This window comes from Ischnura elegans, chromosome 4 (genome assembly GCF_921293095.1).
Source record: "Ischnura elegans chromosome 4, ioIscEleg1.1, whole genome shotgun sequence".
NCBI lineage: Eukaryota > Metazoa > Arthropoda > Insecta > Odonata > Coenagrionidae > Ischnura > Ischnura elegans.
Genome location: NC_060249.1, coordinates 94144517 through 94216605, shown reverse-complemented (window position 1 = coordinate 94216605; position 72089 = coordinate 94144517). Strand labels below are relative to the sequence as shown.

At 36.9% G+C, this 72089-nt stretch overlaps 1 protein-coding gene across 2 annotated transcripts; it reads right to left on the bottom strand.

Moving 5' to 3' along the window:
• Positions 1 to 20807: 20807 nt before the first annotated feature.
• LOC124157798 (extracellular tyrosine-protein kinase PKDCC-like) lies at positions 20808 to 52775 on the bottom strand. Of its 2 annotated transcripts, XR_006864653.1 has the most exons (5): positions 52051 to 52775; positions 24730 to 24843; positions 23269 to 23821; positions 22345 to 22507; positions 20808 to 21068 (listed from the first exon to the last, which is right to left on the bottom strand). XR_006864653.1 is itself a non-coding variant. In XM_046532817.1 (4 exons), exons 1-3 carry the CDS (start codon positions 52663 to 52665, stop codon positions 23282 to 23284), a joined length of 1269 nt encoding a protein of 422 aa, XP_046388773.1. In that variant the 5' UTR covers positions 52666 to 52775; the 3' UTR covers positions 20808 to 21068; positions 23269 to 23281. The 2 variants fall into 2 exon arrangements, 1 of the variants encoding a protein (XP_046388773.1); XM_046532817.1 differs by lacking the exon at positions 22345 to 22507.
• Between the last annotated feature and the right edge of the window lie 19314 nt (positions 52776 to 72089).

The window sequence follows — 72089 nt, the reverse complement described above, 5'->3', positions numbered from 1 at the left end:
AACTCAGCACTTGTAGACCTCCGCCACGACTCGTCCAGACTAGCGCGCACCTCTTCTCTCGAACACTTCAATTCCCTTCCGCTCGGCGGAATCCCTAATCCATCTCAGCCCGTCTTCGTGTTTTTCGGGGAGCAAATCCAACCGCTTGAAATTTCCTCGCATTCTCTTTTTTTTCCTACCCGAGCTTCGTCCCCTTAAGGTACCCGGAAAAGAAGGGGGATTGTGACCCCCGCCTCTCAGCTTCTGATTCCCATCCCTGCATCTCTGGTTTGTTATAGGCCTTGCCTAATTCATACCTAATCTCAGCTACATGGCTTTCCATTGTCCTCGCTCTCAATATAAGCATTTCGCTTGTGTAGACCATTATTATGAACAGTTTTGCCTATCGGGAATAATGGCATAACAATGGGGATAGACCTTCCCGAAGCCACGGAGAAATTAAAAAAAGCTATTGTCTATTTTTTATATATAAAAGATGCATTTGCTTAAAGTTAAAATTTAGGGGCCAAATGATGTCAAATGTATTTCCATGCATGTAATTTTTCAAACATTTTCCCAGATGTTCCTTTGCCTGGGTGGGTCGCCCCTTCATCCCTTCATCCCCATCATCCCTTCCCCAAAGCATATTCCTAATTTCGCTGCTGATCGGGATACTATTAAAATAACATAAAGTAAACAAGTTCGATTTAAAGTATTCATGTCATAGTATTATTGGTGCAATTAATGGCAATTTTTCTAATTCAAATTGCATGCTGGTTTCAAAATTTAGCATTATCGACTCTTATATGTCATTTTATTTTTATGATCTGCCAAATTTTCGACAATATTTTTCCTTTATTTACTATTCACACCCATTCTTATCCCTTAGGAAAGAAATGAATAAAATGGAAATGTTTCACTTGGATATTGGTACTCTTGATGAGTAGTTTCGGCAACATTATATCGCTGAAATAAAAATTTACCCAATCCACTTAATTTGAAGTATTTAGATTGTTTGCTATCACGGTTGAAATTTCTATTAAACTGTTGTTTGTTCATTCTGCAGGGACCTCATTTTAATATACTTATTTTATTCCATATTTTGCACAATATTTCTTCCCTTATCCCACCTTTCTCACCCATGCCACTCAAACACTTCCTTTTCTATTCGCTCAAGTAAATCCTTAATCCATCTTAGCTCGTATTCGTGTTCCGTGAACGAATCTAACAGCTTGTATATCCCGAGCCTTTTTTCTCTCGCCCCATCTTCTCTTTAGGATGCTAAGAAAGGAGGGAAGGGGTTTACCCTCAAGTCTGCGAACCATCTGTTTCCTTCCTCCCCCGAGGTACCGCGCGCTTCTCAGCGCCCATCTGTTTCCTTATCTATCCAATCTCTTTCCTTTGGCTCACCACCAAGCTTCTTCGATTCCTCTAGTGTTATTACACAGAGTAATGCATAGGGTATTTATATGCCATTAAAATATTCTGATGGACGATATTTGTTTGACTGTAGCTATAAAATAAGCGGTGAACTATACGAAGTTTATGCTAAGAAAAAGATATTTTTATTCTTGAAACACAATAAATTTGTCTGGGGTCAGTATTACTGAAACAGGAATTAAATTATCTTTCTTACTGGGTAAATATGCCAGGCTTATTTTGAGTTAGTCGATATTATTTATATTAATTATAATTCTGAATAAATCATGTATTACACCGAAGCATTATTATTTATGGATCATTTAGCAGAGTTTTTTTTACAAAATGCTCTCTGGCGACTGAATTATTTATTTCGTTATGTACTTACATTTATTATCAAAATGGATGGTAGCTAATATTTACCTGTATTGTCTGTTATATGTAATGTCTATGATTCAAGTTCCAATAACTTAACATATCATCATGTGGGAAAATATATGAGATATCCCCTAATGTCACTCAAAACTCATAGTTTGCCTACGGAAGATCAGAAAAAGCTTTTTGCTGTTGAATAGGGACTAGCGCTAAATAATAGGGTGGTTTCCTAGTAATTTTTATTGCCTAAATCGAAAGATTATTACTCCTGGAGTGCGTATTTCACGCTTTTAGATTTTTAAATGACAATATCTATTTTTCGCGATTAAATGAAAAGTGAACATTTTCAAGCGCGCGAAAACGCGACGCTCAAGTATGAATGCCGGGAAATATCTCCGTACGTCGTATTTCTGGTTCCCCCTCCCGCCCGGTGAGGTGACCTTGAGGCGAGGCTTAGCGCTGATACGTCGCAGGCTGCCAGCGGGTAGCTGAGTACCTTCCTGAAAGGTAGCGCTTGGCTTAAAAAAGGTTTATTAATACCTTATCAAACGAAGAAAACTTTCCGACCTTAGCCAGTTTTAGTAGGTGATTATTAAGACATGTTTCCCTGAGCTCTGTGCCTCATGCATGCATTGGTAACCTCAGACGATGTATAACTCCTATCCTCTCGTGTAGAAACTAGGTCCCTGTGACGTCACGTGGAGTGGAATCGCATGGGCGCCAATCTGGCCTTTTTCAAATGAGGATAAAATTTGACCCTTGCCATTCGTCTAAACCGTTATTTCAAAAACCAAATAATTTGTGTATTATGAATACACTAATGGTGGGTAACGAATCGCAATCAATGCCTTTCGTTTTCTTTGATGAAGGAAACTACCCTATTGCTATTGTCCCATTCGAATCCGTAATAGAGGCTATCTAGCCAATCCAACAAAACACCCACTATTCTGATGGTCATTAATTAATCTCTCAGCTTATTTTCCGAATGATATTACAGTACGAAATTTACCATTTGCTAGTTTATGAAACAGTCATTGAAGAAGTAACACCAGCAATGAGCTAGATCTAACAGTTTAGACGCCCCTCAAATAGATTTTAACTGAATCCTCCCTGCGATGATGCTTGTTCAATCGAAGCCACTACCGTGCCTCAACTTTGTTATAATGCAATACGCTAGTTTACTTTAATATGCCACCTAAGGTTTCAGAGGAGAAGCGTAAAGCGATATCGTGGAACTAATTAATGGGAAACGTGGCTTTCATGTGATTGATTTACAGAAAAAGCTTACGTTCTTGCTCTCGAATTCGTATATTAATGGAATTGGGGGAGGAGAAGTTTTAAATGAATGAATGATGTTGAGGAAAATTAAACGAGGCTCATAAACTTTGATATTTCGACGCATTCACCGACGTGCACAGAAATTATCCTTTTATGTTTCTATCGCCAAAGCAGTGAAGTAGAGAGTCATCCCAGTGTAAAAATTTAGAATTTCTCGTATCAACTATGTTAATCGCTCGGCAAGTATATGGGTCGACAATTATACTTCCTTGGTATCCTCCCTCTTAAATATTTATTTAAAATAACCAACTAAGGAAAGAGATTTTAATGTAAATATGTATGCGCTATTTGAAATTGCAATGAAATTTTAGAAATATACAACATTTTTGGCTCATGCATAAAGTTCTTAACGTTTTTACTCTGAAATTAATGAACTTGTTATTGGTAGTCTATTCGAAATCCATTTATGCTATATCGTTCTCAATTAATATATGGTCTCTCTCCTATGGATAGGTATGATTTGGTCAATTATAATGATAAAACCACATCAACCTTTTTGAACACAATTCTAAATATATTTTAAATGTTGACAACTGATATTTATTTTTTATATAATAATCTATAAATCTGCTATAAATCATTACCTGATTCGGTGGTTTTGAGAAGGGATGGCAAGCGAAACGAAACGAAAATATTTCGTTTCGACCCGTAGGAAAACGAAAATAAGAGGCTTGGGTTTAGTTTCGCTCTCGTTCGAAACTAAAATCACCAAGGAGTTTAGTCTCGACCCGGGACGAAGCTTTACTCCCGGGAAGGAAACTAAATTAATCGAAACTCCGCTGCTTATAGTAAAGTTTCGATCCCAGAAGTTGAGTGCAGGGGGATAAGAGGGAATAGTTTCGACCCATTACGTTTGGCATACGTGTGGAGAGGTTAAAACTCTGAGCTTAAAAATCGCATAGCCAGTTTGCGTTAACCGTTCTCCTGTTAGAGGTAAAAATATGAGTGCCCCATTGCCCCATACATCAAATGGCGGTAGGCCGTACTTGGTGTGCGTACTAGTACTTCGTACTCGGTGTGTGGGTGGAAACTGGACTGTTCGAAGGTGAAGCACGTGATCCCTGCACTTTGCAATTTAATCTATAAACCCCTGATTGTTTAAGGTGCGGAATCTCATCTTTAGTGCGGCAAAGCAGCTTTCCCAAGGTGATTGGATTATAAAAGCAAGTTCAGAGTTTGTTATTAGGGGTATGCTTGGCGATTTTGTAGCAAAATACACTCTCCGAACTTGCTTTTATAATCCAATCAATTTGGGTGAGCTGCTTTGCCGCACTAAAGATAAGATTCTACACCTTAAACAATCAGGGGTTTATTGTTTAAAGTGCAAGGACAGTAATAAAGTGTGCATCGGTCAGACGGGTAGGAGCTTCGATACACGTGTGAAGGAGCACAGAAATTGCTAGGTGAAAGGAGATACCACCTCTCTCGTGGCGAAACATCTCCTCGAAGATAAGCATTCTCGTGATTTTGACCCGAAGATCGACCACGTGGAGCGGAAAGGCCGAAGACTAGACACTTTGGAAAAACTGGAAATTGTGCAAGAAGGAGTCATTTATCTTATGGATGAAAAAAATACTTTTTTGGACATTCCCCACTCCTTGCCATACCTTTCTCAAAGCGCACCACCCAATGACGCATACCTCTTCTAAACTTCCCCTTCCACCTGCCACCCATCCATTCAGTATAAATACAGAGAACTCCGTGGCCAACTAATCGTTACTGTGCTTGATAATGACCAAACGGTTGAAACGCGTCGTACCCTAAATTAACCTGTGGAAAAGTGCCATTTCTATCTCCTTTTAATACTAACTAATTTTCTCGTTGATAGCCTTCCACAATGGCTTTTAAATTATGTTTTATGTCATACCCATTCCTATGTCTATGTGATTCTTCATCAAGCTTTGAAGTACTGAACGAACGGGTATCTCGGACCAAGGTACGCGCCTAATGGGTACAGTCGGATTCAATAGTATAGCAACAAATGAAGAGCCGTCACTTTCGCCGCAGTTTGGAGATCGAGTTTCGGTATTTTCTAATGTACCAGTGGGAGGGAAATTTGAACAACATTCCCACCTCCCGCGATATTTTTATAACAACATCATTAAAGGGAAATGTATGCGGGATATGTGCAATGTTTAATATCACATAAATTGTGCAGCTTATGCTAGATAATAAATCTACGTCCAGAACGTCAATTTGCTTTCTTTCGTAAGTTGGCCTATTCGTCGAAGTATATTGTCTTACAATTAAGGCTGAAGCTTTTCGATAAACCATAGCAAACATAACATGCATATTAAATATCCGCCGCAACATCACAGCAAATAATGCAACTGAGTGTTAAAATTCAGTTCTATCTAGTGACAGTATAAGACTGGTTCATTCCCTTGCCTGACAAACCTCGTAATGAATCCTCGTTGGAATCAACGAATGAGATGATCTAGTGGTAAACGGGACGAATTACCACGGGTGCAATCTGAAGTCGGTAATTCGAGCCAAAAATAAAATAGCATAACATATTAAGTATAGTAAAGACGCGTACCAGATTGTACTGTTTCACGCTGCCTTACGTAAAAGTCATCATTATACACTGGAAAAAAGTGACAGATGCAATCACTTTTCGGGCTCGATACTACTTATACTGGGAATACCTTTACCATATTCAAGGTTTAGATCAAATTTAAACTCATCCCAAACACTCAATTCTCAAACTCCGAATTTCACAAAAATCAATATTTTCCATTGACTACCAATATACTAAGTGATAAATGCGTAACATTTTAGAATTGGCAAACACCTGTTTTTCTGCTAATATTTTGTCAGTAATTCTTTCCGAAAGTATCTTTGTCTAATGATGCCGATATGAATCTAAGGCTAGATATTTTCCGTGAGTATAGAGGATTAAATTTAAATTAATCACGAGCACCTAATTCTTGAACCATGAACTTCACGAAAATCAGTCAACATTTTGCACTGAATAGCAACCTACTAAATGGTAAATTGCGTAATGTTTTAGAATGGACGAAAATCTCCTTTTCTCCTAATATTTTGAAAGTAATTATAGCAAAAGTCTCGCTTTCAAGTGATACCGATATGAATCTCAAGCGAAGATTTTTTCTGAGAACATAGCGGATAAAGTGGAGAACCTAAATGGAATTAAATTCATTGGAAATTCTATTGCAGTAGTCTATCTTTTCGAAGTAAAGCGATTTTAATTAATAATTTAATCATCTTTGGGATTTCAGGTCCCAGCAGCATTAAATATTTTCATTCCAAAATGCCTCTGGGCCTCGTTCCCAGTGTCACCCACCACCCCCTCCCTCCTCCAACCTCCCCGTTGCCCCACTTACGTTGCTGTCCAGCTGTTCCACCCCTATACTTCCTCGCCCTTTACTCACTCTCCCCCGACATTTTCCACCCCGTCCTCCCACTTTCCTTTTTTCCACCACCCGCATCCCTTGTGGATCCCACAGCCCTTTTAGCTGCTTACGAATTCCAGAAAAATTGGTTCCAGGAAGGAAGGGAGCGTAACCTCCGACGCTGCGGTAAGAGGCGGGAGGTGCCTCAAGCTTATGCTTATTCTCCTGCACTGCTCGTAGTTTTCTACTCAGTATGAGCTTACCATTCCGCGTAATAAAACAGCATAGTTATCCCACGATCGGGTGCGCCTGATTTTTTTACAGGACCGAGCGCTCGGCGTACTTTGTCCACGGTATGCATATCGATAGCTAAGTTCTAACAACACGTATCTCAAAAACTTTTCGGGAGAGAAAAAAAACGATAAATTTTTTCTAAGTGTACGCAAAAATTAAAAACCAAAAATTCATAACACTGAAAAAGAAGCATAAATTTGCCAACAAAGAGTTGTTTTTTGCTTTGATTTTATTATTTTTTTAATGCTATCACACTTTGTTTAAGACACCTGTGTCAAGCGAGCCAAAATTTGAGATACGTGTTGTTAGAACTAAGCCATTGATATGGATTTTATATATATATATATATATACGTTTATAAGATAACACTCGATTTTTTTTACAATTTATCTTTATTTCTAAAAATTAGTTCAAGCTTGTACATCAATAGGTGATACAGATATATTTAAAGGTACACAGATGGTACAGCTAGTACACGGTGGGTCGCGCGGCGTAATTTATACTGCACGAGTGTCGAGCTCATCTTGGCGATTTAAAAAATATTTACTACAATACTTAGTGCTTTGAAAACGAACGCTATAGACAGTCAAAAATGACATGGTGAGAATACTTAAGGCCACTCAAGAAAAGAAAAGTACGAGGTACAGGGCCGGTCACGCGGCGTACTTTGTACGATACGGGTGTCGGTTCCTGTTGCGAGTCTAAAAATAAATTAGCTACAATACTTCGAGCTTCGAAAAGTCGCACTATAGACAATCAAAGTTCAATGTAAGAATACTCGAGGCCATTCTAGACCAAAACGTACGTAAAATGTTGAAATCCTTGGTTTTCGAAGATTGGCGTACTTTACACGCCAGCTCGCCCGCTCGAGGGTTAAATCTAAGCTTTTACCGAGTCGTCTCTATCATTTTTAGAAAATTGTACTCCAGTTGAGACATCATTCATCTCAGTGAAGTCCAGCACATTTCGCTCAATTAGTGAATATTTTTTTCTTCCAGATGGTCGTGAAAGTCTTAATTAGGGAAGCTTTAAGTACCGTTTTTAATTTTGAAAATTGTTTTTTTAATGATTTATGAATCAATTTTACACTGAAAATTCTTTTAATGAAAAATCCTAAAATTATTCAAGACGTTTTACCAAAACTTCAAATCTGTGTTAGGTGAAGCAATAGAAAATGTTAATTCAAATAAAAACTCAGGATGTTGCAACCATTCTGCAGTAAAATTCTGCCACTAATATATACTATGGGTGTCACGAAATTACATCCTACGATAGAGTAACCCATGAAAAGTAAATTTACGAAAAAAATGCTGGCACTAATATAAACAATGGGTGTCACAAAATTGCATCCTACGATAGAGTAACCCATGAAAAGTAAATTCACGCAACAGCTTAAGGAACTATCACCGACGAAATAGCTTGAATGTCATCAAATCTGCGAAATCTTCCATTATAACCGTTTGCATCTGAAGCATTCTCTCGCTTCACCCTCAACAACAAGATCTCTCCTAGGCCTTATCTCGCTTTATTGACGCAGCGTTCAGAACAAAGGCATTACGACAGAGAACGTATGCGGCCTTGATCCCGAGCTGAAAAGATTCGACGCGCGGCCTTGTGCGTCGTCGAAGACGGAGACTCATCAGCGGGCGCCGATGTCGCTCCGAAGAAGAGGGAATTATATTCATGGAGATGAATCGATCGATGAGAGAAGTGGCTGTGTACGTGATGCTACACTTCACTCGCTCATTCTTCAGACTCACGTGATGCAATCCTTAATTAGCAAAAGGATAAAGGGTGGTTTCCTATTATTCTTTTATTGCATAAATCGAAAGATTATTACTCCTGGAATACGTATTTCACGCTTTTAGATTTTTAAATGACGATATCTATTTTTCGCGTTTAAATGAAAAGTGAACATTTTCAAGCGAGCGAAAACGCGACGGGTAAGTATGAATGCCGGGAAAACTCCGTGTGACGTCGTTCTGGTTCCCGCTGCCGCAAGTGAGGTGACCTTGGAGCGAGGCTCTTAGCGCTGATACGACTCAGGATGCTAGCAGGTAGCAGAGTACCATGGTAGCTGGTAGCGCTTGGCTTAAATAATGATTATCAATGCCTTATCAAACGAAGAAAACTTTCCGAACTTAGCCAGTTTTAATAAGTGATTATTAAGACATGTTTCCCTGAACTCTGCGCCTCATGCATGCATTGGTAACCTCAGACGACGTATAACTCCTATCTTCTCGTATAGAAACTAGGTCCCTGTGACGTCACGTGGAGTGGGCGCCAATCTGGCCTTTTTCAAATGAGCATAAAATTGACCCTTGCCATTCGTCTAAACCGGTATTTCTAAAACCAAATAATTTGTATATTATGAATACACTAATGGTGGGTAACGAATCGCAATCAATGCCTTTCGTTTTCTTTGATGAAGGAAGCTACTCTATTGTTACGTCCACTTTTAATTTAAAAAAATCAAATGAAAACAAACAAAATTGTCCGGGAAAATTACTCACGAAGAAAATCTGGAGCGATGACACGTACCTTAGGCACTTCTCAAATCAAATTACACTCACATTGCGATCACAATTAGACTCAGTTCATTTTATCTTTGCAGGTGAGCTGGTGAGGCGAATTTAAGGGAAGGGAGGGAAGGGAAAGTTTCGCGACACGTAACTTTCCCTTGGCCAATCAGCAGACAGTAGGCGTGGCCCAAAGCTTTGTAAATTCAGTCGCTCTCAGACCTAAGTCTTGTCATAGACCTAAGTCAATATCGTGAATCTTCTCATGGAGCAGTGTTGCCAAATTTCACGAGTTTTCTCTTATCTCTTAAAGCATGCCTTCAATCAACGATCCCGCCTTCAGCATAGTAGCTAACAATTTTGCGAGCTTCGGTGAAGGGATTATCCTCAATATCTTCTAAATGAGTAGCTATATTTTTTTTTTGTTTTTCCCCCCCCGGCGAACAATTGAAGTAAAGATTTCTCGGGTTTCGTTCCGGGTCAGGTCCTCCATTTCTCCTCCCAACGTTTCGATGAGCAACTCGCCCATCGTCATCAGGGATTCAGGAATCCAATGAATATATGTACAAGTGGCTATATTGCCTCGGCGCCGGGCCTAAAATACCTCACACGTTTTCAGTGACATACTAGGATGACTAGATATGTACATTTGGCAACGTTAAGCTCGCTCCTCCTCTCTCTCTCTCTCGAAACTACCCCTCCCCCACCAGCGAAGCCCTCCGAGAGTGTCCGGGCTCTCACGAAAGCTCACCCGCAAACATAAAGTGAACAGATTATAATAAGTACTTAGGGGAAAACATCAGGAGCGACGACGCGTACAACCAAACGCCAAAATCTTTTTTACTATACTCCGTTACTTGGTTGTTTTGCGTAGTCAACCAGAATTATTGTCCATTATCACGTTACTTTCATTGTTTCTTCACGTCGTCACCAAGAATATTTACATTATATTCTTAATTTATTAGTGCCAGATACGATTGAATGCGCCTCGCTTTGGCCTAACTTTAAGATGATATCTTTTTTTGACGACTTTGTGGAGTTGATATTTTTATTATTAACGAAACGTTTCAAGGCTAGTGGTACCACATGACAGTACCAGAACTAACTTAACTCACAAAAAAAAGTTAAGCTTAATCTATAGAAGTATTGGATTCAATGTGATACTCGTATTGTAATCGACGTAGGTACGAGCATTATGTTTAAGGAATGTTATCATCTGCTTTGCCTCTACTCTTAATTTTAATCCTCTTTCAATTTATACAGTATATATACTTACGTTTCCATTTTACAATCAATATTATTTTTGAGAGTATATTTCTAAGTAACAATTTTACCAAAGAAGATAAATTTGTGTACATATTTTTGTAAACAGATGAAAGTGTAACTGATTTAATTGATACTTAAGCTGACTTCTTTCCGTTCATGAAGCAAACATTTAATTCGATTTATTCCTCCCAGTAACATGGAGTAATGAACTTAAATGGATAAATGGATTTGGTCAGGAAGCTTCCACTGCGTTTGCATGTAACTATTATTTTGAGTTTTCCCCAGCTCATAGAGCCTTATTCCCTTTCGTTCTGAAAAAAATAAGAAATGTGGTGATCGGTTAGGTAGCTTTCCATGATGCAAGCCTTAATTTCATCAGTACAGTAAACCATGCTGTCATTTATTGTGTTCTGTTCCGATTGCATCCCCTGTCCCTTCGGTTGCTCAAAAAGGAAGGATTTGATTGTCCTCTACATTTTCCTCCAACTCTCTTTTCAACCAGTCGTATAAACTTGTAAAAATTATGATCAAGATAAAAATATTTCCCGTAAAAGCCGCACCCTAACTAAATGGGCTCAAGTTAGCAAATAGTAGATTTGAACCAATCCGGAGGTAATCATGAGGAAATAATGTTCTCTGAAAAAGGGAAAGGCCTCACTGAATAAGCTTTTGGCCCCCATTTTCCTCACGCAAAGCTCCGCTAAATAGCCCTTTTTCCCCAATCCTCTGGGTCTCGTGTGAAACACGGTGGATTATCCTGCCAACTGTCAGTACGATCTAGTGCATTGCCTCTGATACTGTTTTATCCTATATTTTAGTATCAATTCAGTTTCTTCCATTTAGCGCGGAATTTTTTTACTACCTATTTCTCCCTTCCTACCTGTAATAAATTCTTATTATTATCTTATTCTCCCTTCTTACTTGGAATGGAGTATTATTCTTTCCTGAAGTATCACATAATTCAGGTAAGACGAGATTAAATGGATCCTTCTTAGAAATTTATGCAAAAAACTATAAGGTGCACAGTAATTCACTAACGCAAAACAACTCCACTAATATTATAAAGTACAATGTGAGAGTAGCACATATTCAAGTATAGATGCGGAAATAATTAATCCATACGTCAGCCCAAAGGTACCCGCGCACATACTTTTTACCGCATAATGCAATAAAAATGTTTTAATAGTGTCAGCAGTGAGCGTTAATGCCAAAGTAAAACGCTATGCATTTATTAATTATAAGATTCCTAATAAATAAAGAAAGAAACACTTTGTGCGGATCTTCTTTTTTATTTCAAAAGACGTGAAATTTTTATTGCCCCTTTCTCCAATGTCCTCTTCCTGCTCTTCATTTTTTTTTGTTGGCACACTCTCATAGCGGCGTGAGTGATTCTGCCTCTTTATTATTCTTTCGATGAGTCTTTTCAGCAGTCGCTTTGCGACGAGAGCAGAATAAAGGGGATGTATCTCTGGCCTCTTCGGCTTCCATTTCCTCAACTCGGGGCTCCTGCCTCCCCCACAAAGTCTTTTGCAGATACCGTGAACCTCGACCCGGCGATATGAATCCCACCTTTGCTGTTTAATATTTGACGTCGCTCCAGTTAGCGCGAAACAGCTTCTCTTCCAACAGTGCTGCTTCCCAGCACGACGACAAACTTCCTCATCCTTTAGTACCTTCCGCGTCCCTTCTTATTTCGTCGACTTCCGGCCGAGGCGGCGTCTTCAAACTACAGGCTGAAAAATTAAACCATGCAGCGTTTGCGTCTATCCACCCATGCATCTCGAGGAAATGTGAATGCCGACACAGCAAACACAGGGCGAGACTGATTAATTCCCCAAGCCGTCCCCGGAGTCGGTCAGACTGTCAAAGAACCGAGTTGAATTGCAGTCGTTTCCACGTGGTTAACCCTTCACTGCATGATTTTTTCAAAATTGATGAAATAAATCATAGGTACGTACATTAAGCTTATGTTCATGGAAAAAATAATGAAAAAATTTTTTTCCAAAATTTTGATTACTAAAGTTGCAAAATAGTAGCCGTTCCATATATGGCACACCATGCAGTGGTCACCCAATTTTATTAGTGCTTTCAAAAACCTATGTAAAGCACAGATTACCTCTTTAAAAGACTAAATGATAGCATATATGCCCGGTGATGGCTTTCATGGGCCCCTGGATTACTAATGCATGTGAGCCACTAAATCCTATCCTAAATCCCCCCACCCCTTACTCATTTTAGACGAGATATAGGCACTTTCAGGTTATTTCATACGTACCTTATATAAGTTTTTTAATACTTGCTTTCAGTCAAATTTATCATTAAATCGTTTTGTGATCCAGGCCACCAGGCGAATACCCCCACCTGTCTCTCATTGCCGCCGGCCCTGATCACTCAGTAATTGTTAGTAAAGGAGAGAAATTATACAAATAGTGTACGACTTGACTTGCAAAGGAAGTCATTCAAGTGTCACCACCAGATCTCGTTCAAATTTGGGTAGGTGATAGGAAATGGTTACCCATGAGGTGCAGTTTTTGTTCCGCCACCAACGCTCAATACTTTTCGAGATATTAGTAACGGGAAGTACCAGAAAACTCCTGCATATTATGCACCCCGCAATCCAAATAATGGGCCCTTCTACACCCTCGCTATGATGAAGAGCACTGATGGCGTATTGTTGTGCTGCGGATTGCATAACTTCAGAATTTTTTTCCATCTTTGGATGGAGGATTACTGCCTTTTCCCTCTTGCTTTTCTGTGCAAGCAATGTCAGGAATGGTGACCTAGGGAGGACCCCGGCAAAAAGTTATTTTCTTGCCCCTTTGCACAGAGTAATCCTCAGCTCAGTTCTGAAGTCTGCTAGAGATGTGTATTTTGCGATGTGCTTATGAATGAGCATTCATCCATATAATAGCCGTGAGTTGATCACAATGACATCAAGAAGGTGGTAGAATAGGCGAAAGTACCACTTTTTTTATTACATTTTAATCTCCCTATTATGCTGTCTAGGAGATCTACTCCTCCCATGTGATGGTTATATATCATAATCATTTGTGGGCAGTATGTTTTCTTTTTCTCGTGTCTTTTTGTTTTTTTTTTTGTTTGTTTTCTTTTGTTTTGACTTGATTGAGTGACAGCTGGCCAATGAATTTGAGGGCAGAGTGAAATCTAATGCACAGCTGACACATCTACACCCTCTTCTGTCGTGGTACATTTTTCTAAAGTTCCACGTCCCTTTTTTCTAAAATCTATTTCCAAAGAGAGCTTCCGGCATTGTACTCTGTTTCTTCGTAATGTCCCCAGTGATTCAATTCCTCATTTGTTTACGTAAACTACCAAGGGCAATGATATGTGCAAGTTGTCAAAGAACACCTTATGGTATTTATGTTGTGGAATATAACTCCAGAGACGCACTACTACATTCGCACTTGCACCCAAATAAAGCTCTTCAGCACGCCGATTGGTTTCGTCCCTTTTTTTACAGTATATTACGGTATTTTTTACGGTTTTTTACGGTACGGTTTTCTCATCATTAGAGAAATATAAACCATCCTCGCTATCTTTAGGGATTGCTAAATCATCAACAATAGCTGCTGTATCAATTTGTAATTGATTCTGTAAAAAATACTTGCATCAGCAGTATTATCAAATAACCTTGAAGGCATTGGATACAACCTTGGGGGAGGACGTCATCTAAAAACCTATGGAGAGATGGGATCAACTAAAAGTTACATAAAATTTACAATGCACCTGTTTAAGATTTTTGCTCGCCAAGCGTAATAAATACTGTAAAATTGAACACAAAAAGGTGAAAGGAGTGTTTCATGTTGGCCAATCTTCTATTTTAATTCAATGTAACTGAACCACTGCATCTACAATGTTACGATTAATTATGCAACAAAATTTACTTCTTTTTATCCATCTCGCAGATGAAATAGCTATCTGGTGACGTCACAGGGGTCCTCGATGTAATGGGAATGTCGTTCAAAGATATTTGAAAGATATTTGAACTGATTTAATTTTTAGAGGCAGCGTTACACATTGGAGGGGTAGGATAGGAAAAATTAGTACTGTTATCCATAATGGAGTTGGAAGAGTAACATAATAAAGGTATAGCCCACTGGTACCATGAAAAAAACCACCTTTGGCAGGTCCATGTAAGTCTCGCCCATCCGAAAAATTGTCAACATTAAATGGCTACAAATATGTGCACTCACTGTTATAATAATTGCCCATGCATAAAAAAATTACTTTTGAATAATTCAAATCAACGTTATTTCAGTATTCACTGAGGTACCTCACTTATATGCTTCGGCTACTTGTACCCACGGGAAGTACTCTTCAATGGGAAAATAAAGCAGAAACTATGCAGAACATATATTTCAGAGCTATACAACGAAGTGCACTAAATCACGGTGCTGGTATCAGACCGTCACTATCGAACAAAAAGGTAGCATACATATCATTAGGCCAGTGACGAAGAAATCACTCGAAAACTAAAAAGGACCACCACTGCATGGTGTGCCATATCAGGCACAGATACTTATAAGAACTTTTACGCATCAAACAAATACTTTGGTGCTATTAAAACTACCAGAAATATAGTATACACATATCTTATCAATAATTAAATTATTTTGGCTGCCTGTGTTTGGTAGAACTACAATTTATAAGAAAGTAAAAATGTTAAAAAAATTGCAAAAAAAATTTTGATGCATTCACATGGATATGAGTACATGAAACAAAGGTGCTGCAAAGTAGCGGTAGCCATTGGACTTCATGGTTTTCAGCAGTCTACAGGCAATAGGGCTTGAAAATTTCAAGCCAGTATCTAGAATAATACCCGCAGTGCAAGCCATTAAATAAGCTGTGCCATATATGGCACACCATGCAGTGTAGGGTTAAGCGCGGAAAATTACTCGCGGAGGTCTGCCTTGCCAAAAGGTCCGTCCGTCACAGGTCGAGTCAAAGGTCCCAGGCGGACACGCTGTCTGTGCACTGTGAAGTGTGCACAGGCATGTTTCGAGGATGCATGTGCTGAAAGCATTTATGTCGACTTTTTTTCATTTGGTGCGGGAGACTTAGTTTTTTTTTTAAATGTACTTGAGAGAGTGCACTGAAAGATAATTACTTGCTAAATTGAATTATGGGCTTTCCAAGTAGGTATCTTCGAGAAACATTGCTCCGTAAACTTTTTTCAGCTTTAAAAACAGCAGCTTCGTGCTATGCATTTATAGTAACGCTTCGTGAATAAAATAAAATCCCTCAAACTCTTTGCGATGTCCATTTTTATTCGACAAACATTAACCCGTAATAGTAACATGAAAATATCAAGGCTTGACTTGGGAGTTTGGCCTTAATCTGGCCAGATTTCTCCCATTTCTATTTGTATATCTATTCCATAGGCTTTCTCTCCCATTTCTACGTTGAGAGCTCCTGAGCAATAATTTTTTGCCACCTTCATATCAAGAGTAAAATTTTGTTATGATTACTATGAAGAGTTTTTTTTCAAAATAGGTATTGCTTAATTTTGCCTCGATGAAATTGATTTAGGGTAGATAATTCACATTCCCTTGGCAGTGAGGCAAGTTATTTAAAAGGCAATAATTATCAACCCTCCAGAATATAATGCTAAAATCAACAACAATGCGATGGTGAGAGACGAAATAATTTTTAGTATTACTCGGCATAAAAATGTGACTCACCTAATTTTATGGGCATGGTTTAAATACATAAAGCACAAAAGGAAGAAATATTCTTGCACAAAAGTATTTCGACGAAAATATTTGTTACGCTAATAACCATATGAACAAGCAAATTTGACAAAGTTGAAAATCAAATTCCTTCCTTTGGCATTTAAAAGTTTAGAGAACCCGCTCTTCTCATTATTGTTACGTGTAACATTTTACGATACTCCTTCATCTCTGAGTTGTTTTTCCTACCTGCCTGTTCATCCTACATTCATTTCCGGACGCCACATTTTTTTCAATTTCTGATTTGTAAAATGTTTTACGAAATATACTTCTTAAGATTTAAGTACTATTAAAAATGTAGAGCAAATACACATAATTTTTGGTATATCAGAAAATTTTCAGTTTTTTTATGCATAATTTATGATCGTTATAGTCACAGTTTATCTTTTTTAAGAAGCATGAACCACATTTAGTTTTTAAAAGTATCAGTTTTTCCAGAAATAGTTACAATTTTCGTCATTTTATTTGCTCCTGAATATCGTGACAACTTTTTTATTCCTCATCGCTTAACGCTTCATTGGTTGGAATATTAATAATATTTCGATCAGATCCAACGTATAAATCATCGTTTCAAGGTTGGCTAGTCCCTTATGGCCACCCATGAGTGAAAAAATCATTCAAAGGCTTCCAAGTCGATGCCTTCCGTTTTATCTCACGCCTCAAACTATATACGTATTTTCCTTCTGCCTAACGCTCGCCACAGAATATATAGCACCAGGTCTTCCCACGTCATCAAACTCTCATCTCTTTTATACCAATGGTTTTTTTTCCCGATTTCCTTTTGACGAAAAATTTCACCTCAATCTCATCCTCAATCCGCGTTCTCTCAGGCAATAAGTCCTACTGAAAGACCCTGGAAATCAGCGATTTAGCTCATAATATTTCCAAAAGTGGGAGTGGTTGCCCGGTAGTCTCGTGAGTAGAGTGCTTAGCTGCTGATATAAGGGGCCATTGGTACAAACTAGGGTGAAATATTCGGATAATCCTGAACAAAAATCCTCATAATGCGAGTTGGCCCAGTAAAAGCATTGGTCTCCCTACCCCGAATGTGTGAATTTCGTACCCCTGCAGCTTATAGCGGGGTAAGCTCTACCCGGATCCAAACCCATCTTCTGGTTGAATAACTGAATGAGTAGGGGAGGGTGATGTACCGAGGATATAATGTACCTAGAAACATTTGAAACTACTGGCAAGTTATGCGGCCTAGCGGTTTTAGAGTAAAGATGCGCTAGAGAACAGAACATGCCAATAGTTAGTCCATTTGGGTTACGCTTACAAAGAAGATGCTGGGTTGAATTTTTCTTCGCTGAAAAGTAAATATTTTTAGTTTTATATCGAAGTCTTTCACCAAAAATCGATCACACCAACTGTGATTATCATTGCTTAGGTGAAATTGACATATAATGGTGTGTAGTATTAGCTACTCATTTGGTACTTTAGACGCAGTATTAACGAGAAAAATAAGCCGACATTAAAAATGGCTACCTGTTGTACCAAAGAGCGCAAGCCCATGATGTAACTAGGATCAAGCTCCTATGTTTGTGATTTCTTTTTGTCCGCCGTAATTTACAGTGTAAATTCTATAATTTCTTTTTTATTATACATATATCACATAATTTAACTACAGAGAATATTTTTAATTTAGGAGGGTTTAACCCTGGTTTATTTTAAATTGAAATAAGTTATATTTTAAAATAGAGTTTTTACCTAAGCCTAATTAATTTTCTATATGTAACACTTAAATGTACTTTCAAATTTAATAAACAAAATACAAATTGATTTCTATTGTTAACGTTTGTTACTACTGTTCCCATAAATCTAACTTGTGTTCCTTGGTAAAATAGGTTGTGTTCCTAGGAACATGAACATGATGTACCTAGGAATAGTTATAAATACTTTTAGAATTTTTAATTAGATACAGAGAAGGTACAAGTCTATAGCTTAAAAACTCATGTTAAGTAATCCTGATTAATTGCATTGTTACTATTAGACTGAATCTTTGGTAAATATATTTTGCTTTACATAAAAGAATTGAAAAAGTGTTCCGTTGTACAACGCTCTTCCCTAAGCGAGTGAGCCTCAAGAGAGTAGAGTGTCCTCATCACTCTTCAATTATTGTCAAGTCATTTTTTAATTCGATCTGCTGATTCATACCTCAATCAATCTCCGTTACGTGGGACGTTGTAAGCTAATCCACGAAACAAAAAGGATGCCTTTGTAACCACACGGCTAATTCACCATGTAGGAATAGTTTTTGGTGGAACTATGCTATTTTTATTGCCACATTGTCATTATCGCTGCGATATCGCTAATACCTTATGTGCAATTAAATAGTTCAATGCTTGGTCTGAGTTTAATTCGAATGGAAAAATAAATTCTATGCTACAAGTAATGTCACATCTTGTTCCTTCAAGATAAATGAAAATGAATTGTTTGTTTTCATTAAAAATTATTTCAAAAGTTATTTTACTACCTAATGCTTTATGAATATTTTCCCACGCAATTATGCTATTTTCTTTTGAAAATACTGGAACATAAAAGAATTTTATCGGTTCATGTTCATTCCTGTTCATGTTCATGTTAATGTCATCCCAATTAAACCGAACGAAGAACGAAATGAGAGGTAAGAATATGACGTTAATAAGAAATAAGAGACAAATTGTGGGCATAAAATGCGCCAGTATTATAATTCGCAACTGTTAAACTATGTTTGAGGCAATATGTATGAAACGGAGAAGAGGAACAATACTGTTATGGATCCCATTGTGTGCATCAAAAAATTACAACTTATGGTCTGAGTTTGAAGCAATTGGAATAATAAATTCTGTGTTTAGAGTACTGTCTCACCCTAGCATGTAAGTCATATGAAGACAAAAGAAAAAGTGATTTCTCTGACATTTTTATCGTGCTTGTTTCTGTATGACGTTCTCCTTTAAGTATTTAATTCTTCATGGGAATTACTTGAGCATGACGTATTTTAGAATGGTAAAGGGAAGGTATATTTTCCTAGTAATGATGTCCAACAAAACGCTGTGCGAAATATTCTCCGTCCCAGTCCTCACTCATGTCTTTGCTCCATGACTTCTCCGTTTTTGCTCACATTCTTCCGCAGTTCCATGCGCAATGTGGTCCTGTGCGATAAGGTGGGAAACAAATGGGGTGATATAGTTATGAAGCGACACCATCGCTCACGCTTCCCATGCCTTTGTGTTATCTCCCCTTCCACATATTTCCCCTTTGATTTATCCCTCGGCGCACAATCCCTTTCTTCCGAATGTTTAGTCCGAGGGACAGCGTGGAAGTCGAGGAAAAAATTCTTCCATGCCACCAGTTTACCTAATCTCCTCTAACTTTCTTTCTCGTCTTCACCCCATGTTTCTTTTCTCATCCCTTTATTTTTATTTCACAATTTTGTTACCGCTCGGCTTATTCCACGCTTTTCTTTCCCGGCCATCATTGTCAATTATTGTTAATTCATTTTTTTCTGAATATCATGTACAAAATCCTCTCAGTCTCAATCTCAGTCAGTCTCCATTTCGTGGGATGTTGTAAGATAAACCCATGTATCTTAACGGACACCATTTGAGCCGCACGGCTAATTCACCATTTAGGGTTGGTTTTTTTGCACAACTATGCTTTTCTAGTGATAATATGATCACTAAAGTAATTCATCAGCCGCGTTACATGAATAAATAATACAGCAATTAATACAGTGGCATTATTGTTGCCGTTACTGCAATGATGAGATGTGCTTATCCCTCTAGTTATGGTGAATTTTAGAATTGTACCCATTACCCTTCCATGTAAATGCAATACGTTCCATCTTGTTCGGAAAACCTAGTCTAGGTAATCATCTTAAAATAATAAAAAAGAATGACTTTGTTTTTTTTTCGGAAATATTTATTACAAATCCTCCTGTTTGGATTCACTAGCACGAACATATTCACTCATTAATTGAGGGGTGACCATGGGGGTGGGGGAAGTTGATGCTAAACATTGCACCATTTAATCTTTGTTGTGCGCTCGTAAAACTACTTTTGGCGAGGGTTTGCAAAAATAAAAGAGGCTATGTGATTTTTGATGGAGTTAGTCGTCTAGTGACTGAGGGATTAGACCTAGAGCTAGAGAGTGGGTCCTATTATGTTCGGTAATGAAATGTGTGCATCTCATCTTTATAAGCGATATTTTTTGCCATTTAATTTTCACATTGCTGAGCTGTGCTTTGCTGCTATTACACGTATCCCCCAGAAGCTTGGAGTTTCATATCCTCTGAAAAATCGTAATACTACCACTATACTTGACTCAACTTATAAATTTTCTTCAACCACCCTTACAAATATCGTGATGAAATCATCTGATTAATCATCTTTAAAGTTAGAGGATTTAGAAAAACCAAGCCGTTTGTATTTTTTCTAGTCCAAACCATGGAAAAACTTTTTTAACATATTGTGTATTTTTTAATTTACAGGAAGTATGTAAAAAATTTCTTATAGGAAAATAATGAGAAATTATTTGTCACACAAAGTTTATAAAATTTCGAGTATAAAATACATCCATGATCACAGAGCGGCGCTTCCATTTGATGAAGCTTACAATTACATATGTAGCATGAATGTTGGTGTACAAAAATAAATACATGAGCTTGTCATTTTATCTTAAAATACGCTTTCATTATCCATTTCTTTTAATGATAGCGGATTTTAATTTTTTGCTTGTGATGCTAGTCCTGGTATTCTGCTGTGTACTGAAGTGATCCATCGAGGTTGAATTCCCTGAAAGGAAGGAAATTTTTCTAATGTTAATATTTGGGTACATGTAAGAACTATAATTATTTATATAGACAATGTTCTCTCAAGCTTTGCTCATGATATGTATCATATTAGAGTTTCATCTTTTAATCAATTCAAAAATATTTCGTGGATGTTGACGTTAGCGAGGAGAAGACCATTATAAGATAACCGAAAGATAATTGAAAGCAATGGTTCTCAAGTGAAATAAATATTTTCGATAATAACACAAATGTTGAAATCCACCATGAAAAAATCATTTGGGTTGGTCGGTATTTGAACTCATTTCTCCCGATCTCCGAACATATAATATTTTATTTGCTACGAGTTGTAACAGCAAGTCATCTTTGTGCAGTATGTTCTGCATTGTTCGGAAAACCTAGTAAACTCATCTTGCTGAAAAGTGGTTTGGTGGTTTTACTGGAGGAATATTTAATCCAATCCGTTTTTCGGGCGTGGCTTCGTGGAATGCATCTATCACTTTGAAGTCAAAGGAATAACTTTGTTTTTTTTTCGGAAATATTTCTAGCAAAACTTAGCTGCGATGTAGGCTTTGGAGATGATCTTCATAATTAGATGTTTTAGGTTTGAATCTCGGCTGATCAAAATAATTTCCATGGATAATTTCTTTCTTGGTAAAAATAAATTTGTATTGCTGCAAGTAACTGCGAACGAAGGTACATTGTTCATGCAAGAAGGTTGAACAGTTTTACGATAATTTGAAATTAAGGATAGTAAATGCTTAAAATAATTAGGAGCATAATGTTTTAAAGAGGTGTATGTCCGTGAGTGGAAACATGTATAAATATGATAAGTACATCACTGATATTAGGAGAAGTGTCAAAATGCGTGGAATTTCGCTAGGGCAGGGAGTATAATATCCATCTATTATAGTAACATCTCTCATGGTACCAGTGTAATCTGGGGAATAGGAGAGTGGAATTCTGCATTATGGTGATGGAACTTGAGACAAAGGAATCAATGATAGGATGGAATGGAAGGTAAAATGGGATGGAATGGAAGGTAAAATGGGATGGAATGGAAGGTAAAATTGGATGGAATGGTGAATTGTACTTCCAGCAATGAAAATTTAGAGAGAAAGAATCAGAGTCGAACAGAGAAGGGCTTAGGGAGTTCAATTGTTGACTGCATTTACTAGATAGGATATTGCCTGTAAAATACTCAATAGGAAAGGGTAAATGTAGGTGGTTTAGGTTTTTGTTAATCAAATTCAACTTCCACGAAAATTTCAAATATTCACCTGTCCGTATATGTTTTTGGTACACCACACGCCAAGCGGGGTAATTAGCGCATATCTCTGCTGCAGCCCATTCATGCAATGCATTATATACGCACTCCTCAGCTGACGGTCAGTCATTATTCATACGAGGCAGGGATATCACTGCTAGGAGCAATTTCAGCACCTAAAATAGAAATTAAAATTTATAGATGAAGATTTTGGAATGAAATTTCAGTTTACAATTTCTCAGTGGAAATCCATCCATTCCATATTAACTCAATTAAAAAAAACTTCAGCAAATAAGTGATTATTTTCTCTATTTTCAGATTAACGTCATAAATAATTTTATTATCCAGAAATTTTTGTTCCATAGAAGCGCCCCATGAATTTAATAACGCTTTCCATATTATGGTCTTTTCCAAAAAATATCAAATTTATACTAACTTTCCATATCATGGTCTTTTCCAAAAAATATCAAATTTATACCAACTTCCATTCATCATAACATTCCGTTATATTATGAAATTTAAAATTTCTTATAACTTGAAGCATTGATATTTCATTTACTAATTTAATTATTTCCAACCAGGAAACAGCAAAACTAGGCTTAATAACATCGGTTTAATTTTAATCAGATTACAATGGACGATTACAAACAACTAAACCCTGGATACCTACACTGGCAGGACTCAAACCCGCGATATTCGGTCTTCTATTTGCCGATACAGGGGCTAGAAAATTTAAATTACGATAGAAAATTCTTGCATTTACGGGTGGTACATTTTCACGCAGTAATATAAACTGTTATCTATTACAAGAACAATTGACGATCATTACAAGAGAGATCCTTGGGAAAATTAATTCACAAAGGTATCCAAAAGGATTGCTAAAACTTTTAAAATATGCGTGTAATACGGGAGGTTTCATTTTTATGCATAAACTCACCCAAGCTTCTCTCTTATCCCTCGGGGGTTGAGTAGGCACTGCTGACCACCTCAGGGGACGGCTTTTTTATCCAATGATTGACTTTTGTATGTCCCTTGTGGTCAAATGATGTGAAACTGGTGACTAGCCTCTCAGTAGCAGCTAGTATTTGCTCGGAGTTCCACTTAGCAGTTTTGTAGGCTTCCAGCAGCTCTTGTATGTTCGGTTCAAGGGTAGAGGGCGCATTCAGAGGTAAGAAAAGGCGAATGAAGTGACGTCCCGCGTTCCAAACGTTCAATTTCTCATTGTGTCCAACGCATCGGCCTTCAACGCAAGGATTTTGGAGATAGTCCACCGCTGTGGACTCATTCAGCATCTCAGAGGGTAAGCGCTGTAGACAATCATCCGCAGTGATGCAGGAAGGCTCCGTGACTCTGACGTCATCGACGTCTGTTAACTTGAGGGTAGTCTTTCCAACTAGGACGAACTGCTGCCTCCGAATTTCATTCAATGCTAATGATCCCATTGGTGAGTGAGCCAAGCGATGAAGTATTCGTGCCATTCCAAGGGAGAGCTGAAATGAAGAATAAAACGTATTAATTCAGTTTTATGGGGATGTATTACGAAACAAGGCAGTATTGAAAATACTATGATTCACGATATGATTAGATAATACATTTATTAAAAAATTCTGAAACATAAAACCCTTGAAAATGTAAAATTTCCTCATGCCTGTAATAATTTTGGGGATTAATTGCCCGACGATGTTCTTTTAGGTTACTCATAATCAGTGCTTCAGAGCAACGTTTGATTTAGATAACTGAGGAAAGTGTGCCTACAAAACATAAACGCTGGCCTCTAGGATCTCCTTTGGCTCTGGCCATCAAAAATTCCTGTTAAGGAGGCCTTGTTTCATTATCTGAGACACCTCACTCTGTAAGAATTTATTATATTTTTTAAATGTCAAAATTCTTTATCATAACTTAAACCCGTTACAATACTTTACCCACAAGATCTCCAATCTTCTAATAATTTCTTCGCCTGCTAACATACCCATCTGCGTTTAATCGGGCAGATTAAAAAAAAAATAAAGCGTTTGAACCTCATGCTACTCTCAAAAAACTAGTGGGACTCTGGTGTTTTAGGGTACACAAAGTTAATGAAAGACAATGGGGATGCATGTCGTTGAAACTCAGTAGCTCGGGTAATCGAGATTTGATTGCTGAAAACTGCTCAATTCTACCGATATTTTATGCACCTCCTTAAAAATCAGTTCTTTATTTACTCAAAAATTTCCCCCATAATAGCGAGAATATGAGTCTTTCCAATACTATACATACTGACCTGAGAGATTCTACTTAACATCATTTCTCCATAAACATTTTTTGCACGCCGTAAACGAATCTAAGATGGTGAAAGTCCTAAGATCTAGGTACTAAAAGTTTTAAAATTAAATATTTTTTTTTAATTAAAAAAACTTACTTTGAGCCTGTCCTTCCATGATAATTGGAGCAATGTGATGGTGTCTAGAGGATCACCCAACTCAGTGATTAATGCCACAGGACTAACAGCATCGGGGATGCATGAGCCCAGAACCTGAAAGAAAGACATATTTTCTTAACTTACTATCTATATGATATAATATTACATTAAAACATTAATATAAATTTTGTTGGCATGAAGAAAAACTCCAGTTGCTAGGATATATCAATATAAGGAAGATGTCTTGAAAGCATATCGTCCTTAAATCGTGCTATACTTCACTTGTGAATGTGGGTGTCAAAATACAGTCGTTTTATTGAAAGGTGGAAAGTGATAAAGATCGAAAGAAGGAGAAGAATCCTGTGGTATTTGGGAATCTATACTTTTGAGCTTCCCTCCATATTATCTGCATGATTTCAAACAAGAACTTGCATCTAGCATGAAAAAAATATATAATAATAATAATAATAATAATATATATATTTATTCCACATTATGGTACATGAAATTTTATAAGGTTACTCAAGCATGAGTTTTTACAAAGGTGGAATATAGGCACCCCTGTGGTAAGAACCAGTGTTGGGGTTGCCATCTCTTAAATTAAACATACAGCTGGCTGGTGCGGCCAAAAACAAAAGAATATACCGTAAGTAATGAGTCAAAGTGCGCTTTTCTTAAGCGTCTGTTCCTTTGAGAAAAATTATGAAAAATTGAAACATAAAAATAAATGAAAACAAATACATCAATTACCATGATACATAGAAATATTTCATACACTGTACAGAAATCATACTAATAACATACAATGTAAAAAATAATGTGCAATCATAAAATAAATGTATAATAACAAGTATTTTTTGCACATTCTTGGTCTGTGCTGCGTCATTCAGCATTTTTTAAATCAATGCACAGTTAAGCTATTGATTACGATTATGTAAGTTTAACTTTGAACTTTAACCCTAATCTGATACTTTAGGGTTCATAATTAATTAGGTTTACTTGGCTGCCACCATGTTAGTTTTAGAATACTTGTGGTGGGTTGGACTTTACTTTTATCAAACTCGCTATGAGCTTTTGAGAATAATTTCTTAGTTTTCGTAGAATAAATTTTCAAGTTATTATGCAGATTTAATCCTATCACAAATAAAAATAATTGTTTGCCAAATTGTTAAATTATCTTCTGGCTTAAATTAGAGAGAACTTGTGAACGCGCGTGTGTTCCTGAGTGCCTCCGTATATTAATGAAACTTTTCTCTGGAAAATGTTGTTTGATTCCCGGAGACATCCGGGCAGACCACGAACGTTAGGTCAGGCTAATCGTATTCAGCGGTGTGGTAGGGGATTACGACTGGCTGTTAGCTCAGTTAAGAACCAATTTCCGCTTGAGAGCACCAACTGGGACCCGAGGGCAGATAGCTTAGTTAGCCACGCATATAATGCGGTGACCAGCTCAAACACTTTAAGGGAAGTGAGTTCCAAGGGGTGGGGTTCTTAGTTTAAGGCCATCTAGACTGAGCAGATATTGTCTTTAATTATACCTTCATGGCTGTTGCCCACAACTTGTCAGAAAATTTCATGCGAAGTGGTTATGTCACATGGTAATGATGAAAAAGAGCACTTTCAATCTCAAAGGTATTTCATGTAAATCTGCAATTTCATGATTTTTTTTGCAGATGGAGTACCGAAAATTCTTACATTTTATAATATGAATCCTTTTATACTGACTTTTTGCGATTCGAATGACTAAAGGGCTTAGTACTTTCTTGTTTTGTTTGGATTGGCTAATTTTATCTTCCTTTATAGATCTTTAGATGCTTATTATAAGCGTATACGTCTTCAAACTTAAATATCAAGGGATGAGGGAGAGCTTAGCAGAAAAGAGCTTCCTTTTTTGCCCTTAATACTCAATTTAAAGTAGTAATACCACTTCGACCTTATGACGTGTACTAAAACCTGAAAGAAAATGCGGTAAGAAATATTGACGCAGTGACACACCTTAAAGTCTGGATTTTAACTTTAAATCATCACATAGGTATTTGAAGTAACGCTGATATTGCATTCTCTTCAAATCTATGTTTCAACGACATCATCATATCTTAAAGCGTTTATAGGTGTATTGCATGGCATGGCATGTATTTCAGGCTTATTTTTAGAAGTTTTAATACTTTGGAGAGCTAAAAAATATTTTGAACCACTCTTAAAAGTCTTAGATGCCTTGAATAGACATTTTGCCTAGTTTGGTATTATTTCTTTGGAAATAATGGAGGATTCGTCAAAATAAATTCATTTAGGATGTTGATAATTGTATTTTCGCGAAAATTATGATGCATTAGACGTTTGGATGGATGTTTTCTTTTGTTATTAATTTTTGACGTTTTAGTTCCGATGAATGTATTTTTTTAATGCCACAGCTACATTTTAAAGCGATCTATCTTCCGTTTCCACGAAATAGAACCATTTGAAGTCCTGTAGCGTTCAATCGAGCTAAACAGCACCAATTCACACCCCATGCTTCAGTTTACGAAAGCAAGTGTACACACGCTGCCTCCTTCGTGATAAGCCCTTGGGTCAGCATCCTGGAGCCGGTAGCTACTCAAGAGCCCATTTCTCTTGGTTATCCCGTCACTCACTGTCCGTCACTTGCGCCCTGGTGGGCCTCTCTCGCCTGCAACTTCTTGACAGAGGATTAAGATAAGAAAGGGTTTAACCTGGATAAACTTTGGTGCTGTACGTAGAGCCCGATGCCAGAATGGGCAGTTGTTGGAAGTCAGAGAACGCCGAATGACCCCAGCTATGAGACGTGTGAAGTATTAAAGTGACAGAGGGAAAGAGATACCTACATGAGATTAAGAGGAAGCATTACTCACCTTCTATTAATCTATTTTCGCGATAGATTACTCATTCGAAAGTTGATGCAAACATCTTTGAGTTTATAAAATGTATTCAGCAAAGTTCTCTGTAAGAGTTTAAAGAAAAGGCATGTGAAGTGTCGATCTGGAGCGTGGCGCTTTACGATGCAGAAACGAGGAGTCTTTGGAGGGATTAAGAGAGAAAACTGGAGGCGTTCGAGATATGGGTGTGGCGAAGAATGGAGAAAGTGAAGTGGACGTAGAGGAGGAGGAGGAGGAACGACGAAATGCTAGATATGGTGGGTGAGGAGAGGCAGCTTTTACATGATATACGTAGGAGAAAGAAGGTATGGAGGGAGTACTCAGCGGGGAGGGGATTTTGAAAACAGTATTCGAGGGTAGAATGTTGGTTAAGCGAGAGAGAGGAAGGAAGAGAATTGGACTTTTGATTAGAATGAAAGAGAGTTGGCCTTGCTGAGAATTAAAGAGGGAAGAAAATGAAGGAAGGGGAGGCTGACAGAATGCTTCTTAAGTACTCCAAAAAACCTACCTTAATCCGTAAAATACTTTAATAATAAATGGAGTGCGGGCTATTCAACATTTTCCTGGTATTCCAGTCTCAGAATTTCAAACTTTTAATATAAAAGACGCAGACAAGTGCTGGCAAGCGTATAATGTATTGTACGCCTTGAACATTTGCAAATGATAACTTCAAGTTCTAAACGAGTAAATCGTCGCGATAAAAGGCGAAATAATCCTGTCTAGGATGGGTGATGCATCCTCTTACGGCAAAGGATTTCTTGGTGCGATCTGAGCGCGAGAATTCCAGGAAACTCCGAACTGCAGCTAAATTCAACCAATGAAACTTCAACTTGACATGTGAAGCATGTTTCTGTGAAGAAATATATTTCCTCTGCCTTGAAGTTCAAGAAAACGGCTGCAAAGAGAGATAATACTACGCTACAGCTTATGATTTTCAAGCTCAGTCTGCGATTTCAAATATAACCACCCTCACTTATCGCCTGACTGACAAACCTTCTATATTATTTCTACTGTAAAGATACCTTTTTCTCAACTTATGCGCAATCAAACTCTACAAATGAAGTACCAAAATGCACAGAATTTATCAGAGAACATGCGACGGCATATCTTACTTCCTAAATATTGCTATTGTTTCCTAAAATTGGTTTTTAAATAATAAAAAAAACATAAAAAACAAGTCTCGCATTTTTTAAATAACTTTTATCAAAATGCGATTGATTCCACATTCAAGTCTCCTGTTGATACGTAAGTATGAGTTATCATGTGCGTTTAACGGAGGATAGTGTAATTACTTCCAATGTTGTGTTTAAAGAGGTCCTCTCACCTCAATTTGTGCATCAACATTCCAATTAAATTTGTGTATAAGACCCTGCCTTTTTTTCTACATTTTAAAAATAGAAACGCGCCAATTCCTCTGTGGACCTGCATTGGAAAGAGCGGGGGAAGCCCGCTGGGAGCGGGCGCAGCACGCTCGTTGTATTTTAAAAGTCCTTAGCGATAGTAAGGAATTTGCCAGGAATAAATGAAAAAACAGAGAAATAGCTTTTAGAAATTATTGTCAATATGATCCAAAGAGAAGGATTTGTTGAGTCCAATTTCATTCCTATGGATATGAATGCTAAAACTGCTTACAATCAATGTGTTAGCGTGGCAACGCATTGGATGAAAATAATACATATTGAACCGAAGCTTCTTTTTGAACAGTATCTTTAGAACAGCAGCTGCAGTAGCTTCTTCAACTTCGTATTCGTTGTACTAATCACCGTGCCTCAAAATCTGGCCAGAGATGGTTGAATCTCATAAAGGAGGTTAATATCGGTCACACCTAATCGGCCACTGAGACTGAACTAAGGTTCGATATTTCACATTAAAATCAGCTAAGTTTATATCCTCTTAAAATTAATCATATTTCAATCAGTAAGACTAAAATAATTCCTGGCAAAAGTTAAGCGTTAGCCCAGAAAATCATCCGTAATATTTCAAAAAATCATTTTTCAAACTGTGCAAAAAATCATTTTTCTTTGGGTTAGCTGCCTAAAGAGTTTATCATTTACGGAGAATAATTATTTTTTGGGAAGACTGTTATGGTAATACTTCTCAGGAGGAAAGGAAGATCCAAGAAAACAGTTTTTTTTGAGCAAGCAATAATCCTTTTTGATTGATACTTTGATAAAAATCGTATTATCAGACAGAGGTTTTAGCTATTTCTACGAAAATTGTTTAATGATACCAAAAAATAAGAGCTTCACCATGTCGAGCAAAATTGTTTTCCTTTCAATAACAGCGTTTTATTCAATTTTTCAATATCCTTAAGCACGAAATAGAGCAAGATTTTTTTGAGCCAGAAATATTTCGGATTAAAAGGTGTACCCTTCGTAGAAATTAAATTAATTCATACTCCATTTGAGCCGCTGTAATGCAGCATTTAAACTTCCTCTAGTGATGCGCACCCCGGTATATCTTCCATTACCTTGACCTTGTATCGAATTGCTGCTGTTCTCTTGCTAAAATATTCTTTTCTCCATTCCTCCTTCCTTCATTTGACCCCATTGGGCCCATCCACCACAATCTCCTGAGCGTCATTCCCAGTCTACGTCTGTTGACTATATTTTATTTGCGCGCGAGCTACGGCGTAATGAGGTTCCAGTTCCGACGTGTGCTCGTGGGCTCCATTTTTCGTTCCCCGCGTCCCTTGGGAAATAAATGCTATTTCCCTCGCACCCTTCCAATCCTCCTCAGTATTATTCTCACGCTAAACCTTACAATGAATGCCCGAAACAGATCTTTTATGTTTTGGTTGATACAGATTCAATGGAGAACATTCATTCCACTGAAAATATTAAGGCTGTTATTTTAAATTGCATCACGATATGTGTGACTAATACAGTGTAGGAATCCTTGCCTGCTAATCCTCAAAGTATATGTATATTTTTTTCATTTCAGAAATGTGTCTATCACGATATAACCTCAATGTACGAAGTAGAACTACGTGCACTTGACCTGGGTTGGTTTAATAACTTTTAAGAAATAATTTCCAAGTCCTTGGCTAGATATAATTATCATTCGGAGCTCCAATAGGGTCCATCAAAAATCCAAATAATATGTTATCCTGCTACCTTTTAACTGTCATTTACCCAACCTGGGGTAAATATACATAAATGTTAACTTAAATAATTTTAAAAGGTCTTCATAAGTGTGTATATGAACTTAAATTTGTTTTAAATCAAGTCAAAATGGAAGTAGCTCCAAGAACAAACTATTTACAACAAACAATTTGTTTTTCTCTTTATGTTGGCTCCACATTTTTGGAAAGCACTTTTTAGTAAGTTAGGAATTTAGTCAATATGTTATAAATTTGGTGAAAAACAAGATGTCTCTCTCCTCCAGATTAACTAAAGCAGCTATATGAAATTAGTGGTAAAGATGCACATTCATTAGTTGAAATATAGCCCTAGACTGAAATAATATCTACGGTGGTTTTATCTGTGTTGTTTTTTGGGGGATTTAGCTGGGAGTATGTGGTGGAAAATAATGAGTTGAAGTCGTATGGAGGGAATTAAATTCAGCTTTCAACTGCCGTATCTTTTATCCATTTAGTGTGCATTTATAGAGGGATATTTGAATTTCCACAGAAGAGCAATTGATAGCATATTGACGTTTTCAACACCATCTCACTCACTTAATCAATGCTAAAGTTCGTTTGGCTAGATGAGTGAAGCGCTCATCCTAGAATAATACAAAAGCAAGCTAATATCCGAAGTCAGGTGAAGAGTAATGCTTATCCGGGGACACCTCATTTTTTGAGGAGTTACTTTTGAAGTCTTCCTACTTTATCGCATGTCTAACTTGAACTCTGAAGCAAGATTTATCGGCTATTCTCAATTTTCCTTTCCATTTCAAATTGTATATAATATTCTTAAAAAAATACCGGCGTAATGTAAGCCATTTTTGAAACATCTTACGATTTCATTTAGTATCCATGAAATGCCATTAAAATGTAAAATTTAATAAAATGTACCATATGGATGGATTAATGGTTCTCAGAATACTCTGGTGAGAAACATTTTCCTAAAAAGTCGATGTTTGCTGTGCAGTAGTGAAAACCTTAGTACAACATTGAAAACATTAAGTTCGATAGCATGATGTGTTTGCGATTTATAGACCTTCTTCATTTACATGTATAAAAATGCTAGCAGTTTCATGTGGTTTTCATTTTTTACACGGGTGTTAATATTCTTGATCTTATTTACGATATCTGTCACGATATTGGATGGTGGTTGGACCTGACCACTGCTTTCAAAAACTTCCAAAGCAGTTATCATATCACAAAAATTCGCATAAGCGAAAACCGAGGAACCATAGCGATTGATATACTCTAGGGTGGTTTTTGTTAAAATAATAGTACTTCTTATTCATAGTGACCATTATATTTAATGAAAATGCAATGCGAGTGGAAATTTAAAAAAAGTGGAACGAAGATAGAGTCGGAATCAATTAATCGATACCAAGAGATCATCACGTAATCGCAATTTTGTCATTTCTAACTCGATAGAGTTCATGTAAGTTGATAATCTCTGTTTATATGTACTCTGAGGTTGCGAGTAGTTGGCCCTCCCTTCCATCATTTTAAAAGCCTCTATTTTGGTTTAAGTAGTTCCAGAATACTTTTTTCCTCACCTCGTTCCAATGATTCCCTAAGAAACCTTTCGCAATTTTATATTTAAGCATCTCCTCTTAACCATAATAGTGGCGTTCCGTTTACTAAATAAGTAAATTATTTTATGAATATCGTGTTCATATACCTATACCCGTTAGAATTAAGGCTAAGGTGGTTGATACAGTCGAGCATCCTGACAGCTTTCGAGATCGAAGCTATAAAAGCATTACTACAGTAATTTTAGCCTTACTTTTTCTCTCTCTGAACAATGGCCCAAAATTTTCGAATTAATTTGATGACAGACGTTATATTTTGTATGGTTAAGTTTTAAATTAAAAATGCATTTGTCTCCTCAGGCCGTCTAGTTAATTACATTTGGACAAAGGCAGGGAAAATATTCCCCTCTGGAATCGTTATTGGGACACGAACCGGCGGCCTCCATATTATAAGCAATGCCGATTTATTCTTTAGTGATATTAAAAAAATAAAATGGTAAGGCAGCGTGATGCCACACGTAGTGGAAACCCTTGAGTGCCTCCAATCGGATGGAAAAGGAAAAAAAATATTCTCCAAAAAAGCGTCATTGGGATTTGAACTGGAGACGTCCATAATATTCAGTTATGGTAGTTTAGCCACTGTTATTATTTTCATGAAAAACGTACAAAAAGGAAGGACAGCGTGTTCACACCCTAGAGTCGGTCCATATAGAATTCGGCAGGGATTAGGCCGTCGCTGCTCCGAGCCGCCATTCAAACCCCCGGTGTCCTCTGGGAAAATGACCCAAGAACACACTGCCCTCAGACAATAAGCGTGAAAAATCAAAATTATAAATACTGCGATATCCAAACGATCACTATGGCAATCATTCCGGATGAATTTTAAAGCTTTAACAGAAAATTGACAATGACAAATATATACAGTTACTCAAGATAAACAATACTGTTTATTTCATTTTTATGCCAGATAATATTTATTATAACTACAATCACAAGCCCGATTCATTATTATCCCTCGGGGAAATGCAATTTATTCTTACACAGTAGTGAACTTAACTTGTTGGTCAGCTTTGGTAAGCCATTGTCATGGAAACATTTCAACTCTCTCTCTCGCATTCCCGAACCTATGAGTGTTTTGCTTGAAATTATCATGAATAAAAATATTCGTGACTTCATATTTTTTGCATTTTTTCACGGGTTATTTAGCATTACTGGCATTATTTGCTATTTCAAAAAAGAATTAAAATATAACAATACATTTATTATTCATGTATAGACTGTTAATAACGATGTTAGTTTAGTTCGACAACTTCTGATGTGTATTCAATAACTGCGACCATATTAATCTTTATATTTTTTAATTATATGATTCTCTAAACACAGGATTTGTGTTTTGAAAATCTATCACTTGTAATGGTTAAAACTTAAAACAGTATGTATGTTTATTGACAAAAATTAAGATAAATTGAGAATAATATAGATAAAATTGCAATTGGTCTATTAAGCTGCCGAATTGTGTAAGTTAAAATTTAATTTATACTCTTTCATAGCATTTTTTACGCTCTACGTAAAGCGGTTAAACAGATCACCGGGTAATGATGCAGATTAATTTTCAAAAATGAATAATTAGTAATTGATTATTTTTAAAACATAAAAATAAATTATTTAATATTTTAAATTGGTAGAGAATAATTTTAATGACAGGAAGTGTTTGGGTAGAGGGAACGTAAATAAAATTGGATATATATGAAAAACTCCTCACTTGTCGAAATCATTCGTTTTTAAATTCTCTTACCACCGAGAACAGCATGTATTGGCCTTCTACATCGGTTTTTATTCAATTTGTTTTTACAATTATACCTGCACGAACAACCTAGTCCTAACCAGGGGCGACCTACCTATGTGGGACTCGGACCTGCGACCTCTAGTTTGGCAGATAAGGACTTTAAACCCGCCCCCACCGAAGCCGTCAAATATAATTTTGGTTTTTAAATTCGGCATTTTAAAATAAATGCTAGATTGAGGAAGGCGAATACATTATGTTTGCTCGTATCAACGAAAGTAGCTTTAAATCTCTTCTACCTTTCGTTACTTCTCCCTCCCTCTTTCCCTATGTGGTTTTCACCTTGTTACCCTGTAATGTCGGCAATCTGTCTCTCCGCTAAGAGGACCCTTCCACTGTTTATGAGGACTTGACCCAGTTTGCATCAATCGCGCTCGTACTCATAATTAAACGCTCGTGAGGGACACCATGCATGACATCGCTTACCCTCGGTGGGATCACGGTGAACGAATATTCTAGCGCTGTTTAACGAGGCCTAATTTAACGTATGTATTTACGAGGCGTAAGTTTACGTGAAGCCCTCAGGATAAAATGCCCTCGTGATTGTAACAGTGAAGCCTCCAGATTCAATTGCCATCTAAATTTATGCAGAGGACCCCAGAGATTTCTCTTTGCGTAGTTAGTCGTGACAGATTGAATATTTGAGTCTGCCATTCTAATCCCACCAGTATTTTGTTTTTTCTGGCTTTCTATAATATTAGTTCAAGCATGAACGCAGTTGAAATAATATACGTTACTCATTTTGTAATCATAAATTAATTGTTTTTAATGAAGCACACCTTCAGCTGTAACAAATTAAAGCATTCACTAAGTGTGTGGAAAACAATTGATTGATCTAATTATGTCATTTTCAATTACAAATTCCCATAATCTTTCAGTGGTTTTAATAATTTACATTTGCTGATATCGCTAATTTGTCAAATGGATTATAAACATATCACTAAAATAATTATTAGTAAGTACACCACAAATTCTGCTAGTGCAAGCTGCCTTCTTAAACTGTTTGATTTTTTGAGCATGTCCATACGATATTTTCTGCTATTCTATTCCTCCATTTGTCTTAGAGTTTCAGAGAAGTTTATTGAAATTTTATGTTTATGTGTTAAAATGAGCCAAAAATGATTAAGACTTTATCCTTATTGCGCTAGTTTAATTATCCAATAGAATGAGATACCTATAAAATGATGGAATACTTTGATATTGATGAACAATATCAAAGTTCGATGCCACCTTTTTGCGTTAACGTGAAAATACTGAAGACTAATTCTTAATAAATCCATAATAATGAAGAATAATATTTATGGCATAACTTTATCTGTAAAATTACAAACTTCTCTCTATGTAATGTTCTCAATCAATAAAGTGTGTTGCTCTCATAAAAGTTTGAGAATAATCACGCTTGAGCTTTTAAAAAAAATTTCTAATGGGTTCAGCTCAATTCCTTTTTGATGGATGTTTTGATAACAACCTTGGAATTTTTCTGCGTAAATTGTTTATTGATTGCATAATATAAGAGCTGCATAATGTTTATTAAATTAGTCGATTTGTTTTCAGTTTACAATCAAAGGAATTATAACAAGGAAGTTTTGTCAAAAAAATTCAAAGAAAGCATTGTTTATATGTATAGTATTATGGAATAGATATATAAATTCAGTTATTTTGGAAAATATTCATCTCATTTCCGTAACTTTTCAAGTTATTCAGATATCTAAGATAATATCCAGATCTCTGTGGCATCAATAGTCATTAGTAGCCGCAAATCAAGCCATGATCACCATCACTGTTAGGGGCTTTGGGCTCTGGACATATTTAAGCTGCTAGGAATTTATCTGCACAATAGTTGTCATTTACAAAATTTCACGCATTTTATGAGAGTCGGGAGTCCGAAATACATCTAAAAGTAGGCAGAAAAATCTTCCTAATTAGGAACGGCGAAAAGTTCAACATCAAGCGACAGCTCTTTTTAGCGACATCGTATTCGAAAAAAAATAGATCGATAAATGAATCCGTAATGGCAGTCAGTACTTTGCATGTCCTTGTATACCTGACTGCAAGATTTCCGACTGTCTCAAATATTACATTCATTTACTCTCCTTCAGTCATTAATTCCACAGGGCAATTCGAGAGTCTGATCTTGCGTGCGTAAAAAATCGGTGAACCGATGAAAACGTAATGGAAGAATGAAGGATAATAATCATTAATCATTTAAAAATGATAATGGAGGCATCATTAATCACGAATATCGGTTCTATCCTAAATGAAAGAAGTATTCATGAGATTTTGAAGGGTCGGCATTCTTTTATTAAAAACCTCTGGCTAACATGCGTAGACGATGAGATAATAATTAATCGCGATAAAGTAATGTTTCAAATGACATAATGGATCACCTTTTAATGATCAATTTAAAATACTCTTTTCCATTACTGTCACTCTATACGAGAATAAGACTCTCTATTACAATATAATGAGAGCCAGTCTTGCTCGCAATCATTCAGATTTATTTTCAAGGCCTCAACAGTGTTATTAGAATCTAATTACCCTATACTAATACTTTTATCTATTTCAGTCAAATGAAGTGAACTTCGAGGGTTGGCTAACAGTAATGGTTTCATTTCTATTTCCAATTTTTAAACACGGTCATTAAAGTATGCATTTAATTTTTTCATCTTGCCGTAAAAATACACTAGAAGGGCAGGGTAGTCCTCGCCTTAAGTGCCGAAGGTTTCGGGTTTGAGGTCCGTCTAGGTGGACTCCAGGGTCCAGGGAATGGCTGTTTGTGTGGGGCGAATGCTATTGTTATTTGTAATCCTCCCATATTAAAGCCTTAAATTCATTGTTTTCAGGGTAGTGTAGATTAAAAAATGTAGAAATATAAAACAATTTGAGAATTTCGCTATCATTTTTAAGGGTAATAGGTGATATAGAAATTACACTTATATCCAATTTGTTTAATCGCTAATAATTTTCATGAGAATCAATCGCGCTTCTCTTCAATTTTTCGTTTCCCATCTCTCTCCAGGATTCAGTGAGAATTGTGTGTTGCATACGAACTTGGCATTCGCATGCAAATACTATCAACGTGGTCAATGATGAGTATTCCAATGCAATTACAGTCTCCGTAATCCCATCTATCTAGTCGTTCCGGTTCAGCAGCAGGTGTTACGAGCGGAGTTGAATATTCTCTGGGGAGAGTAGTGTTAGCAGCATTAAACCGATGAATGTGCACCTTCCGTTTTTAAGTTATGTATATAGCGCGGAAATGAGTTCTTAATTTTTCCAAAAATATCGCAAAAAATAGCCGCTGAAAAAGTTGATCAGAAGTCCATCACTATTTTTTCCAGAAAGTTAATAAATGTAACTAATACAATGGATAAAATAGTCCGTAAATGAAAAACCTTTGTTTTATGAGGTTTCTATGAACATCAAAGAAAAAATAACTGTAAATTACTATTGCAAGTTTGATAAAAAATGTTTTAAGGGCCATTCCTTAAAAGAAGTAATCTCTGAGATAAATGTATGTTCCTTCAAATTTTGGGATAAATGTGGATTTTTACGAGCTATTAGATTTCTATAGTTATTTTATTTTGCGATCGGCTTCTACGTTTTCTATAATAGGTAGCAGAAAACTCAATTTTTACCTAAAAATTACACTGAAAAATAAATCAGAAAATCTTGAGGATTCATTTATAAGAAAAAACCTCAAGGACAGATGCATGACCAATGCAAGGTCAGATGCATGCATCTGCCACGGTATGGTTCGATTGGTGCGGTGGTTTCATTTACTCTTGATAAAAATGTGATCACCACATCAAATGCTCAGATGGTTCTACCAATTAGGAGCTTGAATATGAAAGCGCACAGTATTGATTCGTGAGTGTGTGAATTGAAATTAAATTTAAGCACTCTCTCTAAATATTCAAGATATTTTGAAAATGTAATGCATAAATTTGACCAGACCGCAGCTTCTTTTTGTGACATTTAGGTGAACTACTCATAATTATCTATTTTCTGATAATACCTATAGGCTGTTTCTGGAAGAATCTGCAACTTTTCAGGAGGTGGTAGGGGAGAACATGGTAAGCATTTTTGTGGATAAACAACGCAACTCGTTAGTAACTTAGATATGACAACGCAACATTTTTAACGCTTTATGCAGGAACGGTTGAAATAAAACTGTTTGAAAAGAAAAGTTGAAAACGGTTTTTCTTGGGCATCGAGCCTGTTAGACATTTTATGCACTGAATTTCAAGGACATTAAATTATTAAGGTTGTAAGAAAATGTGCGATTAAAGCTGTCTGAAACGATTAACTTAAGGGTTGGTGAGATTACACATTCATATTGCTGAAACTTGCCCAAATCTATCGTTTAACTAAACTCAAAGATTAATGTTTGAAGTAAAGGAGTGAAGTGAAAAATTAAAGAAGTTCCGACTAAATGTCGATAATCGATATTGATAAAGATACTTAAATTTTTCTCTACGACCACCTCCCGAAGTAATTCAATTTCCTCCTGAAGCACCTTGCATATAAAATATGTTTATATATGTTATACTACTTCATTCATTCACACGACGCCTTAAGCACAAACATACAACTAAATCAATAGGTAAGAAAAGGAAGGGATTGGAACATATAATAGACAAAGGACGAGGACAACGGTGCTGTAGTAGATGGAAAAAAGCCAGAAATCAGAGAGTAAAAATGCGGCCTGACTGAGACTCGAACCCAGAACCTCCGGCTACGATATAATACATTTTTTGAGTTTTTATCTCCTTTTTTAAATTCCTCCCCATACCAAATAGAGTAAGAGAAGCTATACACTTTAGTCGTCGATGGCAGGTACCGAATCAAAAGCAAAAACATTCGAATGAGGGAATTAGATACGCCCGCCTCATTTGGATTCGTGGAGCGTTTGGCGAAGAGTGTCGAGTGCGAGGTCTGCCTTTAAGTCACTCTCCTCTTGCCCTCGCCTCCCACTCAGCAACGACACCCGCTCTCGAGGAGCTCTTCAAGTCTCTCTCCTCGTTTTTTTGGAGAGTTTGGCCTAATTAAGTGTTTGACTTCCTTTCCCCCGGAGGAAGGTGAAAAAATAAAATCCCCCTCCCGTATTTATTACTTTCTTTTGCGCTGGGGATATTTGATGCATCTCCTTCATCGCTTGTAGTAATGAGAAAGTATCGCTCCGTTCCGCCGTGATTTTCTAAAGGAGCGTAATGGATTCATTTGCCTCGAGTCCCTCATGTTTATATTTTTTTTCCATATTGGGTCCCAATTGGGTGTTTAGGAGCAATAGAATAGTATCAAGGAAATAATACATGAAAACATTCATGTGGGCAGTGTCACTTTACGGATAAATGCGAACAAAGTCGGCCTCCGTGGCGGCGGGTAAAAGTCCTCGCCAACCATACCGAAGGTCGCGGGTTCTAGTCCCGCCTGGATAGGCTGCCCCTTCCAGGACATGGCTGTGTGTGATCATCTGTTGTTGATTGTTAAGACTCCGGATGTAAAGGCCTCATCTTGCTGTTGGTAGGTATTGGGGGTAATTGAGATTTTAAAAAATAAATAAAATAGGAATAAGAAAAGCAGTAATAGGATTTTATCACTCCTCCTTAACCCATTTCCACCCTGAAAACTTTCCGATTACGATTGTGAATATATTTATGTACGCTACTATTATTATCGTCTTTAGTAATCCAACGAAATATTTTGGCAATACATCGACTTGTGTCTTCAGAACGACCGGTATCCATATATTTACACTGGGTGGCAGCGAGGTCATAATCTAATGTCGTTCTATGCTCTTCGAGTGATCTTGAAAGAAAGGATAAATTATTGAGGGAAAGACTATTTTAGGATGAAGGAAAAGTAAAATAGATTCATTTAATTCCATTTCTTTTTTACTTTCATGATTCTTGCACGTAATTTAAAGACAACAGGTGTCCATATTGAATTTTTCGCACTCGTCTATATCTGGCAGTACACAAGCTTATTCCGACCGGAAAAACAAATACGAGCATTAATAAATAATAACAACAGCAGACTCCTAATAAGTGTAATAAGTTGTTGCAAACTTCAAAATCATATTTGTGACAACTCGACAGCAAAAAGTAAAGCGGTATTTCTTCAAGAGCCTCTTATGCTCAGAATGGTAGGATGTAGCCGTATGGCAACGATAAATAATTATTCCTCACACCCTCCTATTCCATTCATATAAAATGTACCAACTCTCTTTTCTTTACCTCATCAACACCTACCATTCATTCGTCAATATGCTCCAAAAAGGCCGACAACTGCTACATGAGCATATAGACTGGTTACAAGATGTGTAAACAGTCGTGATTACTGAGGAACTCTGCTGATCATAAAATTTGATCATTGAAAAACCTTATAAGAGAAAAATACGTGAGGCTTTTGAACTGGCGGCAGGTACTGAAAGATTAAATGGACGGATAGCGTGAGAAACGGATGTGCACCGAAGAATTTGAGAGGGAAAGTTACTGTGAGCATCATACAATAGGGAAAGACTCGGTGGAAAGGCCAAGCCTTAAGGCAAAGTGATTACGTGAGAAATAGTTATGGCGGGAAAAACGAAGGCAAAGAGTAGCTGAGGAAGACTAAGAGAGAATTACTTGAGGCAGATAAAAAAGGGCGCTATGATAAAATATCAAGGAACTGAAGCTACTTGCTTGGACTAGGAAGGGCTGCAGTATGCCAACTTTTCTGTTGAAATAATTGAAATGAATAATTCAAGATCATTTACTTTATCATATAAATTTATTTACTCAACAGGGTCAGTCGTAGGTGTGAGAGGATAAAGCAGTATGGGGAGATAGGAAATGGATGTGCCGAATACATCCCAACCCTACTCCATTGATTAACGCAAAAGTCACATAAATATTCTAAATACTATTGAGAGAAAGAACCAATGGAAAATATGTATCTGCATGTCTTCACAAGTTTATGAATTTTTCTGAGGCTTTTGTATGTCTAAATAATGACAAATCCTGGGGAAATTATGTTGTTTATCCCTGAAAAGACGTATGTATCAAACAAATAAAGTGTTCTAGACTAATGCAAGTGCTATTAAGATTAGAGCCGACCTCATAATTTCAAGAGAGGTGACTACTTTAGAGTAATGGTGTATTGGCTTGTACTGTAACCGAGTGGCCTATCAATATTGTCGGCATTTAAAAAGAAGAAGCATTACTCTTGCGCTCGATGGTTTTTTTTCATCACATATTAATCATTGCAAACTTAAGCTATCGTCTTGAAATTTTCGGTATACACAGTATACCAATGTCAAAATGATACCGTATTTTAAATTTGAAAGCATTTCCGTAGAAAATTCTCAGAGTAATTCTTTCTTCATGATACGTAAATATGTTGTCAAAGGTGTATTCTGTCTCCCTATGTTTGAAAATAATAGAGGAATAGTAAAACAAATAATATTTCACGAATATAATAAAAAAACGATCGGTAGAGCGTAATAGATACGTTCAGTCGATAGTCGTTTCTTACTCACTAAAGAAAAAACTGAGTTTTAACCCACGCAATAATTAAATCCAGGCTCAACCTAACCTCCGAATTCGTTACACCCTTTGAAGATTTTTTTTCTCATTCATGTGTTCAAACCCTCTTGCTTTTTTCAGCGACTAAAAAAATCTTTTAATTCTCACTCTTTCTCGGGTCTTCTTGTTCTCTCCAATTTTCGTTTTTCCACCAATTCTCACCGCCCACCCCTTTTCCCATCCGGAACATCTTTAGCCAGCATTCCCTCTCCCCTGATTACTTCCATCCCCATTTGAACCGCCTCCCCCTCTTCAAACAATACTCGCCCGGGGCATTTTTCATCAAGCCTATTTGTATTCCGAGTGGAGACTGCTTCTGACTGATTTATTACGTTAGTATAACTCAAATTCATTTCTCTTCTTTCTCATTTCGCATATTTAACCGATTCGTCCTGATTTTTTCGTCAGAAAATAAGTGTTTTTCTTGGAAAGGATGAGTATTTTTTTGTATTCCAAACTCAGGTCTCTTGCGTTGATATTTGAAAATTTTAAGTGGGTTCTTGTTATTTTTCCCTCTGTATTTTTTCTGATTCCAGTTTGAAATAATGATTCACAATTAGCGTTCATTATATGTTGCAGTGTGACTGATGATGACACCTGTTTCTACCGGTGGCGTTCAAAGATTTTTCAACACATTAAAATCGTTGCTAACACGTTATAAATGTAAAACGCACTCGAGAAAGAACATTAAAGTTCAACAATGAAATATTTGAAGTATAACATAATTTTTTCACGAAATATTCAATGGAATGGAATGGAATTAGCTGTGTGTAGTGGAGATATTACAACCTAATAATGCTTTTGTGTAACGTACGTGAAGTGAAAGAAACGAAGATTTTGGTCTTTTTTCCGATGAGCTTATTTGGATTTACAGTTGACTGAACCCGGGTATAATTGGAAGAGGTCAGTCACTGGAAGATATGTGATGTGCCGTATTTTTGGTGGCCGCACTGGTGAGTCCAAGGAAGCCGTTGAATTTGGATGAACACATTTGTCATACGATGTCAAGCTCGAGGGATATTTTAGGTTCTGTCAAGGAATGGGTGAAGGAAGTTAGAAATAATGATCTAGAAGAGCAAAAAAGTGAAACTGTTGGGAGCCCACTTTGAGAAACTATTGGAAGAAATTGGTGAAGTAGATCGGTTGGATCAAGATAAGGAGCAAAAAGGTTTTAGAAAGAAGTTAGTTTTTCATGAGGGAAAAATGGTTGAAGTTACCGCACGCTTAGCTATCATTTAAGTTTCTTCAACTTATTACACTTCACGCAGCCAAGGTTTCCACAGGCAATATGGATTTTATTACTGTTTGAGCTACTTGTAGTCTTATTTCCATTATATCGTTGCAAATAAAGAAAAAATGAATCCGTACAAGGACAATTATAAAATGAGGTATAATCACTATCTACTCGATGAATCACTGCTCTCTGTTCTGTTCTGAAGATCTTTGCTCGGGTGGAATGTTAACAAACACATAGTATAAATGGAGCAACTTGTTTGGTTGGAATCCACTTGGATATTTGTTCTGCCTTGACAACTTTAGGGAAGGAAGTTAAATGATGGGCGAAAGTTTTTAATCTTAAACATTTTCACTTGTGGTTGCATTCCGATCCAGATGTGACTCGCCTCCTCTTCAAACAATACTCGCCCGGGGCATTTTTCATCAAGTCTATTTGTATTCCGAGTCGAGAATGCTTCTGACTGATTTATTACGTTAGTTTAAATCAAATTCATTTCCCTTCTTTCTCATTTCGCGTGTTTAACCAATTCGTCCTCATTTTTTTCGTTAGAAAACAAATGTTGCTCTTGGAAAGGATGAGTATTTTTTATTTTTTTTGTTCCAAATTCCGGTTTCTTGCCTTGGTTTTTTGAAATTTTGAAGTGGATTCTTGTTTTTTTGCACCGTGTACTTTTTTGACTCGAGTTTGAAATAATGAATCACAAACAGCGGTCATTATATGTCGCTATGTGACTGATGATGACATCTGTATCTACTTAAGGTGTTAAAAGGTTCCGTCAACATAGCCAACCATAAAAAACCTAATTTGAACTTCCTGGGCAAACAGAGGCTGAAAGTTACAAGTAGAAGTTAAATGATTTCACTCAAAAGACACTATTTGATTATTTTAATGTATTTTTTGCTAGTTTAAAGGACCAATGAGTCCACGAAAATAATTGTTTAGTTTTTCATAATGACTCTCAAAACACCCTCAACACGTAATATATTACCTCCCCTGAATCCTTCTTATTGCTTAATAGCTTTAGTCGCACATTGATTCTGAACTCATTCAGCGTTACAGGGATACTTTTTATGAATTGAAAAAAAAAACTTTCAAATGACTTGGAGGCCAATATCAATCATGAGATAACAAGTGACTTTCTTCCAGCCGTCATGAGACAAAAACTTACGGTAAAACAGTATTAATGGTTTACAACTTCATGCTATAATTCATGTTATATATTTTTTCCTACTCAAAAGGATTTATCTCTATCGTTGCATGATTAGTGAAAAAATAAGGCTCATCCAATGGGAATAAGACATTTCAGTGTCTCTTTACAGCAAAAATCTCATTTTCTTTCGCACCTTTTTTTATTTGGGTACGCAGGAAGATGGAGCGACGAGATGCGGGTGTCTTCTTGGGAGTGAAGGGGTTGATTGAGCTACGGAGCATTGGGATGGGTTACCTTGTCGCTGCGGTGGCCTACTCTGCAAACATCCCAGCCAATCTCCCGAATAAGCCGCTGTATCACACAGCCTCTTGTATCTCATTTTGAAAACACGATTCCGTGGAATTTCAATTTCTGCTTATCGAGCGGCTTGTCCCTGTCTTTGTCAATCCGTCCTTAACCGTATTCCTTCCTTCCGAAAGCTTATCCCCATCTTCGCCACTATATATCCCGGGTGTCTTGGCTTCTCAGTCAACCTCCTCGTTTTGGAAAACAGGCATTTATGTTGCTTTCTCTCCACAAGTTTCTCTCCTGCTTTGCGCATATATAACCCACCCAACCGTTGACAGTTTATCCTTACTATAGTATTACCTCGACACAAGCCTTAGAAATTCCAGCTGTCTTTTTCGCTTTCTTTTATCTCACTCGTTCCAATATATCTTTCCATCGTGTCCCACGCCCTAATCCTTCTTTCCAGACCATTTGATTTTTTTAGTGCAAATCAATTTACTATTTATCTTTTTATTTAAAATCTTTGGTACTTTTGTTATCACGAAATTTTGTTTTGTATCTTATACATATTTACTCTTACAGGGAATATCGCACCAAAAACCTTTAATTTTGTTATTGACCTAAATTTTTAAATTAACCTAATAAAAACCTTTAAGGCTAATGCCGACGCCGGGTTTCTCTCAATCCTTCCTTACTTACCCTTCCCTCACGGCGCAAATAACCTAAGCTGTCGGTCGCCTCCTTCAAATACCATAACATACCGCCAGAAATTACGCTTTATTTTATCACGTCAAACTTCAACTATATCACGCCTAAATCGGTTGAATTCATTCAAATATGGACCAAGTAGTTCCAATGATATATCTTAACACCGTCAAACGAGTGAATGGCTGAGCTATCGCGGCCCCCACCCGATTAGTTAGCCGTTTCCCTTTAACCTTTTTAAAGGCGACGCGTTACTCCAAGCTGCGCATACATTCCTGCTCCCGAGGTGGATTCCAAGCCAACCAAAAATGGCTTTCCATCTCGCGTGAGTGACCCTAATGTTCTCCTGCCATCACCAAACCCTTTTAGACTGAAAAACACACCTTCCGCTGCCTTTTTTCCCATCTCGCACGCCTTCCAATGATAGCAAAGTAGCCGCCGTGATTTTCTATGGCAGGTAGCAGACCGGATAATGTAGGGGTGCTAGTCTGTAAAAGAACTCCGGGCAAAATATAATTCCCTGTGGGACCTATGAATCTTCGACGATTACATTTATTGGGGTTTAGTTCTAAAACAATGTTTTAGGCATTGAATGTTCATTTTTCTGCGTTTATGGTAAAATTAAAATTATATCATTGATCGTTCACCAGTATAATAGATTCATTTACTAGTACCTTGCGTATTTTTATCCAATTGTACACCATCAGCTTATTTTGATATATATAATATTCTTGAAACCAATATCTTCATATACTTTTAGGTACACCTGTTTTTACCTTTCGGTACGCAAATTATGAGCAAAATAAAACATGTGCAAAGCGGAAAAACATCCTGAATTTAGCAAAAATTAAAAGATTTAAAAAAAAATACAGTGACTAAACTGCGAAGCTTGCGACACATGATAAGATAGCTTCCGAAGGTATGTCATTCTTCTATATGTGATAATGATGCTGTTTGCTTTTCAAGGCGCAAAAATGAATATCTTATCTTTTTTATTTCCTTTGCATAATTTTGGCATTAATATCATTTCGTAGATAATAATACTGCATACGTATGAAGAAAATCAAGAATATTTTCAAGTTATATCTTGCCATTTCATGGAAGGATAGCAGAAATCTGGTCAAATCTAAGGATTATGTTTTATTAAAACTTCATTCCGTGTATCTATCTAGCTGCAGAAGGGATTTTGTTTTACTGGTAAGATTACCCGTGATGATTCTATCTCGGTGATAGACTTCTCAGGCGTGAGCAAGCTTCAGGATCCGAATCTCCAATGGGAATTGGACTCTATTCGAGTGATCGAAAAAAAAAGAAGTGATGATAGGTAAGACGGGATTCGAAGAGTGAGTATGAATTCGACATCCTCGTCCGACGACGGAGCTTATGGCGGTAATAACTAGTTTTTCGCTGCCTCTAGTCGTATCTCACGCCAGCCATGAGTTCCCTTGCGGAAACATCTTTTCCACGCCGATGAAGTCCATGCTGACGTCTTCTTTCCTTCCTCCTTCCTCTTGGAGTAAGATCTCAGCTTTTTCTTCCTATTCTGGGATCCGTTGTGGATCCGTGGATATATTCACGTCATCGGTGAGACGCGAATCCTTTGATACCACTGCAAATCGTAAAATATATTTCACGGAAAATTTTTTTTATTCAGGAAAGGGTCTCAAAACTGGGAAAATATTTTCGCTTCACTCAACTCAAAGATCGTCTTCTGTCACTGAATTTTATATTTGTATGATGTCTATTCGGTTTTAATCTCCTTTAAAAATGTAATAACTCTACAACTACATCCTACTATTGGTTTAGTGTTACATTGTATAAGAACATTGCATTGGGCAACACTGAATGTTTCTTCCTTTGAAATTTCGTCAATTTAACCGTGCCTGTGTTAAGTTAATTTAGTCTTTGAGGTGTTCGCAATTACTTTTGTACTAAGCAATTTCGTCCCACATCCAATTTATGATAGGATAGTCATAATTGATTAATAACTTGAAGATATATAGCGTAAGGTAAATGTTAGAATAAGGGAAAACTCTCATCTGAAAGGGATCATTGCATGAATGCAAATGAATGACGTTGCGTGACGTTTTCTGTAGCCCGAGAGCGGAAATAGGTATTTCTCAAAATTATCTCAAATAATATTTAACGTACATGCATTTTCATGACAACCTTTATTTGATTCCACCTCTATCGATAACAATATTATTTTAAGTTTCAATCAAAATATTGATTAGAATACTATTGTTAAAACAAAAGCGTATGCCATAAGACCTACCATATTCCCGAAACGAACTGCTTGACTTAAATATAGCGGTTGAAAATAAAGTTAGAAATATTTTCAAAATCAGAACATGGTCAATTATATTTATTTGAGTCACGTAATCAAAATGCAACTATCCAAATCAAAATAAGAAGTGTTAATAAATCAAAAAACTTAATAGGCTTCAGTTGGGGAGCATAAATCTTCTTCAACATCCAGTAATAGGAAGATGAAAAATCTCTAAAACTATATTTGATAGCACTTCTTACTGAGATAAATCCGTGTCTGGCGATCTGAAAGGAAGCGATACCACTTAGCATATACTCTAAGATTCGCTGATATCCGAGAGCTTATATTTGTTTACATCAAACACCGATTGAATAACACATGAGCAAGCAGTTCAACACTCAAAATTTTAGGTTCACTATTATTTTAATATGGTCACGACCCGGGTTTCGTAACGTGGTTAAGTTTCGTAACCTGAAGACGTAACCACGTTACGAAACCCGGGTCGTGCCCATATTAAAATAATAGTGAACCTTACAAAGTTTTATTTTTTTGCTTCCAACTCAAAGCTTTATTTCCCCAACACATTTCTCCTTGTATCGTTTTTTTTATTTTCTTTCGCCATCAGTAGGTAAGAAGGTAACGTAGGCTATAAAGTTAAAAGCCTTACATTTTAAACCCTACTTTAAGGAATGGGTCTTGCAATTCTTTTCAATAAAATTACTTTTGCAAGCGGTGTCCAATGCAGTGTTCGAAGCATCTGTAATGATACTTCCAATCGCGAGGGGAGATTTAAAGGGTTTTTATTCAAAGTGTAGTGAAATATGTGTTCATTCTTTCTTATTAATCTTCATTTCGTTAATATCAATTTTTTTACATTTTACTATTTTGGAAGCCAAGGGGTACAAATGACTTTTTTCTCAACAGAGTTAGGTAACGTTAATCGTAAGAATAAATACACAAAAACTTGGTTGCCAAGGGAAACGAGTTAGTCTGTTCTGTGCTGACTTCGAGTGGAAAATCAAATGCACTACTAAGTACCTAATTGATCTCGTTTGTTTTTTATGCCTAATTTCTGTACAGGGCTCTATATAGAAAAGAGAAGTCACTTGTACCCCTTGGCTTTCAACCCACACATATCTTATAATAATTTACTTTTCGAGGTGAAAATTTAGAATACCATTAAACCTATTTTGTTAAATATACGATATTGCTAGGCAATACTATACTTGATGGTTCCTCGGATATTTTTTTAAATCCAAAAGGCAGCTATAGCTAAATATACTGCCATAATTTCCACCAACCAAGGTGAAAAAAGTCTTCGTGATAACTTATTCTGCCAGCATTCCACCATTATATCGAAATTATGCAAAACTTCTACATAGAAGTTTGTTTCAGTGAAAATCTGTTCACGTATTTTTTTTACGGAAAGAAAAACGACAATGAGGCTGTTGTGGGTGAAATTTTCTTTTCCAAGCTCACAAACGCGAATTCTGAATGCATCTCTCATATTTTTCTTTCTGTAAAAAAAAAACTTCGTTCAAGTTCCGCATGGTCGAAATTTCTCAAAGAGCAGTGTAGAAATTCCGTCTATTTAAATACGTGTCATCGTCGAATCACCATCCGTTTGTTGCTAATTCACGTCTCTTGAACCGCACTGAAAATGTTCGTCACGGATGCTCGCTTACCCTTTGTGTGCCTGAAGGGAATTCTGCCGTAAAATGTTGTCCCGGGATGTGATTTATATCCATTTCCGGCTGCTTCCTCGGAGCCTTCATGAATCGTTCCTTGGCCGAACCTTTTTTCTCTTATCCCATTCCACCTCTTTCAAGACCCCGCTACGCCTCCTTACTTACTTCTATTATCTGTTTCCTTTCACCCCTTAAATGCACTTTCCGTGGGGTTATCAACCCCGGGAGTAATGAAAGAATTTTCCGCTTACTTGGTCTTCTTACTTGGCACCCTGCTAGGCTACCTATTCCTTTACCAAGGACGGAACCAGAGTCGTTTGCAGGAGATAGAGGTATTATAATCAGAATTTATACGACAACCTTTGATTATAAGTTGCAATTATTAATGATGTGGCTAGTCTGTTGACAGGTTACAGAAAGGTATGTAAAAATATGAATGATGCAAACTGTTATAAATAAAAATAATTCATGTTTGGTAAGAAACTAGGTTCCCGTTTACTCTAAAAAGCTGTTTTGCGACACAGCCATGTAAATATTAACGTCTATAAAGTTGTTTTTCCTTATGAACTGTATTTTTGTTAGACAATGAAAGTTTCTGTCGCGTTGGTTACCTTTTGCACTTCCTCTTTCCTTCGCAGATATTGTTTCCTCTTTTCTCATCTCGCCTTTTTTACCGTTTTACTTTGAACTCAAAGTCATATTTTTCAAAGAAATATATCGTTTGATGACGACCGTAGAAGCACTACCTCCGTGCTACTACGTAAAACACACGCCATTTTATGTACGCATTTGTAAGGATTCATCTACTAAAACTGCACTTTCATCAAGTAAGGGGCAATGATGGCCATAAGGATTTCATCGTGTCTTTTACATCAGGGATTTTATTGTGGTATATTTACGTGACCTACTTTTCGTCTACCTGCCTTGGATTCTTGATAAAGCTCAAACAGAAATGGTATGGATCTTGCGAACTCCTACTGAGAAAATTTCTTTTGATAGGAGTAATGTGACCCATGGCGACTGTCTTAAGCATTCCTGAATTGTGATATACTTAAATGAGAGGAATATATATCAATCTTACGTTTATCAAACAAATTCGACCAACGCTGCGGTTCCTCGATGGTGCAAAGGTATTTTGCAGAATATAGTTCTCTGGGCAAATATCATGAAATACATCGGAACCAGTATTATTACGAAATAATTTTATGTATTCATTCCCCATTACACGCGTGAGTTAGATTATTTTAATATCAAAATATAAACTTTTTGTGGAACAAAATTTTGACGCCACTTTGAGTCAAAATTCCCCATCTTAATGGGTTAGTTCTCATGCTGGACAGCCGTTCATGCTTAAGTTTAAGTTTAATAGGTGAGTTTTTTTTACTTTTAAAGGTGAGCAATATTTATTGATAGGCGACACATTTTCCAGAAAATGACTACCGCTTAGACTTTATTTCAACTCAGGAATTTTCTATGCTGAATCGTACCCTAAAACATGTAACGCAGGGGAAACTTTCTTGCTGCTGAATATTTCATTGAGTTGTCAACCTCACTGTCCATAAAATTTAAGATTCTGATTTTTAATTAAATTGAGATTTTAATGAAAAAATGTTACTTTATTTCACGCTAATCGGTGAACCGTACATTTCTCCGTCAATAACTAAGAAGGTAGTGAATTTGTATGCTGAGTTACAAATACCTAGTTAGATTTCTCAGTTAATAAATATCGTCTTTAGTTTTTATTGTTTATTAAAGTAGCGTTTTCTTTGAGTAAAACGTTTGTGAAAAGCTGGAACTAAGGCATAATTTCTCTTAAAAAAACAAACCAAACCCTTGAATTACTAATCAGAAAACGAAATAGGGAGTATTGCTTGAATTGTACCGAAGTTTATCCACATTAAATAGCAATGCGTTTTTTTTAGATATTGATGGCGCATTTACATTGTAACTAATGGAATTAGTGAGGAGCTTTGTCTCAAGTTCGTATTATAATGTTGTTCCTATGAGAATAATCACATTCCTCAATTAATGCTTTAGTACTTGACTACAATTCTCCTTTCCTTATTTATTTAATTAAATAACTCATACCAATCGAACCTCAATTGCACAATGGCCTTGGGCAGAAAACGACTATTTTCATTTCTAAACATTTTAATTCCATAAGAAAGAATAGGCATGACATGCATGGATAGTTTGCCTATCTGGAATACTCCTTTTTTGATTGTCACAAAACATTTCGTTGTTCATATATTTTATGAATATTAGACCAAGTAAGGTAAATGGTAGAATAATAATAATGATAACCGAATGGCAATAACCGTTGCCTTTAATGGTAACTGTTTTAAAAGCTATTATTCTCCTCAATTATTTCTTTGGCTTATAGCTACAAAGATCTACATGTCGTGAATTGAAGTTATAGCCTAGTATGCACTCTCAGAAAGTTTAATCGAGAATATTGTTTAAAATGAACGAGACTGTATCCAAATTAAATTGCTATGCCTTTGTTGAAGATGTTGATGGCGCTATAAACTCATAACTTAGTTGGAATTAGTGATGAACACTGTCTCAAGTTCGTTATATTATTGCTTTCAGAGTAATCTCTTTCCTCTATTGAGCCTTTAGCACGTAAGTACAACTACAACGTCATGATTGGTTATTACTCGGTGAAATACCGTGTACCTTTTTTGGTAGAATACCTCTAATTTGGTAGAAAACCCATTAAAGGAAGATAGGCACAAATTGTTCAAATATTCCCGACAATGTTTAAATTGTGTTAAGGCCTGTTTACACGGTACATTAACATGTACGGGTTAATGTCTTAATGTATGAACGCGAGAATGAACGCCAAAATGCACTGTGTGACCACCCAACTTGTGCGAATGCATGCACAGGAAATAGAACCTGTTCTAATTTGGATTATGCATTCGTACAAGTTCCGTTCCGGTCCACAAAAATCACTCACGCAAGCGTACATTAACTCGTACGTGTTAATGTATCGTGTAAACAGGCCTTTACAGCATAAATCTTACCTGAACAATATTCTCGTGCCTAAGCTGCCGTAGAAGTATCATCTCCCTCAGAATCTTCACCGAGACTCTCCTGTAGCAGCCAGACAGGGATCCTCCCGCGCTCTGACACTCCCTGAAGTCCAGCCCGTTCAGGTTCACCGTCTTAATCGCAACGTCCCGACCCCACAACTTGGCCCGGTACACGGCCTTCGTCCAACCGCTGGCCAAGAACTCGAGGTCGGATGCGGAGTTCATCACCGAACACTCCAGTGCCTTCGCGGCGGCGAATTCCCCTCCTCCTCCCGGTATGTCGTACGCACTGTCATCGGTCTCGTTCCTCTCGACCGCACCGAGTAGGTAGTCCGAGAGGTAACCGGAGATCTTGCCGCCCGCGCCGCTCTCAACTCCGGGGGAACCAGCGGGTGAATCGTCGGTGAAGATCAAGCGGAAGGCAGAGGCTGACTGTTCTCGGTGCCCGCTATCGCCGATGATTTTACAGATCCTCCCGTACGCGGCGGCCTCCTCTCTAGCAGGGTCGAACCCGGGCCAGAAGAGGAAGGTGACGGCCATTCCGAAGAGGCAGCCATAGGACACTACACAGAGACACATCACTGCCGAGTACGGGCACAATGCCATTGCGAGAATCCGACGGACATCACCGCATTTGGCACGTTCTAAATGGGCGTATTCAGAGTGCTGGAAGAATTGAAGAAGTAGCCTTTTGCGGACAACAGCTCGCGTCGAAGTGTCTGGATCGACTGTACGGAAGGAGCAGTCGAGTCGTCTGTTCGAAGTCTCTGCGTGAGGGGATCGGCGCCTGCGCGATACAAACTGACATTAAAGGGGATAACTCCCCTTCTCTGGGTGCAAGAATTTCGCTCACTTCGGGGAGAGCCCTGGGTTGGAACGGTTCATTTTCTAGGCTGTTTCACCTTCAGACCACCGTCGTTCAAGTCTTGTAAATTAATTTTTTATAGTTCGCAGGGTTAATATGTATTTTTAAATGTTGCCATAGATATTTACATACCCTCCTTAATGAGTTATAATTGACGATGATCTAGGCTGTTTCACCTTCAGACCTCCGTCGTTCAAATCTTGTAAATTAATTTTTTATAGTTCGCAGGGTTAATATGTATTTTTAAATGTTGCCATAGATATTTACATACCCTCCTTAATGAGTTATAATTGACGATGATCTAGGCTGTTTCACCTTCAGACCTCCGTCGTTCAAATCTTGTAAATTAATTTTTTATAGTTCGCAGGGTTAAATATGTATTTTTAAATGTTGCCAAAGATATTTTTACATACCCTTCTTAATGATTTATAATTGACGATGATTGCAAAATAAGGATAATATATTCAGTATAAAAAAGGTTCAAAGATTTATTTTTCCCGTCAAAGATAAGAAATCTAAACAGAATCCGCCGTGTTTTAATACTTGGTCTTATCCCGGTGCGAGTAGTTGATTTATTTCTAAATCAGTTATTGGCAAATAATTTTATTAATATTGGTGGCTGTTATATATGCAGGTAAAGACGAAATTTCGCTGCACGTCCTTGACTGCAAGAACTTTGCGGCTTTGAATCGTATGAAAATGCGTGATGAATGGCTGAAAACATTTTTACGATGGATCAATTGACAAGGGCAGTGTTACGCTTCAGTTAATGGGCGCAAAACCAGCCAGCTTTATTGATTTGTCCAGTTATTTTAAGCTCCGCCCACACTGTTGTTCCTCATTTTTCTAGCTTAATAATTTGGCAAACAATGTGCCTCCCTGATTTGAGGGTGATTTTCCAAAATGTCATCTGAATAAAAATTTCTGAAGCCGTACGTAGAAACTAATTAGGTAAACGGCCAAACTATCTGGCATTCGAAAGCTGGAGCGTAAACGAAGAGGAAACAAGTGCGGCACGGCAGCTCTATTTTTTCCATTTTTCTCGTATCAATAGAGCTGTTGTGGATGGCTGAATGGTCGATCAGAGGTGCATTTTCATGCTGGCCGCAAAATTAAAATCAAAGCCGCATCCAGAGTTCCTCACTTTCTAAATAACTAGAGAATCGACGATAATTGCGTCGTGGCAAATAAAAACACTCCCTAAAACTACATTCGTCTACTACGCTCGACTTTTTTCTCACATTATTCTTTTTAATTCAACCACAAGAGAATTTACGCTCTCTCAATTGCCATTTGACTGCCTTCGCCGTATGCATTACGCTCTGTTGTATGGACTGTTTTAAATTGTGTTTTTGGATGTGTATATTTTACGCCACACCATGCACCATCAGTGAAAACATTTTAGGCTAAATAAAATGTGCAAAGTGAATGAAATGATAAACAGATTCTAGCCCTGAGAGAGATGGTCCCGGAAAGTAAAATTCCTATTTCTTGTGATCAATTCCTCTCCGTATACTATGGGCGGGGTGGAATCTTCAAGTTACCTTTAGTGATGAAAATGCAAGAGACTCTTCCTGGAATTGAACAGAAAATGAGCATTATTTTTGGAGATGAATTATTGGTTCCCGGAATATAAAGGAGATGCTCTTATATTTCTGCAATCAGATTTGTCGAGCAAACATGGGGCGAGGAGCTAGCTGGAGAGGCAATGGCGAGAGGGAAAATTTTAAGCCAAGGAGAATTCACGGTAATGAAATGAAAAGCTGCGGAAGGAGAGGATTGAGATATCGGGTAGCAGGTGCTAGCATCCGATTCCTAAGGGAGTGCGATAAGGAGAAAGCTCCTCTACGTATACTGACGCGAATGTTGCGATATAAATCCGGGTTTTCGAGAATACGATCATCATGGCAGGTTAAATGGAGGGGGTTATTTTCCACATCTCCGAGGCTGTAATTAATAATTGCCCTCCCCTCATCCATATGAGTAAACAGTTTCATATTTCACGAAATTCGTGGTTATAAATATGGCACGTGTGTTCGAGAAATGTTTTTCTCAAGATTAAAAGGGAGGGAGGCAAAACCCAGGTAATTGGAACTGATGATGTTGATGGAGGAAACGAAGCCATATTCATCAAAATTTACTAGTCTGGTCCTCTAATGGTCTACTAACTACTACTTCCCATAAATATAGGGTTTCCGGACTATATCTTCTTGAAATAGAATTTTTTCCACATTTTCTCTCAAGATCTCGTGATGGTACGTGTTTAAGTACATGTAAGATGGTACATGTTTTTGCGCGTTTCGTCAAAAACTGCTACGGGCGTACAGACAGTGTTACCCAGATGTTAAGCGAATTAGGCTGGGAGCCGTTGGAGACTCGGAGGCTGCGCGCTAGGCTTAGATTGCTTGAACAATTGAGAATGGATATCTTTAAGAGAGACACAGAGAACTTACTATTAGAGCCACACTATATCTCCAGGTCCGATAGAAGCGATAAACTAAGAGAGATGTTTTGCCGAACGGATAGATATGGGAATTCGTTTTTCCCCCGAACCATAAAGGACTTTAATAAACGCTAGTCCCAACCTCGTTAGAGGACTTCTTTTTTTTATAGTTGTAAACTGCTGTTGTCCTAACACCCCCTGCCGCACGCCTTTTAGGCGGCTCGCGGGGTATTATGTAGATGTAGATGAAGTATACGGAAAGTGCTGACCAATGTCAGCATTTCCTTTCATTGCCGCGAATTTCTTCTTTTTCTTAAAATTTTCCTAGTACGATGGGTACTTCCGTCAACTCTTTCCGCGCCCCGTGTTTCCACAACAAATCTATTTACAAATATAGAAGATCCTCTCTGTTATGCAACGGGAATCAATAATTCGTCTCCAAAAACAATGTTCCTTTTCCATTCACTCCGCATTACGATCGATAATGGAAATTTCCCAGGATTCTTGTAAGAGCTCGTAAGGGCATCCTGGAGTTTTTCAAAAATTTAATGTTGCGACAGTTTAGTGACATTATTTTCTTTATACCTTAAAACTCATGTTAAATAATTTTTTTTAATTATCAACAAATGAATGCTGTATTTAAGTCACCGCCAAGCCGGAAAAATTGATGACTTGAAAATGTAATTATTTAACTATTCTAACACAATATACCTGGATTTTTTTTTAATTTACCTCTACGGATCTCGCCTGTGATATAAAATATTTTATATTTTATTTATCTTAAATCAATTGTTGCATATGCAGCAAAATTGCCAATTTAACGTTCCCTTACAACAAATAAAAATTATGCTGATAAGCTAATTACAATTTTCTGTTTTTCTCAATCCACTGCTTTATTTTTTTACATTGCTTTTATACTTAAATCTCATTCGTGTTTTTTTTTAATTTTCGCGATAAATTGGCGCTACTGTTGCATGTAAAAATCATTTAAATAAATGGATAAAATTGGAAAATATATAAATGGAATGCATGAATTCAAAATATTAACAAATGAGCAGAGCACGAAACCTCGATATCATTAATGTGTAGTTTATTCCTAAAAAAAAACTTAATATGGCTTGACTTTTGACTCGATTTTCTGTGTTACTATTGATTCTTATCATATTATCAATTTAGATAATATTGATCAAATAGTGTGGCGTGAATATTCGTACGTTTCCTTATTTAAGGCATCTACCATTTATTTATAAAGCTCTAGTAATAATAAACATAATTTTTATGCTAAGTGGGAATATTTGCATAGTGATAAAGTGAAACGTTTAGCGCTCTTTTAGCTAATGGGCAATAGACGCACTCAATGGTGTTTTCTAGGGTTTTGGCCAATGTTTACGTCTTCAGAGAAGACTCTGTTTTTGTTCTCGTCGTTTATCTGGACTTAAATTTGGTTCTTTCCTGAATTAGAGGCCAAAGGTTTTCTCATTTGAATCCTTATCTTTTATCTTTTCTCATTTTTTGGGGGCAAACATTATTAGTTCCTTTCGTCATGATTCCAGTTGATTTTCGATCGAATGTTGCCTTGACAGTGGTCATCGAACCTAAATGCGAAGCCTCAGTTGCGGCTATCCTTTGGGACTGCTTCTTGGAATCCCCGTCCCCCGTCCAACTCATGTGCCTTTTACCAACGAGCTCAATGCGATAATACCTCTAAACTACCCCTGTGGAAATCCACGATCAACTTGTCTTACCCAATTTGTCTCTCGTCACATCATGTGAAACGATATGAATAGTAGTGAAGCGATGCGACTTCCCGTAGTCACTCACTCGTTGACGGAGAGCAGAGAATGGTGAGCCATGTGTAGTAACCACCAATTAAGCCTTGCCAAAGACTGGCTTTTCTCACAAGAAATAATTAAAAAATTACTTTGATGTTATTTCTTCAAAACGCCCACGTATTATTAATGGAATTATTATTTTATTTTATTGGCATAAATATTTGTTATTTGATGGTGGCTCAATTGTGGTCCTATGACCTTGGAGACCACCTAAAGCTCATTCTCTTTATCTTGTATTCAGCTGTAAAATCAAAATGTTGGAGTAAATAAATTATTATTAATTATTATTGAGAATAGGAGTGAATTGCGGAACTTGGAGTACAGAAGAAATATTGCAGTGAAATCACTATCAGAGATAAGCTGACGGATAAAAGCCGATAGTTTCATGTAGAAATTGGCTTCGAATATTTCCAGAAGGTCGAAAATACTAGTGATTACGCAGTGTTTGAGTTCTATTTTCACCTGGAAGTTAGTATAATCCGTGGTAAATCATCCAGTAGTGGGGTAACTAGGAATATACTTTGGGAGGGGGGGATAAGATGGCTTGGGGTAGCGACATAGGGGTGGAGAAGAGGTGTACGGCAAATTGTTTTAAAACTGAAATACATTTTTAAAATAATTTTGGCACTAAAGATTTAACTTCAAGCAGATGCAGTTATTGCAAGTCAAAACTATAAAATTTCTTTGAGTATTTTTATTTCTCTGAGGCTTTTGGGGGGAATCTATCCACCCCCACCCCCCATACTTACGCCACTGCCATACAGTACACTTAATTTCATTACTCTACTAATTTTTACAACATAATATTTAACTTTTCTTTGATAATGACAGTAGTAAAATTAAAGTTTGAATAAGAGTTGGTGTTAGATATAAGATACAGTTTCCGGCGTAATTCGATGTAAACCTTAGACCCAGGATTTTGGCCCATAATGCCTTGACAATGGCATTATGTGCCGAAATCTGAGTAGGTTTTAATGAATTTGTATGGAAATAGACAAGTACGTCTCATTATATATTTACCGATATATCTGTAAAAATTTCTCATTTCTGCTTATTATTTAATGGTCGTAAAAATAAACTGAGCAAAGAGTCACAATATAGGGACACCCGTAACTACCAGTATTGTTAGATTTTCCTTTCAGTGTCCAGAATTAACTTTCCATTTTTTTTATTTCGAAGATATCATCAAACTATTTCACCTAGCCCTATCTATAAATAATTTTACAGCACAATAGTGAAAATGTAGTCAGGACTTGAAAAAATTACATGTATCCGTCATAACATTATGGCCTATTGGAGTGACTTAAATTTCTGCAAGTTTCTCAATGTTATCAATGACGAGGTCTATTTGTATTCCTCCGAGGGAGCGCTAGATTATTAAAAGACCAAAAATATAACAAATTTATTTTACTTTTGTGTCTTATGTGCGGTATTATTTACAATATATATTTGCTCTAGCTCTAATGAACTGATTCAATAATATTTTTTTCTAGCTCTTACCCAATCATTCCCAGAAATTATTCGAGTACCTTAAAAACAAATTCTGAATTACTATACCATGCGTGGAAGTGATTCAATGATGTATTTCACGATATAATCCACCATCCAACCTAAGTTTTCATGTTTATGAGGGCGACCAATCATATTCATTGATAAATACCTATGAATTTATTTCCTACGGTCTTTCTGATTCCTCAATTAAATCACTTTCATTTTCACTTTATAAAAGGAAGTCTGCATCGCCAGTGAAGGGTTGAAATGGGGATAAATCGCAGAAAAAACGTTTTGCCCAGACCCTAAAGAGCGTAATCCATGTGTAGCCTTAAGGGTGCCATTTAATCAGTTTAAGTGACAAAGCGGAGAATAGACAATGGAGGGAGAAAGGAGAGGAGGGATACGTTTGGTCGTAAACAATCTCAGAGTCCTCGACGTAATTTCGTGGTAAGCGACGTTGGCATTACTCATGGACATGCCTCGCTCGATTACGTCGTAAGAGGCGCATAATTTTGTGCATATATCCCGTTTCTACTCTTGGTTATCCACGAAAATACATTAATAATGCCAAATTCCAATAACTAAGGCAAAGGGAAAAAATTAGCATTCCTTGTCTTAAACACACGCCGTAAATGATTTCATAAATGCTATATTTAGGTAAAAACAAAAACAACATGCGTACTGCCGTTACCTAAGAAAATATTTGGAAAAAGAACGTGTCGTTGACCACTACTTAGTCTTTTAGCACTATTTCAAAATCGCAAAATAAATTTCAAGATGTAATGAAGAAATGCAATGAGAAGAATGTTTTCGAATCATCGAAAAAGGGAGTGTTTAAACCTTAAAAAAAAAGAACTATCTGCGCGAAAAACTTGTCTCTAAGCGACGAGGACGAATTTTTAGGGGATGAAAGGAAACTGGATCCATTTTGGGGACATTTTGGGCAATGAATCTTCCATTTATCGCAGGCAATCCATGCTCCCCGTATATTCTTCGGGAAAAGGTTGATACTGCCGTTAAATAATCCCCAAAGCTGCTTTAAGTACCCATCACGCGACCCGGAAAAACCGATATCGCGCTGCCCGCTGAGCCCTCCGAGATCCCTTTTTATTACCTTTTGCATCCATCTCCTTACTTTATATCTTCTATTTATATTGATCGATATGCTGTGAAAAGGGCAAGAGAGAATCTGCACTGGGTTGGATATCTTTCTTTACATCAGCAATCTATGGATTCAGCACAATATTGAGCCATCCAGGTTACATTTTATTACAAAGCTTTCATCGGCAGGTATGGTTTCTTTTTTATTCTGTTTACTATTACAAGTATTGCGCTATTACAGGATTTATAATCGGAGGATCCCTCGTGTATATTGCCCGTATTTCGTTCATTTTTTGTGACATTTCTCAATTACTTCATGACAACAATAGTAATCTTGAGAAATGTTGAAATATTTATGCATAGTTTATCATCATGTATTGTTCTCCTTATTTCTTGATATTTCACCACAGCTATTGCGAATACATCTTTGCAATCAATACCGATTTATATCTCCAGCCATATCCTTAAATAAAGCTACATTTACAAACTATATTTCATCAAGATATTTCTAACATAATTTTATACATGACTAAATATATAATTCTTTGCGGTGAAGACATTTTCCGATAATAACCGTTACACTATCCCAGATCATCGCCAATATTCTGGTATTCATAAGCCCTAACGTCGTGTTTTTTGTCTGTGTTTAATCCATACTTGCCTATGATAACGGTTGTAAATAAAATAGCTAAGACTATTTACGGCTCATTATTATTTTTTATACTTCATTCTTAAGGCGCGTGATTTTTTTTGCATCGTAATTGATGTGTTATCCGCCTCAGCATTTTTCCGCCATGTTTATTTCCCTATTTGAAGTTGACGATGTCAGCTTTATTGCATGAAATATACAATTCTTCATGAGGCGTCTATAATTTTTTCTCCCTTTCTCAAGTACAATAAAAGACTCGCAAGATAACTGCATTCATTTATACATTGTTGATCATTGCTAAAATATTTAGAGAGCCCATTCTTTCCTCAGTACAGTTGACGTTTCTAAGGCTAATTTTGCATTTTTTAAACTTGAAATTAAGTTTTATTCTCCTACTTAATCAATGGGTCTATAACACCGTTTTTATAATAATGTTCATGGACGTAAAGAAGATTTTTTGCTAAAATTTCGAGGCATATTATATACAATGGAATTTTCCAGCTGAAAAGCTTTCACAGTTGTTTTTTTGTAGGGGGTTGGTTTTTGAGAGAAGTCAAAATAAAGAAATGATTTACAAAAACCATGAATATCCCTGACAGCGAATAACTTAAAGAATTTACTAAATATCTGAAGCGTGATTTAGTGTTATTAACAAGCCAGGAACCCATTGAATACCTCTTATATTTTCGCGCATTCACCTACCCATATTCACTTGATTTCATTTCCCTCTTCATTTCATATTAAAGCTGATTTATTAAACTTTAGTGGTGGCTGGTTGAAGAAACTTATACAATGTATTATTTCATCATCATTAGTCAACAATCCTAAGATTTGTTTGACGCAGCTCTCTATTTCTCTTTCCTATTCGCTAACCTTTTTAAAGCAACGTATTTCTTCTCTTTTACATCCTTTATAACCTGTCCTATGTAACTCATTCGGGGCCGTCCCTTGCCCTTCTTTCCTTCCACCTGTCTTTCAACGATAGTCTTCATCAGGCCGTCGTGCCTCGAAATGTGGCCAACTAAGTTTCCCCGTCTTCTGCTTAAGGTTTTTAGGAGGCTTCTCTTTTCTCCCACTCTCCTTAGCACTTCCTGGTTACTCACACGGTCAATCCATTTTATCTTCATCATTCTTCGGTAGCACCACATTTCGAATGCTTCCACTATTGACTTCTCTGCTGCTGTCAACGTCCAAGCCTCGCTTCCATACAGAAGCATACTCCATATGTAGCATCTGATGAATTGTTCCCTCACTTCTAAGCTTTTATTCTCAGCTGTAAGAAGATTCTTCTTTTTATTCAGAGCATGTCAATTCTTTCGATTTAGTCCATGTAAAACTGCAAAAGTTGTGCCTTGTATTTTCATACAACATTTTTTTCAAATATTTATCTCACGGCTATATCAAGGAAATTTACTTTTTAAAGAGAATAATTTTAATTTGGGGAAAATGCCTCGTATGCAAGTCAGCTTTAATGTTGGCCTTCGTGAAAATAAATTTAAATGAGAATTTTATCTTCCTACTGTCCTAAGTTATTTTTAAGTTGAATTCAAGTTTTGTATAATAAATTATTATTATTATTTATGCGTTTGAACTTTGTATCAGTTATAAACCATCATTTAATCGTAGCATTTGATTTGGTATTTATACACTTGTACTTGTACTCTTTGTAATTACTTCAAATTTGCATATGCTAGCAATGAAATTCGTATAGCGTCCATGACTAATCTCGGAAATCATCGGCAAATGTATCCGCGAAAGTTAGTCCTAGCATGCAGCACCACCCGTTGTTTTCTTTTCTCTTTATATTTTGATTTCTGGTCTAGTGGAAATATTCAACTGAGAGGCTTGTGAATAAAGGTTGACCAGGATGGCAATAAATGGTATATTATTTATATCGTCGTTCTCGATTGTAACATGGGAAGTACTGAAATCAAAGAAGATATAAGAGGTATTTCTGGGTGGGTTCCTGGCTGGTAGATAACACTAAATCACGTTTCAGATAGTAAATTCTTTAAGTTATTCACTATCGCAATATTCATGACTTTTATAAATAATTTCTTTAATTTGATTTCTCTTTAAAGCGTACATTCCCAAAGAAATGATTTAATTGAATTCAGAAAACTAACTTAAAAAATTAAGGTTGAAGTTGCTAGGGTAATCTGATTTTTTTTGACGTCATTTTTTATCATTTTGATGTTGGTGTATGATGGAAATTCCGTCAGAAACCATAGCAAAAATTAGCCAAATGACGTCGGACGTTTCCCACCATCAGGCAATGTTATAATTATGCAAGCTAAATGACTTGATTTGTTTGCTCAATGGCAGGAATTATCTTTGTGGCACCAATTTTGGCTAGCCATTCTCATCCAATATCAAATACACCGCAGTATTCTTTCACGAGAATCTCAGTGGATAGCAAAAGACCCCAAATGCCCAGTCCAAAATTCATTCGTTTTAACGCGGTGGAATTCAGACAAGCTGTAATTATTTGATTAGTCCAAACTCCCCTCCGCAGGAGCAACTCATGCGCTTCTGCATCCATGGAAACGCTCGTGGGTGGTTGTATGAATGCGTGTGTGAAAACAGAGGGCGCGGAAAATAAATGCTCCGTTGATCACGATCGTGAATGCGATTCGATTCAATTCACTTCCAATTGACATTCCGACAGCACCGCACACGGTGGCCGCCGCTGAGTTTAATAAACATCTGTACAGTCCAGTGACACGAGGAAATGAGCCAGACCCAGCATAGAACGCAGATTGGAAAGCGGTGGTTGGGACGTGGTTAACATGTCCATGAAATTGGAGATGGGGAGAGATATTCCTGGGGTACACTCGTGAGCTGTGGTCGGGCGTAAGGCATGGATTGTTTCGAGGGTGGAGATTGAATGGATGGGTCCGGTTGCCAGGTGTGCGGACGCAGCTGATATCTATTCACGTACACATCTGCATTCTGCATGGCATTCCAGTAGGTGGTTAGATTAAGGTGAATATCGCCAACCCCATGCACTGAGCCGCCAGTCACCTAGTTTTATGTGCTACCAATCCGGCATATCCGCATTGTTCTGGTTACCTATCATCAATTCAATAGAACTCCACCGGAATGAAATACGTAAAATTGCAATTTCACATTTAGAATGATTTTTAAGGGACGGATTTCTTATCTTATGACAATGCTGCTGCGCAGTGAGATCGGTCGTGAAAATAAATCCTTCAAAATTTGGAATTTCAGTGACTGAAATTGCATTTTAAAAGGTATTCAGAGCCCATAAGGTAATCTTATGTCCTCAAATTTGAATAGTTATAAGCGTATTTAACCATCTGTCAGTCGCGTCGTATATTGGAGCGTTATTTGTCGCGTGGAGCACTACAGACACCATTTTGGGATGGTTAAACAAAATGCATGAAAGAAGAAATAACTTTTTTAATACAATAAATTACCTATTGAATACTTTCTTTGATGAATGGACAACAAATTAAAGCATAATAATGACAGAGATATTTGTATTAATAAAAGACTGAATACCACTTACATTGACGTTTCTTACAGTTTTACTTTCATAGAAAGTATATCAAATAGATTGCAGTAAAAAAATCGTAGCAATAAGACCCGCATCCAAAATTTAATGCTTTAAATAGTTGTTAGTTTAACTTATAAATGTATTTAAAAACTTTGCCATGAATATCACGAAGCTATTGGCATGTGACGTATTGTATCTCAAGTTGTCGCGTGGCGTCTACCAGACTCCAAAAGCAACAAAGTATCAACATTTGTTCCATAACTGTGACAAAACGTATTATCATATTGGCTATTTCAGAATCATAAAATAATAAGATACAATGAATATGAATTTCCTAACTATGAAAATGAGATGTGGGTAGAGAAAATATTTTGGCCTGGCGTCTGATAAGACGCCACGAAACCAACCAAATTAGTCCAACCAGTTAACTCCAGACCAACAGTCAATTCCAAATTCCCAAAAAAATCAGTCCGCGCGCAGATTCCACTAATTATTGCATGCATAATAGCCGACTAAACTCCTATCTGGAGACCATTTCTATATTTTCACCTCTTATTCTTTCATTTTGAAACAATAAGGATAGCAGTAATGGTAGGTTGGAAATACAAAAAATAATACCAGATAAAAAGTTTTAATGCCATATTTCTTATCTTTTCTTGTACAATTTGTCATTCACGTTTAACATATCATAACATTTAACTATTTTTGCTGCTTAACTTAGAATATGAATGCATAATTTTGACACTTTAACACTACGATAGATATTTATATGAGCTGATTAGCTATATTTTAAAACTTGCATTGCAATAGCCTACCGTTTTACTTTGAAACCCAATTTAGTACCTCACCGCTTTGATAGATAACTAATGTATCTTCAAAATAGTAACCCTTTCAAATATAATTTAATAGAGAAGGTCGGTGTCGTAAACTCTTTCTCATAGATTCTACAAAGTTTAAAAGTAGTTGAATATTTCTGGTGCACTGTCATTTTTTTACAAGCGCAGAGCTGTAAGTAACACGTTATATTATGGAATAAGGGATTTAATTTAATTGTTTTTCATAATTGAGCCTTTTTAGCCTGTTACGCTCATAAATGCTTGTCATATTTAATTTTAAGAACTTAAAGGTCTAGTAAGTATCATATAGAGAACTATCAGTGTTTTATATAGTCTTTAATACTTTATTCTTGATCAGCTCAATAGAAGAGCTCAAATTTCGAATCAATCGTACGTAGGACATACACAACCTACAAAGAATATGGGCACTCCACGCCATAGCTCACACTGGACACATTTTCCTCAGCTTCTATTCTGAGGACCAACGCATAAATATTTCCTATGCCCGGGGAATCAATCGAAGGCATGACGGATGGCAGATTCCCGGCGGACCGTAGGTTCGAGGGATGGAGGCAGGTGTCCCAAAATTCTGCGCACGGACCCCGGTGGACTTGTATATTTGGCCGTAGGACTGATGGAATGAATGCATAAACAGTTTTCTGGAGAAATCGAGATGGTGGCGCAACGGCGGGCGGCTAGCTAAAATTCTGATTCTCGGTCTTTTCTGTGAATAGTATGGGACCAAAATGTAAATAAAGGGTATATTATTAGTATCGTCATTCCCGATTTCAACATGGGAATTACTGAAATCGCAAGATATGATAGGTTTTCAACGAGTGCCTTGCTTTTAGGTAATGCTACTTCAGATTGTGAAATATTAACTTAATACGCAATCGGGAAAGTTCGTGTTTTTTTTTGTAATTTCTTCTTTTTCTTTTGATTTTAAAAAACGTAGTCTCAAAAAAATAGATGTATTTAAATTACGAAATGTTACGGATATGTAAAAGCCTGAAGTACGGTGATTACTCTCAGAATCTGACATCGTGTTGACACCTTATATTAAATGCGAAACTGTCTCATGTGAATAGAAAAGGAGAAACAATTTCTGAGTAACATTGTGGATATGTTGTACTTACATTAGAGTTGGAATTATTTCAGTGATGACATTGCACCTCATGAAATCATAATTATCGTGGCGGGTAAACATTTTGTCAATACAATTTACGCCACACACTAATGCGTCATTTAGATAATTCCTAAGTAAATAAGAAAATGTATTCATTTTCGATGTTGCTTAGAAGCAACATTGGGTTATAATGGGTTAATAAAGATAACCATAGGCTAGGTCTAGGAGCATTATGGTTAGCGTTAAAATAAGAAGGCGAAGAAAACTTCACACTCTCCAAGATCAGGAAATGAAAAATTATAACTGATACAATAGAGTAGGCTATTTCTTCATATTATTCAGTAAAGTTTCAGTAATTGTAAATCCAAGCGTTCTTCTTCAGGTTTCCGTTTTTCCTACAAAGCAAGCATTCCACTGGATATCATCATAATTTTAATAAATTACCTGGGGAAATCCCTGCCAACTGGAATGGAAAAACATTCCCCTTCCGAAACTGTGATTTTTATCGTGATGGAAAAACTCCTTCCTTCCATAAGAATCCCCGACAATTGATGCGAAGTTGCCTCTGGGTACACCTTTTGCTCCTTTCACGTAAATTGGAGACTTCAATTTCATTCTCAGCCCTGCGGTTTTATTCCCGATCCAAATGGTGTGTGGTATCATCAAGCCAAGATATATGGAAATAGGTAGTTTAATATTTTATATGTTTGACGTGGAAATAAACCCCTGAGGTACCAAGAAAGCGAGTTTCTTTAGAAGAAAATATTTAAAATAAAAATGTAGTTGCAAGACTAGTCAAATGGCATACTTTTTATTTTATTACGGCGATTGTAGTTATGTTGCACGTAAATATCAATCACATACTTAGACGCTTTAATAGATAGGCGTCTCAATCTCTTCATTTTTAAATAGATACTCATGATTGAGCAGGTTAATCAGCTGAAATCATAAAAAAAAACATTTTCCAATTTTGTAGTCCTCATTATTTCGGGGATAGTATTATAAGTTTTAGCATTGAGAACAAATGTGGCAGTTCAATAAAGTTCCTTGGGGATCGTAATTAGAAATCTAAAATTTAACATGTTTTTCCAGTGATTTTTATACCCGCTGGTGATTCACATTCTATATTTAATTTATTTCGTGTGCTATGAATAGAACATAAACAATCAAAAATCGATCCCGTTATTGACTACGGAAATCATATGCCATATTTAAAGGCATTGCCTCCTTTAATGCAATCGAAGTGTTAAATCCTTTTCAAATAGTTTTGCAATCCTCCATTCGTTTACGTAAACTGGGTGCTCAGATTAAACTAGTATGCATTCACCATGCATGGATGATTTATTTGTGGAGAATAGTTTCTGTCAATGAATAGTGAATATATAGATGCCGCGTGGTCACAAGTTCCTTCACTCGCTCTTCCAAAATATTGATCAGAAATGCCTATATCGATGAAAAAACCAAAACGATGACGACAGACTCTAGAACAGTAATAAATCTTTCTTTACATAAATTAAATAAATAGGGATTGCATAAATGAAGATTTTATATTATGTACATTTGAAAATAATTATCACCCCAAGGGCTTTATGCATGGCTAACTTATACGTAGCTGAATTATTAAGTTATTCATGTTAAAATAGCTAACCAGTGTAACAGTGCTTCATTCATTTCCTTTTGTGTAGCTTAGTCGATTCAATCCCTTATAAAGTTCCTCTTATCTTTGCTGAATGTAAATTGAATAGAGTCTAAAAAAAAGTTGAAGCACTTCAATCTCTCCAAGAGGTGTGCTACTACAAATGGAAAAGTATAGGAGGAAGATTTTAGATCCCCGGTGAATACTGGGTGCGAGCTGGTGTTCCTTGTATCATCTTATTCCTCCCAACCTTCGGCGTCTATGGATTATGAATCTCCGACCAATAGGCACACGTATGCAAACGAATTTTTTTGCGGCTGACAGAGCAAATAGAGTGGGTAAAATATGGATATAAGATGGGATCAGAAAAAAAACACACGGACCATTCATTGATCTATAAAGGTAAGTGCCTTCGACGCAAGAAGTAGTCTGAGCGGAGTCCAAATAGGATATGTGGAATTGCTAGCCTTATCTGCATTCATTTTCGGGGAAAAGTGGATTGGAAAGGAAATACTTTTATGCTCAAGAAGGGAAGGTCGTTGGGCTGGACTCGATCGAAAGTGATTGTGGCGGTGCGTAAGGCAAAATTCAATGTAAAAATAGAGTTGGAGACAGAATACAGGATAATCAAAATTCGGTCGATAACTAGTGCGTAAAGTTAAATTTTCAACATTGCAATATTGAAATAGTATAAAATTTAAGCATCTGAATTTAATTAAAATTAAAAAGGTGACATAATTTAGACAGAGAGAAAACTATAGTCATGAATGACTTTTTACAGACGTCAAGTGGGGTTTCGTGAAGTACATTTTTTAGCATTAAAGTACACTATTTAGCATTAAAACCGTGATTTTTTCAGAATGCAGTAAATTTAATTAATTATTTTAAGCGAGAAATATTTATTTCCTTCAATGCCTGATCTCGTAGTGCTCGCTATGTAATTTTGTGGTCATAAATGGCCAATGCTCCGTTAGCGTGACATGATAGATGTTACCATGAATATATTAATAAATTGCCTTCTAAATAAGATTTGATACCCTGAAAGCCTAGTAAACCATCCGAACAGGACGCTTTAAACTTCCCAAAGCCTGACTCAGTGAAGTACCTCTCATATCCTCAAAATGCTGGAGGCAACTGGGAGCCCGTTGCGTTCAAGAAAAATATTTTCTCGCTGCCACCCGAGTTTTCTGAAAAATAAATAAATTTCCAATTTTGTGGGTATTCATGCAATATGAAGCGTTAAAAGAGTTGAGGGAGGAAAAAAACGGACATGGCTTGTTTGGGAAGCTAAGTGCTCTCAGAAACATTTTTATTTTTATTCGGGAACTTCGTAGACGACGGAAAGACGTAAAAAGCAACGCTGCCACTGGTCCGAGAGTGTAAAAAAAATTGAAATATCAAAAGCTGTTCCTCTAAAACTACATCTTGCCGGACCTTAATTCCTTTTAAAAGATTTCAACGTCTTATATTTCAATGTACAACACCACTCAAAGCTGTTAATTTCGTGAAGTCCTCACTTGACTCCGGAAGCAGTTGGCAACGGTCAATATGAGATGTCGGTCGTTAACCTCTTTGATTCCAAATTTGAGGAAACATGAAAGTAGCAGTAGGTAAATTTTGGCTGAAAATAGCTAAAGAAAGTGTATTTTCCGTCTGTAAAAAGTTCAAGAAGAAACAATCACAACGAAATGACGGAAATTCGTTATACTAGATAACTAACTGCTATGGAAACTCGGGGTATGGTAATAGATGACCGTTAGCAGCATGCACGTATCGAGGAAGTTGGTTGTGTCGGGTAGCTTGCATGGGCATGTGTGTGGCCTATACTTCTTTGTATTACGTAGCATCAAAAAAAATAAAAGACGGAAATTCGTTAGGCTCGATAACTAACTGCATTGAAGGCTAGGAGGTTGCTAGTAGATTCCAGTCGCTTGCCGCAGGCTCATAGCCAAGAAGTTGATTCGGGGATAGCTTGCGTGTTGCCTATATTTACATTAAGTAGTACGCATTGAAAACAATCCCTTTTATTAAATCAACTATACGAGGGGGGGCACCCGAAAATAACCGGACGAAAATCGAAAATTCTTATATTTTGGGCTTCTCCCACTAAATGGGTATTATTTCTGAGTCAGTATGCGAAACGACGTGGCTTTAGATGGTTTTAGCGAGCCTCTGTGACAGTTTACATGTGAAGAGTTTTTTGATCTCTTCGATTTTTGAATTGTCATAAATTATAGAACAGCGTGCAGCGTTAAAAATTTGTTTTCTGCTCGGTAAAATTTAGTCGTACACGGTTAATATTATGTCTGTAGCCAATAAAAAACACGCCTTAAGAAGAACTGAAAAGCACGAGTGGTATTTGTAATTGAAACGCGGCAACATGTCGATCGAAGCCATTCAACGCCCGGACCAGCCTTCCAGGACCAGAACTGATGAAAATGTGGAAAAAAATCGTATCCTTTTGCACGAGGATAAGAGGCATACCATTTGCGAACTTGCTGAACAATCTGGCGTTTCTTTGAGTTCATTGCAGTGAATTTAAGCTGAAGATTAGCAAATGAGACGAAGCGCGGCGAAATATCTCCCCCGTTTATCTCCTGATCAAAATACGGTGTTGCTGCTTGCCGCGCATTGAGTTTTTGGTAAAAGAAATTGCATGACACTGCTTTTTCACCCACCCTACTCACTATATCTCACCTGATTTTCTTTTGTTCCCCCCAAGGAAAATGATGATGAAAAAGAAATGTTTTCATCACATTACGGAGGTGAAAATGGAATCGTAGGCAGTCCTGAAAAGCATAGGAAACGACGAGTACCAAACGCGATTCGCGCGGAGGAAAAAAAAAACGTTTTAACCGATGTATCACTCGAAATAGGGAGTACTTCGAAGGTGACTGGCATTTTTAACACAAAAAATTAAATTTTTTATTTTTTTTAAATTGTGTCCGGTAATTTTTGGGTTCCCCCTCGTATAATTCGTTTTCATAATGCTGAAATTCAAAGGCATCGTTGGTTAATGGCAGAAATTATAAAATTAATCCAAAATTTGTGTGTCAAATTGTCCCTAGACAAATGGTCTACTCATCGGATGTATCGCGGATAGTCGCTACAAGAAAAATAATTATGTGGCAATAACTGCAGATTATTAAAACCATAAGAGTTAATTACACAATTATAATTCTCAGTAAAATTTGATGGTGAACTGGGTACCAATTCATGTTTAAAACAATTGTTTCGCAAATGAGAAGTGTCTTCCACTGCTGTTTTACGATCCCTGACGTCATAAGTAAAGGCAATAACCACTTATTTTCAGTCAAACCGCGCCTCTGTCTTTAGAGAAAGTGGAGTCTCCGAAAGAAAGCATCGAAATCCAATTTTATGGAACTAGTCTTTATATTTTTAGTACCTTTCTATTATGCCGAACGAATATGAATAGGAGTTCATTTTTTTCCCCAAACGGTGATGGGTTTTAATAGATACCAGAGGGAACTCAGTACACAGATTTTCTTTCTACTTATTCTCTTCTGATAACGGCTGGTGTTCCAACGACCCACGCTACCCGCCTATTGAGGCAGTTTACGGGGTAGAACTTAGATTCATTCTTCTCTTCCGTCTCAACTAACCAAAAGCGGTAGTGTTGTGCTTCTGTGAAGTAGAAAAGTTTCCCCGCTCGCCATAGCATTCCATTCTCTCCTTAGTTACCGGTTAGTGACCAATAGAAAAGAAACACCTTCCTCTCTTTGTGAAGTACGCTTTGCACATATTTTTAGCCACCAAATCCGTTCCTTCGTATTTTCCGCCTCTATTATACTCTCACTACAAGTATCTCACTTCCCTTTTCACTCTGTACACTTTAACTCCTGCATCAGCCATACCTTCTTTTTTCAAGTGCGTATGTACGCCTGCCTTGGAATTATTCCGCGAAATTTTTTCAGTGTCCTTTAGATTTTTCCTGTAATTAAAAATAATTTTTACCCTAAAATACACGTTCAAATTATTTGATCTCACCCCTACTTTTTTCGTTTCGCGCTGTTGAGTAGGTATTTTATAATAATAATAATTATTATTTATTATTAAAATTATATATATATATATTTGTAATATTTAATTATATTTATTATAATTGCTGTAATTATTTCCGGTTTTGGTTCTCTTTGGGTAAGAAGAATGTCAAGCCTTACTATTCTCTTTTTTTAACCTGCCGACTATTCAAGATTTTAACGCTTCAATCATATGCAAAGAAAACCCGATGGTAAAACCAGCCACAGTTATAATGTAAATGACAGATGAAAATCTCATCATCAATGCAAACGTAAAGAAATGTTAATAATAATATCTTGGTAAATGGTAATTAATAATACCTTGCACGCTATTACTAGGATATTAAATTAGCGAGCATGGCATGTCATTGCGTACAGGTTAATGGTACTAACCACAAACTATCATCGCATTATCATACCACCTCCTGCCGCACGCCTACCGCGGTAGCTAGGATACATAATGTAGATGTACTGATTTAATACCCTAT

Coding starts and splice junctions, on each gene's coding strand:
- LOC124157798 (XM_046532817.1), bottom strand. CDS start 52,665: ATGGCATTGTGCCCGTACTCGGCAGTGATGTGTCTCTGTGTAGTGTCC. Junction 24,844..52,050: donor GGCACGAGAATATTGTTCAG/GTAAGATTTATG, acceptor TCTTTCTTTCAG/GTTCTGGGCTCATGCATCCC. Junction 23,822..24,729: donor CATGGAAGGACAGGCTCAAA/GTAAGTTTTTTT, acceptor TCTTCATTTCAG/CTCTCCCTTGGAATGGCACG.